The sequence below is a fragment of the Leptodactylus fuscus genome, chromosome 4 (genome assembly GCF_031893055.1).
Source record: "Leptodactylus fuscus isolate aLepFus1 chromosome 4, aLepFus1.hap2, whole genome shotgun sequence".
In the NCBI taxonomy this organism is placed as follows: domain Eukaryota; kingdom Metazoa; phylum Chordata; class Amphibia; order Anura; family Leptodactylidae; genus Leptodactylus; species Leptodactylus fuscus.
Genome location: NC_134268.1, coordinates 219,308,226 through 219,380,314, shown reverse-complemented (window position 1 = coordinate 219,380,314; position 72,089 = coordinate 219,308,226). Strand labels below are relative to the sequence as shown.

The 72,089-nt window shown below is 44.6% G+C and overlaps 1 protein-coding gene across 2 annotated transcripts; it reads left to right on the top strand.

The window, feature by feature from the left end:
• Window positions 1–24,298: 24,298 nt before the first annotated feature.
• On the top strand, window positions 24,299–69,214 carry CTDSPL (CTD small phosphatase like). Of its 2 annotated transcripts, XM_075271821.1 has the most exons (8): window positions 24,299–24,506; window positions 58,512–58,669; window positions 59,547–59,579; window positions 60,092–60,193; window positions 60,741–60,797; window positions 61,553–61,645; window positions 64,276–64,461; window positions 66,840–69,214. In XM_075271821.1, exons 1-8 carry the CDS (start codon window positions 24,431–24,433, stop codon window positions 66,963–66,965), a joined length of 831 nt encoding a protein of 276 aa, XP_075127922.1. In that variant the 5' UTR covers window positions 24,299–24,430; the 3' UTR covers window positions 66,966–69,214. The 2 variants fall into 2 exon arrangements, with proteins under 2 accessions (XP_075127922.1, XP_075127923.1); XM_075271822.1 differs by lacking the exon at window positions 59,547–59,579.
• Window positions 69,215–72,089: the final 2,875 nt, after the last annotated feature.

Below are 72,089 nucleotides of genomic sequence, written 5' to 3'. Positions count from 1 at the left end.
CTATCTCGTAGAGCGTTGGTCGTGCAGCTATCTCGTAGAGCGTTGGTCGTGCAGCCATGGTGTAGAATGTTGGTTATACAGCCATGGCATAGAGCGTTGGTTGTGCAGCAATGGCATAGAGCACTGCTAGTGAAGCCATGGCATAGAGCGTTGGTCGTGCAGCCATGGTGTAGAGTACAAAATATATTCCAGTCCGCACTCCTGGAATATATTTTGTGTTATACGTGTTGTCGATTGCCCCAGGAGTCCGGGATTTTTCTGGCCGTGCACCCTGAAGATTGGACCATCATACGGAAATCTTGTGAGCCACTACTTTATTTCTATTTTTTACTCTATGATGGTGTAGAGTGTTGGTCATGCAGCCATGGTGTAGAGTGTTGGTCATGCAGCCATGGTGTAGAGCATTGGTCGTGCAGCCATGGTGTAGAGTGTTAGTTGTGCAGCCATGGCATAGAGCATTGCTAGTGAAGCCATGGCATAAAGCGTTGGTCATGCAGCCATGGTATAGCGCGTTGGTCATGCAGCCATGGTATAGAGCGTTGGTCGTGCAGCCATGGTATAGAGCGTTGGTCGTGCAGCCATGGTATAGAGCGTTGGTCGTGCAGCCATGGTATAGAGCGTTGGTCGTGCAGCCATGGTATAGAGCGTTGGTCGTGCAGCCATGGTATAGAGTGTTGGTCGTGCAGCCATGGTATAGAGCGTTGGTCGTGCAGCCATGGTATAGAGCGTTGGTCGTGCAGCCATGGTATAGAGCGTTGGTCGTGCAGCCATGGTATAGAGCGTTGGTCGTGCAGCCATGGTATAGAGCGTTGGTCGTGCAGCCATGGTGTAGAGCATTGGTTGTGCAGCCATAAAACAGAGCTAGACTATCTATGTTAACCACTACTGGCAGATCACGTCACTACTGAGTGTTGAGTCATAGGGAAATCTTTGTTTAGTTAGAAAAAGATTGTGAAGGACAGGGCGCGGCGCTGGATTTGGGACATCTCACTAATACATACATTATAGTTAGTTCAGGTCCTGCAGGGGCGGAGCAAAGAACTCCAGAAATCATGCTCCGCCCCTTGCTAGCGGTGGGGGAGGCTTTGTGTGAACGGTGACATAATCAGTCACAGAGGAAACATTGTAACAATCTGCTCTTCTAGAACTTGGATACAAGAGTAAGAAACAGAAGTCAGATATGTAAAGCAGAGAGCGCGGCATCTGTCACCGCCATGTGAGCGCCGGGGAGTCAGCGAGTATTCTACTGAGATATTAGAATCATCAGAACCTGGGATATTATATCATGGCGGCCGTAGGGATGTATCTGTACACGGGGCTGAGCTCACATGATATCATCCAGGGTCAAAGCCAAATAGCGCTGCAGTCACAAATCCCCCAGAATGCCCTGCTGACTCCGTGTCTGTACAGAACTTATTGTGCAAAGCGTCTAAAGCAGAAGAAGAGGCAAACCCTGCACATAGCGAGCGCAGCTATTACAGGCATCCTAGAGTGGGACCCAGCTTTCTTAGACCACTGAATGGCAAGTCTGGCTAATTAATTTGCGTAAAATTGCAAGCTTTGTGAGTTCTTAGAAAGCTGCGTGACAAATAACATTGTCGCCTTTCCAGTTTGCACGTCAGGTCTATTGTGACCCTTCTCAGTGATGCAGCGGCAGCCATATTGGTTGCAGAACGGCAAATCTTACCCAACTCTATATTGCGCTATACAATGGCCTTCACCCAGCTTTCCCGGAAAAACCAATAACCAATGCCTATCGACCAGGGCTTTATGATTTCAGGTAGAAGTGCCCTTTAAATAAATTCCACCCGGCATAGTTTAAATAGGTAACTTATGAAGAACCCTCCGCGCCCGCGTCAGAATTGATGGCGACCATGGCCGGCGTTATCTGCACGATAAGCCTGGAATGTGTTTTAGTGCAATTTTTGGAGATGAAAGCTGCGTCCCCGGTAAAGATTGTGCCGCCGCCGCCGCCGCGTGAATGTTGAGTGCTCTCCATCTTATTGTTGTGAATGTGCTCCGCTATTGTCTGACAGAGAAATAAATGGCTGCACATCAGAAAGACGCCGGCGTGAGCGGCACCATCCCAGCTCCGCACAATGTTTGCCTTGGCAACACAAAGAAACTCCTACGGCTCCTTCTGCATTCTTTTCTTATCGGAGCCACGATATGTGACGTGTGACAAACTCGGCTCTGCTACATCTGTCATATAAGGAATGTATATAGGCAAATATTAGGGAATTAAGACATGACTGCAAGAATCCAGGGAAGAGGAGCCAAACCGTTCTCTACCCATGGCAATTACGTACTGGAAATTTGATGTAGCAGCGATGAACAAGTCAGCTTTTATATGCATGAGAACAATTTAGGGTTCCTGGGGCCCATCAGATATCAGGGGCCCAAACTCCAACAACTCCTTGGACCATAGTGCTCATCCAATCTTGGTGTCTCCACTGCACCATTACTGAGTCAGAGCTGGGCCCAGCGGAGGAATCTCTGATATATTGTGTCTAATGACAAAACTCAACCCTGCTACAATGCAGAGGCGTAACTACCGGGGTAGCGGCTGCCACAGGGCGCAGGACATTAGGGGCCCGGCGACAGCCGCTACCACTGCGTTTTTTTTTGTTTTTTTTAATAGGCCGTTACCAGCTGGAGTAACTCCAGCCTGTAACGGGTCCTACTTACTTACCGATCCTGACAGGGGTCGGGATCGGAAAGTAACGCCGCGGGCCCCACAAGCACTATCATACTCGGGGGTCTTTTCGGACCCCCCGAGTATAACAATCGGAGGCTCGGGAGAGGTGACGGAACATAAAAAACATTGTTACTTACCTCTCCATGATCCGGGCATGCTTCGGGCCTACTTGCGTGACGTCACATGACCCGGGACCTGCGTCCATATGCGTCGCGATGCAGGCCCCCCGGTCACATGACATCCCGGAAGATGGCTGACGGCGGCGGAGAAAGGGAAGAAGAGGGGAACGGAATGGCCCAAACACAAATGTAAACTGGGCATTAAAAAATATACTGTGTCTTATCACAAACTCAGCCCTGCTAAACCTTTGGCATACAGATTGCTTTGCATTCTCGCCGCCTCCTTACGGCTCGCCATTGTCCTTTTTGCAAAGCTGAATGTGTAATTTTGCTTGTTCTTTTGTGCACCAATCTCTTTACAAACTCGTTTTCTGCCCTTCACGCTGTGGTCATTTGGATGTAGCAGGGCTGAATAGGTCATATAGTTTGTTTCCTTCGTGCAGAATAACTCAGGTTAACCTTGTGAATCACAAATTCAGCTCTGCTAGGTCTCCTATGTATATTCATATGTAAATGTCAAGGACAACACATGCAAGGAGTTTGTATGTTCTGCGTGTGTTTGCGTGGGCTTTCTCCGAGACTCCTAAGACGTTCTTATAGGTAACGTAGATTGTCAGCTGTAGCGGGGACAGTGAGCGATGACAGCGCACCCCGTACTGGGGAATATGATGGCGCTATATAGGAAAGGGAAATAAATCACTGTCAAGTACATGATAGTAAGGGTTGATGTAGTTGGGATGACTTTGTCATATGATGGTTTGCTTTCTGCCACAATGATAATCATGGAGAACATACATGACGGTGACTTTCGACTTCGTTGGTTCGAAGACCTCGACCAACTAACCCCCCCCACCGCATTTCTGCACACACTGTAATGTGGCCCCAGTACACAGTATTATCCCCCATAGTGGCCCCTGCACACAGTATTATCCCCCATAGTGGCCCCTGCACACAGTATTATCCCCCATAGTGGCCCCTGCACACAGTATTATGTCCCATAGTGGCCCCTGCACACAGTATTATGTCCCATAGTGACCCCTGCACACAGTATTATCCCCCATAGTGACCCCTGCACACAGTATTATGTCCCATAGTGACCCCTGCACACAGTATTATGTCCCATAGTGACCCCTGCACACAGTATTATGTCCCATAGTGGCCCCTGCACACAGTATTATGTCCCATAGTGACCCCTGCACACAGTATTATGTCCCATAGTGGCCCCTGCACACAGTATTATGTCCCATAGTGACCCCTGCACACAGTATTATGCCCCATAGTGGCCCCTGCACACAGTATTATGTCCCATAGTGGCCCCTGCACACAGTATTATGTCCCATAGTGGCCCCTGCACACAGTATTATGTCCCATAGTGACCCCTGCACACAGTATTATGCCCCATAGTGGCCCCTGCACACAGTATTATCCCCCATAGTGGCCCCTGCACACAGTATTATGTCCCATAGTGGCCCCTGCACACAGTATTATGTCCCATAGTGGCCCCTGCACACAGTATTATCCCCCATAGTGGCCCCTGCACACAGTATTATGTCCCATAGTGGCCCCTGCACACAGTATTATGTCCCATAGTGGCCCCTGCACACAGTATTATCCCCCATAGTGGCCCCTGAACACAGTATTATCCCCCATAGTGGCCCCTGCACACAGTATTATGTCCCATAGTGGCCCCTGCACACAGTATTATGTCCCATAGTGGCCCCTGCACACAGTATTATGTCCCATAGTGGCCCCTGCACACAGTATTATGTCCCATAGTGGCCCCTGCACACAGTATTATGTCCCATAGTGGCCCCTGCACACAGTATTATGTCCCATAGTGGCCCCTGCACACAGTATTATCCCCCATAGTGGCCCCTGCACACAGTATTATCCCCCATAGTGGCCCCTGCACACAGTATTATCCCCCATAGTGGCCCCTGAACACAGTATTATCCCCCATAGTGGCCCCTGCACACAGTATTATGTCCCATAGTGGCCCCTGCACACAGTATTATGTCCCATAGTGGCCCCTGCACACAGTATTATGTCCCATAGTTGCCTCTGCACACAGTATTATCCCCCATAGTGGCCCCTACACACAGTATTATGTCCCATAGTGGCCCCTGCACACAGTATTATGTCCCATAGTGGCCCCTGCACACAGTATTATGCCCCACAGTGGCCCCTGCACACAGTATTATGCCCCTTAGTGGCCCTTGCACACAGTATTATGTCCCATAGTGGCCCCTGCACACAGTATTATGTCCCATAGTGGCCCCTGCACACAGTATTATGTCCCATAGTGGCCCCTACACACAGTATTATGCCCCATAGTGGCCCCTGCACACAGTATTATGTCCCATAGTGGCCCCTGCACACAGTATTATCCCCCATAGTGGCCCCTGCACACAGTATTATGTCCCATAGTGGCCCCTGCACACAGTATTATCCCCCATAGTGGCCCCTGAACACAGTATTATCCCCCATAGTGGCCCCTGCACACAGTATTATGTCCCATAGTGGCCCCTGCACACAGTATTATCCCCCATAGTGTCCCCTGCACACAGTATTATGCCCCATAGTGGCCCCTGCACACAGTATTATGCCCCATAGTGGCCCCTGCACACAGTATTATGTCCCATAGTGGCCCCTACACACAGTATTATCCCCCATAGTGGCCCCTGCACACAGTATTATGTCCCATAGTGGCCCCTACACACAGTATTATGCCCCATAGTGGCCCCTACACACATTATTATCCCCCATAGTGGCCCCTGCACACAGTATTATGCCCCATAGTGGCCCCTGCACACAGTATTATGTCCCATAGTGGCCCCTGCACACAGTATTATCCCCCATAGTGGCCCCTGCACACAGTATTATGCCCCATAGTGGCCCCTGCACACAGTATTATGCCCCATAGTGGCCCCTGCACACAGTATTATCCCCCATAGTGGCCCCTGCACACAGTATTGTGGCCCCTGCACACAGTATTATGCCCCATAGTGGCTCCTGCACACAGTATTATCCCCCATAGTGGCCCCAGTACACAGTATTATGTCCCATAGTGGCCCCTGCACACAGTATTATGTCCCCATAGTGGCCCCTGCACACAGTATTATGCCCCATAGTGGCCCCTGCACACAGTATTATGTCCCATAGTGGCCCCTGCACACAGTATTATGTCCCATAGTGGCCCCTGCACACAGTATTATACCCCATAGTGGCCCCTGCACACAGTATTATACCCCATAGTGGCCCCTGCACACAGTATTATGTCCCATAGTGGCCCCTACACACAGTATTATGCCCCATAGTGGCCCCTGCACACAGTATTATGTCCCATAGTGACCTCTGCACACAGTATTATGTACCATAGTGGCCCCTGCACACAGTATTATGTCCCATAGTGGCCCCTGCACACAGTATTATGTTTCTTTTAGGGCTATGTGAAATGTTACATAACTGCCGCTATAAATGGGCGATATCGTGCTATATGGGGAGAAGTCTTTATCTCAAGGTAGATTCTCCTTAAAGGGGAACACCCCCTAAATATCTTATCCGACCCTTCATATAGACATAGCATGGACAGTGTGGGGCGCTATGAGCTGGAGCGCCCACTAAATTGGAGTTATGTGAGTACTGTGAAGGAAACTACAATACCACCTATGAACAGGAGTGGCGCTGTTTTGGAAAAATTCCCAATGAACTTCCAATACACACACGTAATGAATGTTCTGTTTGTAATACTTATGTGACACCATGACTCTAGGACCCCCGACTACCTCTGCACCCCCTACTGTATAAGGGTACAAGAGGGGAACAAGTTTCAGTCCCTTCTATGGTGGCCTGAGCTGAATTTTGTGTACGGGGGTCCTCTGCGGAGTGATGCTGTGTTACACTGGGCAGGTAGATGGACTACAATTGCCTGCAGTAAGTCTCTGCTGTATCTGGGATATGACATCTCACTGTCAGAACTAAATATTTCTCTCCTGCAAGTGACAGATCTGATAGAAGTTTCTAAGCTGAAGACGACAGGTGGTTGGAGATGCCGGAACGTGAAGAGTCAGTGAGAGGCTACGAGAGAACATCAGCCCCAAGCCACCAGATCTGGAGGGACAGAGAGCGGATGTCTCCTGCAACTCTGATGACAGGCGGCAGGAGCAGAGAAAACCACTTCTGATTCTTATGTGTCACGTTCCAGGGAGGAGAAGAGAAGACAATAAGAAGAGGAAGAGAGGTCAAGAGTCCGGAGAAGAAAAATCAGGAGCAGAGAGGATAAGAGGTCGGAAGAATACAGATGAAGAACAGAGGCGATGGGAAATCAGGAGCCAAGAGAAGATGAGAGGTCAAGAGCCAAGAGAAGAGAAGAGAAGGTGAGATATCAGGAGCTGGAGAACAGAGGTCAGGTGAAGAGAAGATGAGAGGTAAGGAGCAGAGAGAAGAGCAGAGAAGGTGAGATATCAGAAGCTGGAGAACAGAGATCAGGAGAAGAGAAGATGAGAGGTCAAGAGCCGAGAGAAGAGCAGAGGTGAGATATCAGAAGCTGGAGAACAGAGATCAGGTGAAGAGAGGATGAGAGGTCAGGAGAAGAGACATGAGGAGCTGGAAGAAGAGAGGTCAAGAGTCGGGAGAAGAGAAATCGGGAGCAGAGAGGATAAGAGGTCAAGAGCTGAGAGAAGACAATGAAGAGCAGAGAAGGTGAGATCAGAAGCTGGAGAACAGAGAGGATGAGAGATCAGGAGCAGAGAAGACGAGAGACCAAGAGCCAGTAGAAGAGAGTCCAGGAGGAGAGAGGCCCAGAATCCTTACAGATACAGAGCGGATGGACTGAAGATTGGACTGCACTGCCATTGACCTGAGCAGACTGGTGAAAAGTGAATAGAAAGAAAGGAGAATAGCTAAAAGACAGAGAGAAGAAAAATGAAGGGAAAGGGAGGGAGAAGAATAGGAGGAGGTAAATGAATCAAAAGAGAGGGAAAAAGGAGGGAAAGGAAGGAGAGAGAGGGGAAAAGGAGGGAAAGAAGAAGCAGAGAGAAGAGGAGAAAAGAAGGAGAGAGAGAAAGGGAAAGTAATGAGAGGAAAACAGTGACCATAAGAAGAAGAGAAGATAAAAGACCACAAGAAAAAGGGGGAAAGAGGAGAGGATAAGAGAATGATCAGGAAGGAAAGAAAGACAGAAAAAGGGAAGGCAGGAAAGAAGGTAAAGTACAGAGAAGGAGAAGAAACAGAGGAGATAAAGGGGGGAGTAAGAAAAGGGAAAGTAACAAGAGGGAAAACTGGAAAAGAGAAAGGAAACAACAAGAGAAGATAAGGACAGGGGAGAATGAAAGAGAAAGGAAGAAAAGAGAGAGTAAGAGGAGAATAGAAAGGAAGGAAAGAGAGAAAGTGGGAGGGAAAGTGAGAATGAAGGGGAGTGAGAATGAGGAAAGGGAGGTAAAGAAGAGAACATAAAACTGGCAAAAAGAAAGGAATGAGAAGGAAACAGTAAAAGAGAAAGTAAGGGAAAGAAAAAGAAGAGTCAGAAACATGAGAATGGAAGGGAGATGCAGAAGAGAAAGAGAGGAAAGAGGAGGAAAGAAACCAGAGAGATAGAAGAAAGAAGAGAGAGATAAAGGGAATGGAGATAAAAAGGGAAAGTGATGAGAGGAAAACAGTGAAAGAGAAAATAAGAGAAGAAGAAATACAAAGAAGAGAAGGGAAAGAAAAGAGAGAAAATACATCCATACATACAGATGAATGAGAGAGAGAGGAGTAAAGGAATGAGAAGAGAATTACATTGATAGGAATGATGGAGAAGAAAGAAAGAAAGGAAAAGGAAATGAAAAAGAGAGGAGGATACAGAGAATGAAGGAGGAACGACCAGAGAAGAGAACGAGAAGGAAACAGCACAGAAGGAAAGAAAAATAAGTTAAAGGCCTTGTCCCGTATTTTAGCTGACCCATCAGGAGGCGGGGGTGGGGTGTGTGTCTAAAAGTAAAAAATAAGCACACTCACCTACCCCCAGCCATCCCTTGTCCTCCACTAGTGTCTGTTCAGTCTCGCTCCGGTCCCTGACTGCTGGAAGTCCTGAGCCTTATGTGGCTGCCACAGTCATTGCCAGCGACTGCTAAGACCACTGATGAGGCCGAGGACTTCCGGCATCCAGATATCGGCACAAGACCAAATGGACCCTGACGGCAGACAACGGAGCGCCGTGGACAGGTGAGTGTGCTTTATTTATTATTATTTTCTTTCCAGCCTCCTGACTAGTTGGTCCATTTCGTGGACAAACCATTTAAGATGGGAAATGAGAAAAAAGCCATTATAATATATCTTCACAGTTACTTCTTCCCCTCCTCCCTGCACTGAGACATGGCTGCAGCTTCTAGTTAGTGTTTTATCTCACCGCACCACTGGATTCAAACTAACACATCTCAGTACTGCTGTATAATGTCCTCTATGCTGCTGCTACTAATGAGGGTGAGCTGCGGATATATAGGGCAGTATGAATTCTAGAAGCTCAGAGTGAACTGAACATTAAATACAGAGTCTGTAGAAGAGAAAACTTCCAGAAAATGCAGAGCACGAGTTATATAAATACACAGAGAAAGTGCAAGTCCTCATGTACACACGCAGGGCAGCTTATCCTGAGTACAGCGCTATATATATGATATATATATATATATATATATATATATATATATATGTATATATGTTACACTCTTGCTGCCTCCCGTTACTGTGCATTACTGTGCATTACGTGTGTTACGGAATGCCTTCCTCTGCCTCGCTGCTCACTTTTTGCCTCCTCTGTCCTGTCCTGACCTTGCACTCACAAACCATCCTGCAAATATTAAAATAGACTTTGCAATGTGAGAAGCGCGGCACATTAGTGTGGAGAAGCCGTGTCACTGTTCATTAAAATAAAAACATGGCCGCTGCGGGATTATCATGTAGTGTCATGGGATGGACGCCCCCTGGCAGGGCCGGGTAAATATAGCCTGACCAGTGGCTGACCTACATTGTGAGCTACTGTACAAGGGTCTTTCATGGCTTGCAGCACTTGGTGGTGAATCTACAGGGGTGAAGAGGGCGGCAGTGTACCCAGCAGGGGAACCCAAAAGCTCCTCTGTGATTGGAGGGTCCCTGCTAAACATAGGACATTTGGTGTAGGAGGTTCCAGGTGCAGCCCCTGCACTGCAGCTGCTGACAGGCATTGTTACTGAGGACACTCGCTGACAGGGACTGTTACTGGAGCACTTGCTATAAGTCAATCTTATATATCATGTTACACACTGACAATACATGTGCCAGGAATCAAATATAACTGGACTATGGCGGCTACTCTATATAACATGAGGGGGGCGCAGAGATATCAGATGTGTCCGGGATAGTCATCGGCCGATCGCCCCGCTCTGCTGCAGCCGCCTGAATGTTGATACATTTTACATTACGTTGTTGTAGTATCGTCCCGGGCAAAACGCCATTCATCATTGTTATAGCAACAACCTCAACCCTTCCAAACAGAATGTAGAAACATCTTGTGTAACCAGCAGCATGGCCGAGCGCCAAAGACAAACCCGCAGCAGCGAAACAGCAGAGACTGCCCCGAAATGTGCGAGAACTGAAGACTACATAACATCACCAATACTGGGGAAAATAACAAGGTTACTACACTAGACCGAGAGCATTCACCATCCTGATCAACTGCATAATCATGTACATAGGGGGCAGTATTATAGTAGTTATATTCTTGTACATAGGGGGCAGTATTATAGTAGTTATATTCTTGTACATAGGTGGTAGTATTATAGTAGTTATGTTCTTGTACATAGGAGCAGTATTATAGTAGTTATATTCTTGTACATAGGAGTAGTATTATAGTAGTTATATTCTTGTATATAGGAGTAGTATTATAGTAGTTATATTCTTGTACATAGGAGGTAGTATTATAGTAGTTATATTCTTGTACATAGGAGGTAGTATTATAGTAGTTATATTCTTGTACATAGGAGGTAGTATTATAGTAGTTATATTCTTGTACATAGGAGCAGTATTATAGTAGTTATATTCTTGTACATAGGAGTAGTATTATAGTAGTTATATTCTTGTATATAGGAGTAGTATTATAGTAGTTATATTCTTGTACATAGGAGTAGTATTATAGTAGTTATATTCTTGTATATAGGAGTAGTATTATAGTAGTTATATTCTTGTACATAGGAGTAGTATTATAGTAGTTATATTGTTGTATATAGGAGTAGTATTATAGTAGTTATATTCTTGTACATAGGAGCAGTATTATAGTAGTTATATTCTTGTACATAGGAGTAGTATTATAGTAGTTATATTCTTGTACATAGGAGTAGTATTATAGTAGTTATATTCTTGTACATAGGAGCAGTATTATAGTAGTTATATTCTTGTACATAGGAGGTAGTATTATAGTAGTTATATTCTTGTACATAGGAGCAGTATTATAGTAGTTATATTCTTATACATAGGAGTAGTATTATAGTAGTTATATTCTTGTACATAGGAGGTAGTATTATAGTAGTTATATTCTTGTACATAGGAGGTAGTATTATAGTAGTTATATTCTTGTACATAGGAGTAGTATTATAGTAGTTATATTCTTGTACATAGGAGCAGTATTATAGTAGTTATATTCTTGTACATAGGAGGTAGTATTATAGTAGTTATATTCTTGTACATAGGAGCAGTATTATAGTAGTTATATTCTTGTACATAGGAGTAGTATTATAGTAGTTATATTCTTGTACATAGGAGGTAGTATTATAGTAGTTATATTCTTGTACATAGGAGTAGTATTATAGTAGTTATATTCTTGTACATAGGAGGTAGTATTATAGTAGTTATATTCTTGTACATAGGGGCAGTATTATAGTAGTTATATTCTTGTACATAGGAGGTAGTATTATAGTAGTTATATTCTTGTACATAGGAGGTAGTATTATAGTAGTTATATTCTTGTACATAGGAGGTAGTATTATAGTAGTTATATTCTTGTACACAGGAGTAGTATTATAGTAGTTATATTCTTGTACATAGGAGGTAGTATTATAGTAGTTAAATTCTTGTACATAGGAGCAGTATTATAGTAGTTATATTCTTGTACATAGGAGGTAGTATTATAGTAGTTATATTCTTGTACATAGGAGGTAGTATTATAGTAGTTATATTCTTGTACACAGGAGTAGTATTATAGTAGTTAAATTCTTGTACATAGGAGCAGTATTATAGTAGTTATATTCTTGAACATAGGGGGCAGTATTATAGTAGTTATATTCTTGTACATAGGAGTAGTATTATAGTAGTTATATTCTTGTACATAGGAGTAGTATTATAGTAGTTATATTCTTGTATATAGGAGTAGTATTATAGTAGTTATATTCTTGTACATAGGAGGTAGTATTATAGTAGTTATATTCTTGTACATAGGAGTAGTATTATAGTAGTTATATTCTTGAACATAGGAGGTAGTATTATAGTAGTTATATTCTTGTACATAGGAGTAGTATTATAGTAGTTATATTCTTGTATATAGGAGTAGTATTATAGTAGTTATATTCTTGTACATAGGAGGTAGTATTATAGTAGTTATATTTTTGTACATAGGAGTAGTATTATAGTAGTTATATTCTTGTATATAGGAGTAGTATTATAGTAGTTATATTCTTGTATATAGGAGTAGTATTATAGTAGTTATATTCTTGTACATAGGAGGTAGTATTATAGTAGTTATATTTTTGTACATAGGAGTAGTATTATAGTAGTTATATTCTTGTATATAGGAGTAGTATTATAGTAGTTATATTCTTGTATATAGGAGTAGTATTATAGTAGTTATATTCTTGTACATAGGAGTAGTATTATAGTAGTTATATTCTTGTATATAGGAGTAGTATTATAGTACTTATATTCTTGTACATAGGAGGTAGTATTATAGTAGTTATATTCTTGTACATAGGAGTAGTATTATAGTAGTTATATTCTTGTATATAGGAGTAGTATTATAGTAGTTATATTCTTGTATATAGAAGTAGTATTATAGTAGTTATATTCTTGTACATAGGAGGTAGTATTATAGTAGTTATATTCTTGTACATAGGAGTAGTATTATAGTAGTTATATTCTTGTATATAGGAGTAGTATTATAGTAGTTATATTCTTGTACATAGGAGTAGTATTATATTAGTTATATTCTTGTACATAGGAGGTAGAATTATAGTAGTTATATTCTTGTATATAGCAGTATTATAGTAGCTATATTCTTGTACATAGGAGTAGTATTATAGTAGTTATATTCTTGTACATAGGAGGTAGTATTATAGTAGTTATATTCTTGTACGTAGGAGTAGTATTATAGTAGTTATATTCTTGTATATAGAAGTAGTATTATAGTAGTTATATTCTTGTACATAGGAGGTAGTATTACAGTAGTTATATTCTTGTACATAGGAGCAGTATTATAGTAGTTATATTCTTGTACATAGGAGGTAGTATTATAGTAGTTATATTCTTGTACATAGGAGTAGTATTATAGTAGTTATATTCTTGTATATAGAAGTAGTATTATAGTAGTTATATTCTTGTACATAGGAGGTAGTATTATAGTAATTATATTCTTGTACATAGGAGTAGTATTATAGTAGTTATATTCTTGTATATAGGAGGTAGTATTATAGTAATTATATTCTTGTACATAGGAGTAGTATTATAGTAGTTATATTCTTGTACATAGGAGCAGTATTATAGTAATTATATTCTTGTGCATAGGAGTAGTATTATAGTAGTTATATTCTTGTATATAGAAGTAGTATTATAGTAGTTATATTCTTGTACATAGGAGGTAGTATTATAGTAGTTATATTCTTGTACATAGGAGTAGTATTATAGTAGTTATATTCTTGTACATAGGAGCAGTATTATAGTAATTATATTCTTGTGCATAGGAGTAGTATTATAGTAGTTATATTCTTGTACATAGGAGCAGTATTATAGTAGTTATATTCTTGTATATAGGAGTAGTATTATAGTAGTTATATTCTTGTATATAGAAGTAGTATTATAGTAGTTATATTCTTGTACATAGGAGGTAGTATTATAGTAGTTATATTCTTGTACATAGGAGTAGTATTATAGTAGTTATATTCTTGTATATAGGAGTAGTATTATAGTAGTTATATTCTTGTACATAGGAGGTAGTATTATAGTAGTTATATTCTTGTACATAGGAGTAGTATTATAGTAGTTATATTCTTGTACATAGGAGTAGTATTATAGTAGTTATATTCTTGTACATAGTAGTATTATAGTAGTTATATTCTTGTACATAGGAGCAGTATTATAGTAGTTATATTCTTGTACATAGGAGTAGTATTATAGTAGTTATATTCTTGTACATAGGAGCAGTATTATAGTAGTTATATTCTTGTACATAGGAGTAGTATTATAGTAGTTATATTCTTGTACATAGGAGTAGTATTATAGTAGTTATATTCTTGTACATAGGAGTAGTATTATAGTAGTTATATTCTTGTACATAGTAGTATTATAGTAGTTATATTCTTGTACATAGGAGCAGTATTATAGTAGTTATATTCTTGTACATAGGAGTAGTATTATAGTAGTTATATTCTTGTACATAGGAGCAGTATTATAGTAGTTATATTCCTGTACATAGGAGCAGTATTATAGTAGTTATATTCTTGTACATAGGAGCAGTATTATAGTAGTTATATTCTTGTACATAGGAGTAGTATTATAGTAGTTATATTCTTGTACATAGGAGTAGTATTATAGTAGTTATATTCTTGTACATAGGAGGTAGTATTATAGTAGTTATATTCTTGTATATAGAAGTAGTATTATAGTAGTTATATTCTTGTACATAGGAGCAGTATTATAGTAGTTATATTCTTGTACATAGGAGTAGTATTATAGTAGTTATATTCTTATACATAGGAGGTAGTATTATAGTAGTTATATTCTTGTACATAGGAGTAGTATTATAGTAGTTATATTCTTGTACATAGGAGTAGTATTATAGTAGTTATATTCTTGTACATAGGAGCAGTAATATAGTAGTTATATCCTATTAATATTATAAATGTGAAAGTTTGTGAGTTTGTGGGTTTGTGTGTTTGGATGTTTGCATGTTCGGATGTTTGTTCCTCAATCACGGAAAAACCGCTCCACCGATTTGGCTGAAATTTTCCACAAACATAGTTAATACACCCGATTAAACAATAGGCTACTTTTTGTCACAATAGCGCACATACGTTTTTCCCAGGACCCCCACAAAATCCAAACTCACACCACTATCTCTGCAATCTCACACACTTTGGACCCCGGTTTTGGCTGAAATTTTCCACAAACATGGTCCCTACACTCGATTGCGCAATAGGCTACTTTTCGTCACAATAGCGCACATACCTTTTTCCCAGGACCCTTTGGATGTTCGGATGTTTGGCGGTCAATCACGCAAAAACCGCTCCACCAATTTGGCTGAAATTTTCCACAAACATAGTTAATACACTCGATTAAACAATAGGCTACTTTTCGTCACAATAGCGCACATATGTTTGTGCCAGGACCCCCACAAAACCCAAACTCACACCACCATCTCTGCACTCACACACTTTGGACCATAGCAAGCCACAAAATTCATATTGCCCTCTGCAGCCTCGCCCCTAACCCCACACAATCTCATATACATATACTTTACCACTTTGCCCCTCACCTTAACGATTCTCTAGGAGGCGCTCTTTAACGCTCCGGAGCAGCCATGTTTGCCCCCACCACTCTGACAATCCGTGACACCGCCCACCCATGTCAATACCCCTAGGAAGTCTAATAAATGCAAAAAAAAAAGTTTAAAAAAAGTAAAAAAAATATAAAAAAAATAAATAAAAAGGATTAAAAATTCTAATCACCCCCCTTTCCCTAGAACACATATAAAAGTAGTTAAAAACTGTGAAACACATACATGTTAGGTATCCGCGCGTCCTAAATCGCCCGCTCTACAAAGCTATACAAATATTTTTCCTGTTCGGTAAACGCTGTAGCGGGAAAAATGGTCAAAAGTGCCAAACTGCCATTTTTTCACTGTTTTGATTCTGCAAAAAATTTGAATAAAAAGTGATCAAAGCAATAACATTTCCCGAAAATGGTAGAATTACAAAGTACTCCCGGTCCCGCAAAAAAAGACGCCCTATACCTCCCCGTACATGCACGTATAAAAAAGTTACGGCTGTCGGAATATGGCGACTTTTCAAAAAATAATTTTTTAACACCGTTTTGGATTTTTTTAAGGGGTCAAAATGTAAATAAAACCATATAAATTTGGTATCCCCGGAATCGTAACAAAGCACAGAATACAAGGGACATGTCATTTTGGTTGCACAGTGAACGCCGTAAAACCAAAGCCCGTAAGAAAGTCGCAGAAATGCATTTTTTCTTCAAATCCTCCCCATTCTGAATTTTTTCCCTGCTTCCCAGTACATTATATAGAATAAATAATGGTGGCATCATGAAGAAAAATTTGTCCCAGGAAAAATTAAGACCTCATATGGCTCTGGGAGCGGAGAAATAAAAAAGTTATGGGGTTTAGAAGGAGGGGAGTCAAAAACGAAAATCAAAAAATGCCATCGGCGGGAAAGGGTTAACTTCAAATACTTCTGTCCCAAAGTCACTATGTAAAGTTTCTCACAACACCGTATATATAGCAGCTCTAATACAAAGTAACTGCAACACAAAAGTCTCACGTATGAATTACAGCAAAAACAAGATACAAACTTACATTTCATATCCCATCCCTTATACACAGTACGAAAACCTTACCCACGCCTGTATATACCCACTGCTACAATCACCGCAGACGAAGTCGCGGGTACCAGCTAGTTCTTGTATATAGGAGGTAGTACTATAGTAGTTATATTCTTGTACATAGGAGGTAGTATTATAGTAGTTATATTCTTGTACATAGGAGGTAGTATTATAGTAGTTATATTCTTGTACATAGGAGTAGTATTATAGTAGTTATATTCTTGTACATAGGAGGTAGTATTATAGTAGTTATATTCTTGTATATAGGGGTAGTATTATAGTAGTTATATTCTTATACATAGGAGTAGTATTATAGTAGTTATATTCTTGTACATAGGAGGTAGTATTATAGTAGTTATATTCTTGTACATAGGAGTAGTATTATAGTAGTTATATTCTTGTACATAGGAGTAGTATTATAGTAGTTATATTCTTGTACATAGGAGTAGTATTATAGTAGTTATATTCTTGTACATAGGAGCAGTATTATAGTAGTTATATTATAGTACATAGGAGTAGTATTATAGTAGTTATATTCTTGTACATTGGAGTAGTATTATAGTAGTTATATTCTTGTACATAGGAGGTAGTATTATAGTAGTTATATTCTTGTACATAGGAGTAGTATTATAGTAGTTATATTCTTGTACATAGGAGCAGTATTATAGTAGTTATATTATAGTACATAGGAGTAGTATTATAGTAGTTATATTCTTGTACATTGGAGTAGTATTATAGTAGTTATATTCTTGTACATAGGAGTAGTATTATAGTAGTTATATTCTTGTACATAGGAGCAGTATTATAGTAGTTATATTATAGTACATGGGAACGAGTATAATTATAAAGAATATTTCCTTTAGTAAACCGTCCTCCTTCCCTTCTCTCCTGATGACTGCACCGTTAGTATTTGCCTCTTCCTACCATTGTAGACACCTTTGCTGTGACGTTTGGAGTTGTAGATTTTGGATGTTTTGTATTAGAGCAGAGAACCTCCCTGCCTGGTACAGTCCACAGGACTCCACACCCTGCTGGATGATGCCAAGTTGCTTAGATGAAATATGTGACACTTATCATAGGAATGCCACTTATGTGAGCAGCTCAGAGGCTAAACAAGACTTGGGCATCGTATAATGTAAGATGCCACCAACCTTATAACACTAATTTTGGCCACCTCACTGGTTTTCCCCCCACCAGCCTTCTTTTGACACCATACTGGGTGAGTGATGCAATGTTTTTTTATGTCATGACATCATGAATATGTACAGCCAATCATAGCACAGCCCTGTGCACTGTATACTATACATATATACTGTCCTCCTCTATCCTTTTAGGTGCTCTGCTTTGCTTGCTAACTAGCATGCCGCAAGGGTCTTTTTGGCCCAGTCCTCCAGTGGCCATGGCAGCCAGGCACCATTTGATCCCATCAATCTGTTTAAGCCCCCGGGCCCTTGCCTGAGTGTCAGTACAGAATCGCTTTGGTTCTAGTCCTGTCTGGCTCCCATTCCTGTAGACTCAAGTCCTCTGATCCCTGGTTCTTGGCTTGTTCTGGTTCCTTTCTCTTGCACTCTGCCTCCTTTCTGATTATGATCCATCTGGCTCCAGGACTTTGCCTTTTCATCCAGGTTTTGATTCCTGTCCTTTCTTCTGATTGCCATGTTTCTGGTCCTGATTCTGGTTCCGGTTTGTAAGCTATTGGTTTTGAGTCCTGGCTCTATGTGCCAGTCTGGTTCTCCTGGTTCTGTTCCTGTCGTCACTACAGCAGCCGGGCGCTGTTGTCATCAACTTATTTAAAGGGATTCTATTATTAATATCAAATTTTTTTCCTCGATCACACGGTGGAGTAGCCTTAAGAAAGGCTATTCTTCTCCTACCTGGCACCGCCATTCGGTAGAAATCCCAATTTTTGTCTGTATGCAAATAATTTCTCTCGCAGCACTGGGGGTGTCCCCCCCGCTTAAACAGCACTGGGGGCGTCCCCAATGCTGCGAGAGAACTCTCCAGTGCCGCCTCCATCTTCTTCAGGAACGGCCTCTCTGCGCATCTTCTTCTGAAGCTGGGTTCAAAATTTCACGCATGCGCAGTCGGCTCTGCCGTCGGGCCTCGGGCAGAACCAACTGTGCATGCCCGCCTGGTGTAAGCTGCCATTTTCTTGTGGCCACTTACACAGTAAGTTGGGGTAAGCAGCCACAAAAATATGGCCGCACACATGTGCAATCGGCTCTGCCCGAGTTCTGATGACAGAGCCAATTGCGCATGCGTATAAATTTGAACCCAGCTCCAGAAGAAGACGCGCAGAGAGGCCGTTCCTGAAGAAGATGGAGGTGGAGATTTCTCTTGCAGCATTGGGGACACCCCCAGTGCTGTGAGAAAACTCATTTGCATACAGATGAAAACCGGGATTTCTACCAAATGGCACAGTGCAGAGGAGAAGACATCTAAAGGTAGGGGAAGGATAGTCTTTCTTAAGGCCATTCCTACATGTGATTGAGAAAAAAATGTGATTTTAATGATAGAAGCCCTTTAAGCTTCCAGTGTCAGCACAGAACAGTTTCGGTCCTGCTTCCATCCAGCTCCAGTGGACTCAAGATGCCTTGTTCTTTGTCTGGTTCCTTGCCCTTAAACTCCACAATGCCTTGTCCTGGTCCTCCAAGTAACTCCAGGACTTTCTTTTCCTCCTGGTTCTGACTCCTAGCCTTTCCCATGATTGCCATGTTCCTGGTCCTTCTGGTTCCAACGTCTGCCATGAGTCCAGGTTGTCCTGCTCTTGGTTTCGACTCCTGGCTTTGACCCATGTCTGGATTGCCTGGCTCCTGATTGTGTTCCTGACTCCATTCTGGTCCTGCTCGTGTCCTGACATTACTACTGCAAATGGTGACCATTCTGGGGGCCACGTCCTGGGAATCTCCCAGCAGCCTTCAGGGTCTGGTTGACCACTCCGTCCGTGCCCACCTATAGTGACACCACTGATCACAACAATTGTGCAAATAAACACTAGAATCCTGGTGTGGCCTGAACCGCCCGCACGTGTGAAGTGATATGAATTCCACGTATGTGCGCCCGTAAACGGGTTTGGAAGAGGGTTAACGTTTCAGCTTAAAATGTGAACTGAGCATCAGACGCCCGTCGACCCCGGCGTATCACAACAAAATAATTAGCTGTCAGGATGTTTCACTTGTGAAATTAATTATTATAGACTCGTCACCTAAATTGCGCTATCTAATGTGATGATTCATTTAGCCTCGCGTCGGATCACTGTAATTTCGCGAGGGCTCGGCTCCGGCAGGTGACGATTAAATTGCTTAAAACTGTAATTTGTGATTCTTGATTAAAAGAAAAAGTCGTCCTCGTGGGGCCGAAGATCCGAGCGCGGGACAATTATACCAATCTGTAACGCGCTGCCATATGGCGACACACGGAACTTCCTGCTCGTGACATATTGTACGACTTATACCTTTTCTATTCGGATACTCTAAATATGTTCTAAATATCTCCAGCGTACGGGAGGAGGGGCTGTATCTAACCGGGGGGTCCCGTAATGCTGGGATACAGCGTATCCGATCCAGTATTAGTCTGATGCAAATGGCAATCCCTCCAGAGTGAGATATGAGATAGATAGATAGATAGATAGATAGATAGATGATAGATAGATAGATAGATAGGAGATAGATAGATAGATAGATAGATAGATAGGAGATAGATAGATAGATAGATAGATAGGAGATAGATAGATAGATAGATAGATAGATAGATAGATAGATAGATAGGAGATAGATAGATAGATAGATAGATAGATAGGAGATAGATAGATAGATAGATAGATAGATAGATAGGAGATAGATAGATAGATATGAGATAGATAGATAGATAGATAGATAGATAGATAGATAGATAGGAGATAGATAGATGATAGATAGATAGATAGATAGATAGATAGATAGATAGATAGATAGATAGATAGGAGATAGATAGATAGATAGATAGGAGATAGATGATAGATAGATAGATAGATAGATAGATAGATAGGAGATAGATAGATAGATAGATAGATAGATAGATAGATAGATAGGAGATAGATAGATAGATAGATAGATAGAAGAAAGAAAGAAAGATAGATAGATAGATAGATAGATAGATAGATAGATGATAGATAGATAGATAGATAGATAGGAGATAGAAAGATAGATAGATAGATAGATAGATAGATAGGAGATAGATAGATAGATAGATAGATAGATAGATAGGAGATAGATAGATAGATAGATAGATAGATAGATAGATGATAGATAGATAGATAGATAGATAGATAGATAGATAGGAGATAGAAAGATAGATAGATAGATAGATAGATAGATAGATAGGAGATAGATAGATAGATAGATAGATAGGAGATAGATAGATAGATAGATAGATAGATGATAGATAGATAGATAGATAGATAGGAGATAGATAGATAGATAGATAGATAGATAGATAGATAGATAGGAGATAGAAAGATAGATAGATAGGAGATAGATAGATATGAGATAGATAGATAGATAGATAGATAGATAGATAGATAGATGATAGATAGATAGATAGATAGATAGGAGATAGATAGATAGATAGATAGATAGATAGATAGATAGGAGATAGATAGATGATAGATAGATAGATGATAGATAGAGAGATAGATAGATAGGCGATAGATAGATAGATAGATAGATAGATAGATAGATAGATAGATAGATAGATAGATAGATAGGAGATAGATAGAAGATAGATAGATGATAGATAGATAGATAGATAGATAGATAGATAGGAGATAGATAGATAGATAGATAGATAGGAGATAGATAGATAGATAGATAGATAGATAGATAGATAGGAGATAGATAGATAGATAGATAGGAGATAGATAGATAGATAGATAGATAGATAGACAGATAGATAGGAGATAGATAGATAGATAGATAGATAGATAGGAGATAGATAGATAGATAGATAGATAGGAGATAGAAGGATAGATAGATAGATAGATAGATAGATAGATAGATAGATAGATAGGAGATAGATAGGAGATAGAAAGATAGATAGATAGATAGATAGATAGATAGATAGGAGATAGATAGATAGATAGATAGATGATAGAAAGATAGATAGGAGATAGATAGATAGATAGATAGATAGATAGATAGATAGGAGATAGATAGATAGATAGATAGATAGGAGATAGATAGATAGATAGATAGATAGATAGATAGATAGGAGATAGAAAGATAGATAGATAGATAGGAGATAGATAGATAGATAGATAGATAGATAGATAGGAGATAGAAAGATAGATAGATAGATAGATAGATAGATAGGAGATAGATAGATAGATAGATAGATAGATAGGAGATAGATAGATAGATAGATAGGAGATAGATAGATAGATAGATAGATAGATAGATGATTGATAGATAGATAGATAGATAGATAGATAGGAGATAGATAGATAGATAGATAGATGATAGATAGATAGATAGATAGATAGATAGGAGATAGATAGATAGATAGATAGGAGATAGATAGATAGATAGATAGGAGATAGATAGATAGGAGATAGATAGATAGAAAGATAGATAGATAGGAGATAGATAGATAGGAGATAGATAGATAGGAGATAGATAGATAGAAAGATAGATAGATAGATAGGAGATAGATAGATAGATAGATAGATAGATAGATAGATAGGAGATAGAAAGATAGATAGATAGAAAGATAGATAGATAGATAGGAGATAGATAGATAGATAGATAGGAGATAGATAGATAGATAGATAGATAGATAGATAGATAGGAGATAGATAGATAGATAGATAGATAGATAGATAGATAGGAGATAGATAGATAGATAGATAGATAGATAGATAGAAGATAGATAGATAGATAGGAGATAGATAGATAGATAGATAGGAGATAGATAGATAGATAGATAGATAGATAGATAGATAGATAGGAGATAGATAGATAGATAGATAGATAGATAGGAGATAGATAGATAGGAGATAGATAGATAGATAGATAGATAGATAGATAGGAGATAGATAGATAGATAGATAGATAGATAGATAGATAGGAGATAGATAGATAGATAGGAGATAGATAGATAGATAGATAGATAGGAGATAGATAGATAGATAGGAGATAGATAGATAGATAGGAGATAGATAGATAGATAGATAGATAGATAGATAGATAGGAGATAGATAGATAGATAGATAGATAGGAGATAGATAGATAGGAGATAGATAGATAGGAGATAGATAGATAGATAGATATAGATAGGAGATAGATAGATAGGAGATAGATAGATAGGAGATAGATAGATAGGAGATAGATAGATAGGAGATAGATAGATAGGAGATAGATAGATAGGAGATAGATAGATAGGAGATAGATAGATAGGAGATAGATAGATAGATAGATAGATAGATAGATAGATAGATAGATAGATAGATAGATAGGAGATAGATAGATAGGAGATAGATAGATAGGAGATAGATAGATAGATAGATAGATAGATAGATAGATAGATAGATAGATAGATAGGAGATAGATAGATAGGAGATAGATAGATAGGAGATAGATAGATAGATAGATAGATAATGATACAGGATCTGTACAAATACTGATCAGAATTACTATAGATTTATTGGGGTTCGGGGGGGTCTTCCAGGCTTCTTATTGTACTGTATGGCCTCCCTGGATGATATATAAGGTATTATTACACATTCGGGGGTTATCTAAGGACCCCTTGCCTGTATAACCCCCCTGTGTGACACGTCCCATAGCTCTCCATAGAGGTGGACGCCTCCTCAGTTTCCAAGGCTCCCATCTACCTCTATGGAGACCAAGGGCCGTCACTTGTCTTGGTCTCTGGTTGAAACTAGTGACTTGGGGCCCCTGATTGTTGAGACAGCAGGGGCCACAGCTATTACACCGCCATCTAACCCACTTGTATCACTTGATGGGTTGCCATCTTCCATATTACTGACACTGTTGTGCTTGCTCTGGGGTTTCCATGGCAGCAGCAGATCAGTTTTTATGCATAGTATAAATTATGGCCAAAACCAGACTGAAAATACAGATTTATTTTTTTTATTGCATGAATTCCAGTGACCCGTGCGGATAATTTCCGCCTCTCCTCACACCCCGCGTCCTCCCCTCCGCCATGTCTCATTACTCTGCTGTGAGGTGCTTGCGCAGTGTCTCTTTATAAACACCACAAGCCCCGCCCCTCCACCCACGCGCCCGTCATCCACACCTAGCTCTGCCAATCAGGAAGCAGCCTTTCCCGCTCTGTCGTCTGACCACACCCCCTGAGCGGCGCCACGCCCCTTACGCTGCCTTTAACCCCATCGTTGCCGGCCGCCCTGTCGGTGCGCTCTCAGTCCCGTCAGATTTGCGGTCGTGAACTGGTTACTTGTCGGCCCCGCCCCTTGTTTATGTCGGAGAGGAGCCCCGCCCCCGGCCGCCGCCATGTTGGGAAGGTCAGTAGAGAAAGAAGGGGAGGAGTGCAGGCTGTCACACCGCCCCCTCCTGAGGGAAAACAGGGACCCGCCGCGGACTCCGTCACCCCCGGGACAGCGGCCTCTTCTCCCCCGCCTGGACTTCATGCTGAGGAGGAGAAAGCCGAGCCAGGGAGCCGACCCGGCCGCGGACACCCGGGGGAGCCTGAGCGAGCCGAGCCGGGAGCTGGCGGCCGGGTAATAGCTGCGGATCACAGAGCGGAGAGGCAGAGCTCGGCCGAGTCCATGGACAACACGTCCATCATCACCCAGCTCAGCAACCCCAAGGAGGAGGCCATCCTGTCCTGTGCCCAGGAGAAGGGTGAGTGCCCGGGGGTGGAGGGGGCAGTGCCAGGGTGAGTGCCCGGGGGTGGAGGGGGCAGTGCCAGGGTGAGTGCCTGGGGGTGGAGGGGGCAGTGCCAGGGTGAGTGCTGGGGGGGGTTATAGGGGGCAGTGCCAGGGTGAGTGCCCGGGGGTGGAGGGGGCAGTGCCAGGGGGAGTGCTGGGGGGGTTATAGGGGGCAGTGCCAGGGTGAGTGCCCGGGGGTGGAGGGGGCAGTGCCAGGGTGAGTGCTGGGGGGGTTATAGGGGGCAGTGCCAGGGTGAGTGCCCGGGGGTGGAGGGGGCAGTGCCAGGGTGAGTGCTGGGGGGTGGAGGGGGCAGTGCCAGGGTGAGTGCTGGGGGGTGGAGGGGGCAGTGCCAGGGTGAGTGCTGGGGGGTGGAGGGGGCAGTGCCAGGGTGAGTGCCGGGGGGTGGAGGGGGCAGTGCCAGGGTGAGTGCCGGGGGGTGGAGGGGGCAGTGCCAGGGTGAGTGCCCGGGGGTGGAGGGGGCAGTGCCAGGGGGAGTGCTGGGGGGTTATAGGGGGCAGTGCCAGGGTGAGTGCCCGGGGGTGGAGGGGGCAGTGCCAGGGTGAGTGCTGGGGGGATTATAGGGGGTAGTGCCAGGGTGAGTGCCCGGGGGTGGAGGGGGCAGTGCCAGGGTGAGTGCTGGGGGGATTATAGGGGGTAGTGCCAGGGTGAGTGCCCGGGGGTGGAGGGGCAGTGCCATGGTGAGTGCTGGGGGGATTATAGGGAGTAGTGCCAGGGTGAGTGCTGGGGGCAGTGCTAGGGTGAGTGCCCGGGGGTGGAGGGGGCAGTGCCATGGTGAGTGCTGGGGGGATTATAGGGGGTAGTGCCAGGGTGAGTGCTGGGGGCAGTGCCAGGGTGAGTGCCCGGGGGTGGAGGGGGCAGTGCCAGGGTGAGTGCCTGCGGGTGGAGGGGCTCTTGCCCAGGGGTCGAGGGGGAAGTGCCAGTTGGTGGAAGGAGCATTGGCAGTTTGAGTACCCAACGTTATAGGGGCCAATGCCAGGGTGAGTGCCCATTGGTATAGGGGCAGTGCCAGGGTGAGTGCCTGGGTGTGGGGACAGTGCCATGATGAGTGCCTGTTTGTATAGGGGCAGTGCCAGGGTGAGTGCCTGTTTGTATAGGAGCAGTGCCTGGGGGTGGGGTGGAGGGGGCAATGCCAGTGAAATTGCGGGTGTGGAGGGGGCAGTGCCAGGGAGATTACCTGAAGTGGAGGGGGCAGTGCCATGGTGAGTGACTGTTGGTATAGAGAGCAGTGCTATGGTGAGTGTCTGGAGTTGGTGGGGCAATGCCAAGGTAAGTGCCCTGGGATGATGGGGGGCTAATCTGGGGGTACGTGCTTATAAATGTGCCAGACTAAGGCTCTGAGATTCGTGTTGCCTTGCTGTGACAGGGCAGTGCCAAGATAGGGTTCCCTGGGGTGGGAGAAACAGGGGCAGTGCCAGCCTGAGGGCATAGTAATGATGTGGACAGTGCCTGGCATCTTATTCTTTGCCCAGGTTTGGTAACTATGGGTGACAGGGCAATCCCAGGGTAGGGTTTGTGGGGTGCGAGGAGTACCTGAAGATAGTTGGCAGCAATACCAGGGTGGATATTTGGAGTTGGCATGGGTAGTGCCAGGGTAAGAGTCTGGTGAAGGGGCAGTGCCAGACTAATTTTCCCTGACCTTGTTGGCTGTGCCAGGGTTAGAAGTAGTGGGAGCCCGGGGATGATGTGAGCAGTGACGGGCAGCGCCACAGTAGGGTGCCCAGGGAGGGCAACTGGACCAGTGTCTGATGTGCCCAATGTTATGATGGCTGATGCCACAAATACTGAAGCTCTGTGCCAGGGTAACAGTCGATGCCCAATATATAAATAAGGGTTTGTGCCATGAGTGAGGTCCCCTGGCATTGATCTGTGCCCTGAGCATGGCTGCTGGTTTTATAGTGTGCCCTCTACTGTGCCCAGTCGTGGGAGTGATGCCCAGACTAAGGATTTTGTGTCTGTGATTGGTGCCATCTCCAGGGGATGGGTGAGGGGGCATTGTGCCGGGGAACATGTGATATGTCCAGTATGTGGAGTGCAGGGGGGTGGTTGTGGTTGGTTTTGGATGGTGTCCTCAGTGGTGGGTATCCAGCCTGTGCCAGGGAAAGACCTGGTGCCCAAATTGTGCCAAGATGCCAAACTTAAGGGGGTGGGGTCTACAGTTCCTGCGGATCCCAAAAGTGAGATGTGGGAAAGGGCCACTGGTGGTGCTCTAGATTGTGCCCAGGTGGTGTTTGGGTAAGGACCTTCTCGGGGCGAGGTGGTTGGTGCTCCGGACTGTATCGGGGACAAGGGGGAAGGAGGCAAAATCTGTGCGGTGTGAAAGATGATGGAACGGTTGTGCAGGGAACGTTCCCTGGTGGAGGACAAGGACCCAGCCATGGGTGTGATGCCAGTGTGTGTGTACGCTGGCATCTCCCTCCTCACACTGTACGGGTGACATCACTGGGCTTGTGCAGCACATGCTGGGAGTTGTAGTTCTGTCCTGATTGCTCTGCCCTTGCTCTTCTCTAGTTCACTTGTTACACCTACTATTGACCTACAGGTGGCGCTGGAGAGACAGTTTAAGCTATTTTGCCTATTTTTGACAAGGCGCATTGCCTGCAAGACTTCCTGCACCCAGGAGGAGGGACAGCACCTCCCTTCCCCAAATCCTGGGGGTATCGCTGTCCCTGCTGGGATTGGCACCCAGGACCCTTGTTCTGCAAAGTTATAGACCTGACCATCCTTTAATAGGCTCCTCCCCACTGATTCCGGCCCAAGTGCTGTTAGTTGTGGTGCCTGATATCGCCTCTACACTCCCTTATGTCAAGTGGGTGGTGTCAGGCAAGGGGGCGTGGCTCAGAGCTCAAACCAGCTCCAAATTCTGATACCACCCAATTGAGATTAGGGAGTCTAGGGCCAAAACTAACAGCACTGATTTCTCAGGAACAGCGGGGGCGAGAAAAAAAAATATTCCAACTGTGCTGGAATCGGTGGGGCGGAGCCTATTAAGGGGTGAAAAGCGTTTAAGTTGGTGGCGTAAGGTTCTTAAAGAGGACGTGTCCCCTCTGAGCGCGGTGTAAGGCGTCTGTTATTAAAGGGACACTCCATACACACCAGATCCTGCTCCGACTCTGTGCGCCACCTGCTGGGGAAGTGAATACAGGCTAGTGTCCCCTGGTATCAGTCTGTGGCATGCTGGGAGTTGTAGTTTCACAGCCGCTGCAGTGCCAGGATGTGTTGCAGTTGCACTACATGTCCCAGCACTGATTCCCTGCCACCCCCCACCCTAAATGTTCATAATGACATGGGAAATCCAGGGGGCTTTTGTCAAGCTCAGGACCACCGCAGCGCAGAAGCCATTAATAGCGAGTCATGTGAGCAGCGTGATCGGGGGACGACAACGCAGGCCGAACAGTCAGCAGTGCCAAGTGACGCCTGCAGGGAGTGGGAGCAGCACCTCTCATGTCTGACCGAATGCCTGCGCCCCCCCCGACACCTGTGCACTGGCTGCAGAGTCTGCAGGGTGTGACTACAATGGCTCCCCCTACTGTACACCTGATGTCTATGTAGTGATTTACAGCCAAAATCAGCCGGTGATCTGAAGGCGACTGAGACCTGGACATGACATGGAAGGGGTATTACAGGCCTTGTATCCGGAGGGGAATGTACCCCCCCCCCCCAAACCATAGTATACAGGAGCCCCCTGCTGGTGACCCGACTACTCCTATACTGACTGCAACTCCCTCCTCTGCTGTGTATCATGGAGGCCAATAAATAGTGAGGGCAGCTCTGGAGTATAATACAGGATAAGTAATGTAATGTATGTACACAGTGACTGCACCAGCAGAATAGTGAGTGCAGCTCTGGAGTATAATACAGGATAAGTAATGTAATGTATGTAAACAGTGACTGCACCAGCAGAATAGTGAGCGCAGCTCTGGAGTATAATACAGGATAAGTAATGTAATGTATGTACACAGTGACTGCACCAGCAGAATAGTGAGCGCAGCTCTGGAGTATAATACAGGATAAGTAATGTAATGTATATACACAGTGACCGCACCAGCAGAATAGTGAGCGCAGCTCTGGAGTATATTACAGGATAAGTAATGTAATGTATGTACACAGTGACTGCACCAGCAGAATAGTGAGCGCAGCTCTGGCGTATAATACAGGATAAGTAATGTAATGTATGTACACAGTGACTGTACCAGCAGAATAGTGAGCGCAGCTCTGGAGTATAATACAGGATAAGTAATGTAATGTATGTACACAGTGACTGCACCAGCAGAATAGTGAGCGCAGCTCTGGAGTATAATACAGGATAAGTAATGTATGTACACAGTGACTGTACCAGCAGAATAGTGAGCGCAGCTCTGGAGTATAATACAGGATAAGTAATGTAATGTATGTACACAGTGACTGTACCAGCAGAATAGTGAGCGCAGCTCTGGAGTATAATACAGGATAAGTAATGTATGTACACAGTGACTGTACCAGCAGAATAGTGAGCGCAGCTCTGGAGTATAATACAGGATAAGTAATGTAATGTATGTACACAGTGACTGTACCAGCAGAATAGTGAGCGCAGCTCTGGAGTATAATACAGGATAAGTAATGTAATGTATGTACACAGTGACTGTACCAGCAGAATAGTGAGCGCAGCTCTGGGGTATAATACAGGATAAGTAATGTAATGTATGTACACAGTGACTGTACCAGCAGAATAGTGAGCGCAGCTCTGGAGTATAATACAGGATAAGTAATGTATGTACACAGTGACTGTACCAGCAGAATAGTGAGCGCAGCTCTGGAGTATAATACAGGATAAGTAATGTATGTACACAGTGACTGCACCAGCAGAATAGTGAGGGCAGCTCTGGAGTATAATACAGGATAAGTAATGTAATGTATGTACACAGTGACTGCACCAGCAGAATAGTGAGCGCAGCTCTGGAGTATAATACAGGATAAGTAATGTATGTACACAGTGACTGTACCAGCAGAATAGTGAGCGCAGCTCTGGAGTATAATACAGGATAAGTAATGTAATGTATGTACACAGTGACTGCACCAGCAGAATAGTGAGCGCAGCTCTGGAGTATAATACAGGATAAGTAATGTATGTACACAGTGACTGTACCAGCAGAATAGTGAGCGCAGCTCTGGAGTATAATACAGGATAAGTAATGTAATGTATGTACACAGTGACTGCACCAGCAGAATAGTGAGGGCAGCTCTGGAGTATAATACAGGATAAGTAATGTAATGTATATACACAGTGACCGCACCAGCAGAATAGTGAGCGCAGCTCTGGAGTATAATACAGGATAAGTAATGTAATGTATGTACACAGTGACTGTACCAGCAGAATAGTGAGCGCAGCTCTGGGGTATAATACAGGATAAGTAATGTATGTACACAGTGACTGTACCAGCAGAATAGTGAGCGCAGCTCTGGAGTATAATACAGGATAAGTAATGTAATGTATGTACACAGTGACTGTACCAGCAGAATAGTGAGCGCAGTTCTGGGGTATAATACAGGATAAGTAATGTATGTACACAGTGACTGCACCAGCAGAATAGTGAGGGCAGCTCTGGAGTATAATACAGGATAAGTAATGTAATGTATATACACAGTGACCGCACCAGCAGAATAGTGAGCGCAGCTCTGGAATATAATACAGGATAAGTAATGTAATGTATGTACACAGTGACTGTACCAGCAGAATAGTGAGCGCAGCTCTGGAGTATAATACAGGATAAGTAATGTAATGTATGTACACAGTGACTGTACCAGCAGAATAGTGAGCGCAGCTCTGGAGTATAATACAGGATAAGTAATGTATGTACACAGTGACTGCACCAGCAGAATAGTGAGCGCAGCTCTGGAGTATAATACAGGATAAGTAATGTAATGTATGTACACAGTGACTGCACCAGCAGAATAGTGAGCGCAGCTCTGGAGTATAATACAGGATAAGTAATGTAATGTATGTACACAGTGACTGCACCAGCAGAATAGTGAGCGCAGCTCTGGAGTATAATACAGGATAAGTAATGTAATGTATGTACACAGTGACTGTACCAGCAGAATAGTGAGCGCAGCTCTGGAGTATAATACAGGATAAGTATTGTAATGTATGTACACAGTGACTGCACCAGCAGAATAGTGAGCGCAGCTCTGGAGTATAATACAGGATAAGTAATGTAATGTATGTACACAGTGACTGCACCAGCAGAATAGTGAGCGCAGCTCTGGAGTATAATACAGGATAAGTAATGTATGTACACAGTGACTGTACCAGCAGAATAGTGAGCGCAGCTCTGGAGTATAATACAGGATAAGTAATGTAATGTATATACACAGTGACCGCACCAGCAGAATAGTGAGCGCAGCTCTGGAGTATAATACAGGATAAGTAATGTAATGTATGTATACAGTGACTGTACCAGCAGAATAGTGAGCGCAGCTCTGGAGTATAATACAGGATAAGTAATGTAATGTATGTACACAGTGACTGTACCAGCAGAATAGTGAGCGCAGCTCTGGAGTATAATACAGGATAAGTAATGTAATGTATGTACACAGTGACTGCACCAGCAGAATAGTGAGTGCAGCTCTGGAGTATAATACAGGATAAGTAATGTATGTACACAGTGACTGCACCAGCAGAATACTGAGCGCAGCTCTGGAGTATAATACAGGATAAGTAATGTAATGTATGTACACAGTGACTGTACCAGCAGAATAGTGAGCGCAGCTCTGGAGTATAATACAGGATAAGTAATGTAATGTATGTACACAGTGACTGTACCAGCAGAATAGTGAGCGCAGCTCTGGAGTATAATACAGGATAAGTAATGTATGTACACAGTGACTGTACCAGCAGAATAGTGAGCGCAGCTCTGGAGTATAATACAGGATAAGTAATGTAATGTATGTACACAGTGACTGTACCAGCAGAATAGTGAGCGCAGCTCTGGAGTATAATACAGGATAAGTAATGTATGTACACAGTGACTGTACCAGCAGAATAGTGAGCGCAGCTCTGGAGTATAATACAGGATAAGTAATGTAATGTATGTACACAGTGACTGTACCAGCAGAATAGTGAGCGCAGCTCTGGGGTATAATACAGGATAAGTAATGTATGTACACAGTGACTGTACCAGCAGAATAGTGAGCGCAGCTCTGGAGTATAATACAGGATAAGTAATGTAATGTATGTACACAGTGACTGTACCAGCAGAATAGTGAGCGCAGCTCTGGAGTATAATACAGGATAAGTAATGTATGTACACAGTGACTGTACCAGCAGAATAGTGAGCGCAGCTCTGGAGTATAATACAGGATAAGTAATGTAATGTATGTACACAGTGACTGTACCAGCAGAATAGTGAGCGCAGCTCTGGGGTATAATACAGGATAAGTAATGTATGTACACAGTGACTGTACCAGCAGAATAGTGAGCGCAGCTCTGGAGTATAATACAGGATAAGTAATGTAATGTATGTACACAGTGACTGTACCAGCAGAATAGTGAGCGCAGTTCTGGGGTATAATACAGGATAAGTAATGTATGTACACAGTGACTGCACCAGCAGAATAGTGAGGGCAGCTCTGGAGTATAATACAGGATAAGTAATGTAATGTATGTACACAGTGACCGCACCAGCAGAATAGTGAGCGCAGCTCTGGAGTATAATACAGGATAAGTAATGTAATGTATGTACACAGTGACTGTACCAGCAGAATAGTGAGCGCAGCTCTGGAGTATAATACAGGATAAGTAATGTAATGTATGTACACAGTGACTGTACCAGCAGAATAGTGAGCGCAGCTCTGGAGTATAATACAGGATAAGTAATGTAATGTATGTACACAGTGACTGTACCAGCAGAATAGTGAGTGCAGCTCTGGAGTATAATACAGGATAAGTAATGTAATGTATGTACACAGTGACTGTACCAGCAGAATAGTGAGCGCAGCTCTGGAGTATAATACAGGATAAGTAATGTAATGTATGTACACAGTGACTGCATCAGCAGAATAGTGAGCGCAGCTCTGGAGTATAATACAGGATAAGTAATGTAATGTATGTACACAGTGACTGCACCAGCAGAATAGTGAGTGCAGCTCTGGAGTATAATACAGGATAAGTAATGTATGTACACAGTGACTGCACCAGCAGAATAGTGAGCGCAGCTCTGGAGTATAATACAGGATAAGTAATGTAATGTATGTACACAGTGACTGCACCAGCAGAATAGTGAGCGCAGCTCTGGAGTATAATACAGGATAAGTAATGTAATGTATGTACACAGTGACTGCACCAGCAGAATAGTGAGCGCAGCTCTGGAGTATAATACAGGATAAGTAATGTAATGTATGTACACAGTGACTGTACCAGCAGAATAGTGAGCGCAGCTCTGGAGTATAATACAGGATAAGTATTGTAATGTATGTACACAGTGACTGCACCAGCAGAATAGTGAGCACAGCTCTGGAGTATAATACAGGATAAGTAATGTAATGTATGTACACAGTGACTGCACCAGCAGAATAGTGAGCGCAGCTCTGGAGTATAATACAGGATAAGTAATGTATGTACACAGTGACTGTACCAGCAGAATAGTGAGCGCAGCTCTGGAGTATAATACAGGATAAGTAATGTAATGTATATACACAGTGACCGCACCAGCAGAATAGTGAGCGCAGCTCTGGAGTATAATACAGGATAAGTAATGTAATGTATGTATACAGTGACTGTACCAGCAGAATAGTGAGCGCAGCTCTGGAGTATAATACGGGATAAGTAATGTAATGTATGTACACAGTGACTGTACCAGCAGAATAGTGAGCGCAGCTCTGGAGTATAATACAGGATAAGTAATGTAATGTATGTACACAGTGACTGCACCAGCAGAATAGTGAGTGCAGCTCTGGAGTATAATACAGGATAAGTAATGTATGTACACAGTGACTGCACCAGCAGAATAGTGAGCGCAGCTCTGGAGTATAATACAGGATAAGTAATGTAATGTATGTACACAGTGACTGTACCAGCAGAATAGTGAGCGCAGCTCTGGAGTATAATACAGGATAAGTAATGTAATGTATGTACACAGTGACTGCACCAGCAGAATAGTGATCGCAGCTCTGGAGTATAATACAGGATAAGTAATGTATGTACACAGTGACTATACCAGCAGTATAGTGAGCGCAGCTCTGGGGTATAATACAGGATAAGTAATGTAATGTATGTACACAGTGACTGCACCAGCAGAATAGTGAGCGCAGCTCTGGGGTATAATACAGGATAAGTAATGTAATGTATGTACACAGTGACTGCACCAGCAGAATAGTGAGCGCAGCTCTGCAGTATAATACAGGATAAGTAATGTAATGTATGTACACAGTGACTGTACCAGCAGAATAGTGAGCGCAGCTCTGGGGTATAATACAGGATAAGTAATGTAATGTATGTACACAGTGACTGCACCAGCAGAATAGTGAGCGCAGCTCTGGAGTATAATACAGGATAAGTAATGTAATGTATGTACACAGTGACTGCACCAGCAGAATAGTGAGCGCAGCTCTGGAGTATAATACAGGATAAGTAATGTATGTACACAGTGACTGTACCAGCAGAATAGTGAGCGCAGCTCTGGAGTATAATACAGGATAAGTAATGTAATGTATATACACAGTGACCGCACCAGCAGAATAGTGAGCGCAGCTCTGGAGTATAATACAGGATAAGTAATGTAATGTATGTATACAGTGACTGTACCAGCAGAATAGTGAGCGCAGCTCTGGAGTATAATACGGGATAAGTAATGTAATGTATGTACACAGTGACTGTACCAGCAGAATAGTGAGCGCAGCTCTGGAGTATAATACAGGATAAGTAATGTAATGTATGTACACAGTGACTGCACCAGCAGAATAGTGAGTGCAGCTCTGGAGTATAATACAGGATAAGTAATGTATGTACACAGTGACTGCACCAGCAGAATAGTGAGCGCAGCTCTGGAGTATAATACAGGATAAGTAATGTAATGTATGTACACAGTGACTGTACCAGCAGAATAGTGAGCGCAGCTCTGGAGTATAATACAGGATAAGTAATGTAATGTATGTACACAGTGACTGCACCAGCAGAATAGTGATCGCAGCTCTGGAGTATAATACAGGATAAGTAATGTATGTACACAGTGACTATACCAGCAGTATAGTGAGCGCAGCTCTGGGGTATAATACAGGATAAGTAATGTAATGTATGTACACAGTGACTGCACCAGCAGAATAGTGAGCGCAGCTCTGGGGTATAATACAGGATAAGTAATGTAATGTATGTACACAGTGACTGCACCAGCAGAATAGTGAGCGCAGCTCTGGAGTATAATACAGGATAAGTAATGTAATGTATGTACACAGTGACTGCACCAGTAGAATAGTGAGCGCAGCTCTGGAGTATAATACGGGATAAGTAATGTATGTACACAGTGACTATACCAGCAGTATAGTGAGCGCAGCTCTGGGGTATAATACAGGATAAGTAATGTAATGTATGTACACAGTGACTGCACCAGCAGAATAGTGAGCGCAGCTCTGCAGTATAATACAGGATAAGTAATGTAATGTATGTACACAGTGACTGTACCAGCAGAATAGTGAGCGCAGCTCTGGGGTATAATACAGGATAAGTAATGTAATGTATGTACACAGTGACTGCACCAGCAGAATAGTGAGCGCAGCTCTGGGGTATAATACAGGATAAGTAATGTAATGTATGTACACAGTGACTGCACCAGCAGAATAGTGAGCGCAGCTCTGCAGTATAATACAGGATAAGTAATGTAATGTCTGTACACAGTGACTGTACCAGCAGAATAGTGAGCGCAGCTCTGGAGTATAATACAGGATAAGTAATGTAATGTATGTATACAGTGACTGCACCAGCAGAATAGTGAGCACAGCTCTGGAGTATAATACTGGATAAGTAATGTACATGGTGGTTCAGATGTTTCCCACTACAGTGTTCTGCAGTATTACGGCTGGTTGTTATCCATGTCCTTCCAGGTACTATATACGCACCCATTGAGCTCTGCTAACCTGACAAGTGCCTTCAGCTTACTGGGGAGGGGTCTCATGTATTTGGGTTTTCAGCTCTCCACCATTCTCACGTCTCCTCTTTGTAGGTTACAGTCGGGGTCTGACCACATACTTGTCACAGCTGAGTGTCTGTTACAGTCCAGGATATCCTCTGGTGTAGCCTCAGCCTCACGCGTCTCTTTCCTGTCCTGATACCTTGTTACCTGTCACCTGCTCTGACACTTTGTATCACTCCAGCGCTCACATTGTTTGTCTTGTGGATACAGTTGTAACAATCCCTCAGCTGTGAGAAGTTTTGGGCCCGGATCACTGACTGTCTATAGTCCTCATTCATTCTTAGTGGGGGGTCTAGTTTTTGGATCCTCACGCTCCATATTCCAAGTGTTTTTCTTCTATCTCTGCCATAGATGATAGATAAATGTGGAGTTCCCCTTTAAGCTTATGATCCTGGAGTATGTGGCGGCTGTGGGTTTCTCCTGGGTCCTACAACCCTCCTCTTCTTTCCATGAAGGTTTCCTCAATGCCTCTTGTAATATTCTTCTATCGAGCTCTCGTTTCTCGGCAGCGATCCTCCAGGTGTTACTGACATGAGATGGCCGTGTCCATGGCGGATCACGGAGGAGGCCGCCGGTGCCCCGCGCCATACCCACCAGTGAGCGATGGGCGCTGTGCCAGTGCTGAGGTCTGCCATGGGGCATTGCACTTGTGTTTCTAGCTTTAGACATAGGTGGTCCTAGCATAACATGGCAGCCTGCTTGCGGTGCCGTAGATGCCTCCTGTGGCGTTACATTGTGTTCGTATGTGCTCAGGGTTATCTGTCTTTGGACTGTGTTTCCCATACACTGATGGCAAGAAGAGAGTGTGAAAATAAGGGGTTAAAATATGGCAGAACTCTGTATAACATCCCTTTACTTGTACACCATGTGACGTGCCCTTATCTGGCGTCTTCTGTTCCCTCTGACATTGCCGCTAGCGGCGTACATGTGATATAGGTTGTATACATACAGGGAGTGGCGCCGGCGCTGACCGAGACTGATACACCTGTGACCTTACCCAATGTCATCCCTGTATACACCCACCTATTATATGGACACGAGCCTCTGCCCACGACTTCATCTGCGTGTTGTTGGCGTCGACGATCCGCCTATATTCAGCAAATTGCTGCCATCGATGGTTCACCTGCTCCTGCGTTTCAGCAGCTCTCAAGCTGTCCTGCCGCTGAACTTGTTCCACGCAACGTGCCTGTGATTGTTCCGGCATCTCAGCAGCTCGCTGGGACGCCATATAATGAGCGTGTTGTTGGCGTCGATGATTCCCCCTCAGCTCCACTAGAGGAGAACTCTGTGACTTCTGGCTCCTTCATCGCTCTTGATGTTTTAGAATTTTGCAACAAATTAGATTTTCTTTTTCCCGCCATGTTTAACAAACTGACAATATGGATTAAAGGTGTTTTCCCATCCAGTGTGTCAGCACTGCCTGGAGCAGATCACATAATATGCAAATGCATGTACAGAATGGACTGAGGGCTAGCTGAGTGTTTACATGGAGAGATAACAGTCCTGAGATAAGCTGCTGCAGGAGCAGTGTAATATAGTATGTGACCATAAATTCATAACAGTCGTGAAGCCATGTCATTTACCGGGATAAAAAGTAGCCGATGTGTTAATCGAGGTTACAAACTATCTATGTGCCAAAATTAATCTAAATCCCTTCATCCGTTTTTGCGTGATTGAGGAACAAACATCCAAACACACAAACTATCACATGAATAATATTAGTAGGATACCCGAAATCCACCTAGTGTGTGTTCACACATAGCAGTTTTTCAGTGTAGCATGGGATGGATTCAGGGATGGATGTACAGCAGAATAGTGAGTGCAGCTCTGGAGTATAATACAGTATAAGTAATGTAATTGTATGTACACAGTGACTGTACCAGCAGAATAGTGAGCGCAGCTCTGGAGTATAATACAGGATATGTAATGTATGTACACAGTGACTGTACCAGCAGAATAGTGAGTGCAGCTCTGGAGTATAATACAGGATAAGTAATGTAATGTATGTACACAGTGACTGTACCAGCAGAATAGTGAGCGCAGCTCTGGAGTATAATACAGGATAAGTAATGTAATGTATGTACACAGTGACTGTACCAGCAGAATAGTGAGCGCAGCTCTGGAGTATAATACAGGATAAGTAATGTAATGTATGTACACAGTGACTGCACCAGCAGAATAGTGAGCGCAGCTCTGGAGTATAATACAGGATAAGTAATGTAATGTATGTACACAGTGACTGTACCAGCAGAATAGTGAGCGCAGCTCTGGAGTATAATACAGGATAAGTAATGTAATGTATGTACACAGTGACTGCACCAGCAGAATAGTGAGCGCAGCTCTGGAGTATAATACAGTATAAGTAATGTAATGTATGTACACAGTGACTGTACCAGCAGAATAGTGAGCGCAGCTCTGGAGTATAATACAGGATAAGTAATGTAATGTATGTACACAGTGACTGCACCAGCAGAATAGTGAGCGCAGCTCTGGAGTATTATACAGGATAAGTAATGTAATGTATGTACACAGTGACTGTACCAGCAGAATAGTGAGCGCAGCTCTGGAGTATAATACAGGATAAGTAATGTAATGTATGTACACAGTGACTGTACCAGCAGAATAGTGAGCGCAGCTCCGGAGTATAATACAGGATAAGTAATGTAATGTATGTACACAGTGACTGCACCAGCAGAATAGTGAGCGCAGCTCTGGAGTATTATACAGGATAAGTAATGTAATGTATGTACACAGTGACTGTACCAGCAGAATAGTGAGCGCAGCTCTGGAGTATAATACAGGATAAGTAATGTAATGTATGTACACAGTGACTGTACCAGCGGAATAGTGAGCGCAGCTCTGGAGTATAATACAGGATAAGTAATGTAATGTATGTACACAGTGACTGTACCAGCAGAATAGTGAGCGCAGCTCTGGAGTATAATACAGGAGAAGTAATGTAATATATGTACACAGTGACTGTACCAGCAGAATAGTGAGCGCTGCTCTGGAGTATAATACAGGATAAGTAATGTAATGTATGTTCACAGTGACTGTACCAGCAGAATAGTGAGCGCAGCTCTGGAGTATAATACAGGATATGTAATGTAATGTATGTACACAGTGACTGCACCAGCAGAATAGTGAGCGCAGCTCTGGAGTATAATACAGGATAAGTAATGTAATGTATGTACACAGTGATTGCACCAGCAGAATAGTGAGCGCAGCTCTGGAGTATAATACAGGGTACATAATGTATTTACATGTAGATTGTTTCTATAGATGTATAATACATTGACCCCAGGCCTCCATATGCTCTGACGCTCCTCCTGGCAGCCGTGTTACAGATGTGTGTAGTGACGCCATTGCCCTGTGTGAGGCTGGTAACAATCCCCGCTCTCTGTCGTGCACCTGTTGTTGTGACCCGCTCGGTGCCCTGGCATAGCTGGCGCATTCCTTTGTGCCTGATCCCATAATGCAGGCGTTGCGGTCTCGGAGGTGGGCTGCCTGCGCTGCTGAGGGAAATAGAAAGGAATGTGTTGGCTCCATCTGGTCACTTGTCCTTCTGGGCATTGCTTTCCATGACCGCTTCTGTTCCAGGCTCTCCATAAACATCCAGAGCCTCCTGATTCATTTCTGCTTTATATTCCAGTTCTGGTATTCTGCAGTTCTCTTGGGTTCTGTCACGTACATGGACAGGACCGGGACAATGGCGACTGTCACTTCATGTGCCGGTTCTGGGATATAAAGCCATCATGGCGTCTCCAGGTGGTTTGTAACAACGTCCTGCAGCTGCAGAGTATCTCCCAGGCACGTCGTACAGATATAAGGGGGACGCAGCGACGGTTTCTGAGACTCAGTCTAATTTAGGGTTTGTTAGTGCTGTGATCACTTTGGGATCGGGATTGCTTCATTCACACGTTGCGGTCTTGACCTACTTTTGACCACGATTTTCCAAAATCTGTGCAAGAACCGCACCATAACTGTGACATGTGAATAGACCCCGAGGACACGTCCGGAGGAGGCCGATATGATGTCATTATTTGCAACGTATTATAGACACAGCAGAGCGGAGATTTCCAAATCCATCCAAACGCCATAGGGGGAGAAAAAAAATCTGATATTGACCCGAGAGTTGAAATGTGCTGCAGATCTGCAGGAGGTGTGTATTGTACTCCAGAGTTTTCCAGATCTTGGAGTATTTAGATCACGTGTGCACAGGATTTTTATGGGGTTCATTGCATGGGACTTTTATGAAATGCATTGCATGGGACCTCTAGTAGTGCAGTGCACGGGACCTTTAAGGGGTGCAGTGAACAGGACCTTTATGGGGTGCAGTGCACAAGACCTTTATGGGGTTCATTGCATGGGACTTTTATGGGGTGCATTGCATGGGTCCTCTAGTAGTGCAGTGTACTGGACCTTTATGGGGTTCAGTGCATGGGACCCTTAGTAGTGCAGTGCACGGCACCGTTATGGGGTGCAGTGCTCAGGATTTTTATGGGGTGCATTGCATTGGACCTTTATGGCGTTCAGTGCATGGGATCTATATGGGGTGCACTGCACGGGACCTTCAGTAGTGCACTGCACGGGACCTTTATCGGGTGCAATGCACGGCACCTTTATGGGATTCAGTGCATGGCATCTATGTGGGGTGCAGTGCACATGACTTTTAGTAGTGCACTGCACGGCACCTTTATGGAGTGCACTGCATGGGATCTATATGGGGTGCACTGCATGGGACCTTTCTGGGGTGCAGTGCACTGGACCTTTATGGGTTTCAGTGCATGGCATCTATATGGGGTGCTGTGCACGGGACCTTTCATAGTTCAGTGCACGTTTTTGGCTCATGATCTCGCCTTGAATTGCTGCAGTCTTGTTCAGTCTCGTACCAGTTACCACTCCCTAGAGGTATAGGGGACACACATAAAATCTGTGCTGCCCCTCTTACGTTGCAAACCCTCATGTTCAGCATTCCCACCATGTGACCCTACGGTTCTCGACCGCACGCAACAATCGGCGCCTGCAACCGTCCACCATTTATAGCCAGGCCGCTGCTTTCACATCTATAAGTAAAGGTATATTCACGTGTCGCAACGTTTGCTGAGATTCTTGTAATCCTGGCTACAGCCCATTGATCTCACCATCATACTGCAAAACTGCAACGTGTGTGAATGAAGCCCTAAGTGCCGACCCAGGTGGCTGTGAGTTTCTAGGGGTCAGAAGCCCCTCCAGAGCTGCGTACATGGATCGGCCTAGACAAGTCGGGCCCTGAAATGATAATTTACAGTCCTGTATATAAGTGATTTCTGCTCCATTCACATCCAAAGCCCCGGCCAGTCTTCTGCTGCTTTCTCCGTACCATAGAGCAGAGCGTTGCGACTTTCTGCTTGCATAGTGACAGGGCGCGGGTCACATGTCTGACACTGGGATGGGGCTGAACTCCTGTCTCTTTCCAAGGGCAGCCTGTAGAAATGTGTATGCAGCTCTGGGTGTGATCGGAGGGCGCTCGAAACTGGTACAAAACGAGTAAAGTTATTCAGGGAAGCGTTATCCGCTCTGCGTATCTGTACGGAACGATTATCCGTCGGCTGCCATTAATCAGGGACGTATCATTGATCCGGTGGCGCCGCACACGACCCGCCATATATCACAGTGCCGTCCGCCGCACCTTCTTTCCCCGGCGCGTTCCATCGACTTTCCCTGTAATCTCTTTTTCCAGGTCCTTGGCGGTGCGCTGGTATTATGTCGCCTCCGCTGCTGGACGATATCGCTTACTATTAATAATAAAGGGGTTCTCCGCCTAAAGGAGTTTCACCAAAAATCTGATTTGGATCCCATTCATATTACGTGGTTTACATCCGTTGAGCTGATCCGTTTATCCAATGCAATAAAAAACGGAAAGTTTGTGCATTGCTCCGCCCACTCAGGCCCTGTACTATTGTTACATTGTATCTGATATGTTTGCAGGGTCTCTTCTGGTTGTATACCTCTGTAATATTTAAGTCCGATTTTTATAACTCTACACTTCTATGGAGATCCCCTTTAATTCCTTGTGGCACATGTTGAGCTGCTGGGTGTTAGAGGACTGCCTTCTGCAAGAGAGAGCGCCCCCCCTTATCCACAGGCTGTGTCTGGTATTGCCGCTCAGGTCCATACACCTGCTTTTAGTGGATGGCATCGATGTGACGGGGCCTGGCAGTGCAGAGGTCGCCGCTCGCCTTGTAGTGACAACTTAATATTCCACTGCTGTATTTGCAGCCGGCGAGGTCTCGGGGTTTAGCTGCGTCATCCCGGCAGCTGTTTCACTGTTTCCAAAGCAGCAGAGACTGTTGTATGGAGACGCCGCCGCCGCGTGGAGAGCGTTCTGTAGGTGACAGGTCCGGGCTGGCAGCGCCACTCGCTGTATCCTATGGCACGGTGACTAGCGGCACACAGGACACTTACACTAGATCTTGTATTGGCATTGATACCTGTAGGGGGCGCCAGTGCTTCCATATCTGTACCGGACAGACTTAAAGGGCCCTTCCACTTGACATTGTTACCAGTACAGATCTACAGGTTGGCACATACTGGGTGACCTCCACTGATGGCGACATTACACTGCTCGGCCCCATCCGCCCTTTTGCTGTCGGGGGCCCCCCATATACTTGAGATGTCAGGTTTGGACAAGTTGCATGTAAAGTATAGGCCAGGAATCAAAACTGTGTCAGTCTTCACTGCAGTTTTGCGTTCTGTTCATGAACCGGGAGGCTCAGGATGAACAGGCCGACTCATAGAAAGTACAATGGACCGTACAGAGCTGTAAGTGCAGGCACTTGTGGACTTGTGGCGGTTTAGCTTGCAGCGCCCCCTATGCCTCATCCCTGGAGTACGGTGCTAATATCTGCAGCTTCGGGTTCAGTGACTGGCGGTGACAGCTGCTCGGCCTGTTCACACGTTGCAGTTCTGTACTGGTCACTTCCACGTTCCGTCCTTGGTTTCTTAAAGGGAATGTTCATTTGTATATAGATAAAGCTATGTACAATAAGTTCTGCAAATTTGGGGACAATTCAGTGAAATTCTAACAAATCCAACTTTTAGCTATCCATGATTATAGAGGCGGCCATCTTGCCTGAGCTACTGTTAACGGCATTCAGAGATTTGCTTTACAGCAGCAGCGTAAACCACAGGAACATGTAGTCTGTAAAAAAACTTACTGACTTCTATGGGAGAGTGTAGTGGGCATGCTCTGTGACCTGTGCAGGGAGGGGTCGGAGGAGAGCTGTTGATTTCTATGGGAGAGTGTAGTGGGCATGCTCTGTGACCTGTGCAGGGAGGGGTCGGAGGAGAGCTGTTGTTTTCTATGGGAGAGTGTAGTGGGCATGCTCTGTGACCTGTGCAGGGAGGGGTCGGAGGAGAGCTGTTGATTTCTATGGGAGAGTGTAGTGGGCATGCTCTGTGACCTGTGCAGGGAGGGGTCGGAGGAGAGCTGTTGTTTTCTATGGGAGAGTGTAGTGGGCATGCTCTGTGACCTGTGCAGGGAGGGGTCGGAGGAGAGCTGTTGTTTTCTATGGGAGAGTGTAGTGGGCATGCTGTTCAAACGCTAATATGTAGGGAGGGGAGGACAGAGCTGTGACCTCACTTATTGTGAATGGGGGCCCCTTTAGATATTACCTATCATTGCATTGTAATCCTCCCTGTGATGATAGTGAGAGGACCAGTGAGAAGTGATCTCTACAGAACAGGAAGTGTAATGTCATGGAAAGAGAGAAAAAACATCAAAAAATATCTAGAAAAAAAAAATTACAGTAGCAGAATAAATGTCTTCTCTGCCGTCACCAGTGAGGAATCAGCCGGAGCTACATAAGAGGAGCGGCAGATACCATAAGAAGTGACCACAGGGGTTAGTGCAGTGATGGTATGCTCCGGACAAGGTGACCTACATCCGTATAATAATCTATGTCATGTATGTACACAGTGACTGCACCAGCAGAATAGTGAGTGCAGCTCTGGAGTATAATACAGGATAAGTAATGTAATGTATATACACAGTGACTGTACCAGCAGAATAGTGAGCGCAGCTCTGGAGTATAATACAGGATAAGTAATGTAATGTATGTACACAGTGACTGTACCAGCAGAATAGTGAGCGCAGCTCTGGAGTATAATACAGGATAAGTAATGTAATGTATGTACACAGTGACTGCACCAGCAGAATAGTGAGTGCAGCTCTGGAGTATAATACAGGATAAGTAATGTAATGTATATACACAGTGACTGTACCAGCAGAATAGTGAGCGCAGCTCTGGAGTATAATACAGGATAAGTAATGTAATGTATGTACACAGTGACTGCACCAGCAGAATAGTGAGCGCAGCTCTGGAGTATAATACAGGATAAGTAATGTAATGTATGTACACAGTGACTGCACCAGCAGAATAGTGAGCGCAGCTCCGGAGTATAATACAGGAGAAGTAATGTAATGTATGTACACAGTGACTGTACCAGCAGAATAGTGAGCGCAGCTCTGGAGTATAATACAGGATAAGTAATGTAATGTATGTACACAGTGACTGCACCAGCAGAATAGTGAGCGCAGCTCTGGAGTATAATACAGGATAAGTAATGTAATGTATGTACACAGTGACTGCACCAGCAGAATAGTGAGCGCAGCTCCGGAGTATAATACAGGAGAAGTAATGTAATGTATGTACACAGTGACTGTACCAGCAGAATAGTGAGCGCAGCTCTGGAGTATAATACAGGATAAGTAATGTAATGTATGTACACAGTGACTGCACCAGCAGAATAGTGAGCGCAGCTCTGGAGTATAATACAGGATAAGTAATGTAATGTATGTACACAGTGACTGCACCAGCAGAATAGTGAGCGCAGCTCCGGAGTATAATACAGGAGAAGTAATGTAATGTATGTACACAGTGACTGCACCAGCAGAATAGTGAGCGCAGCTCTGGAGTATAATACAGGATAAGTAATGTAATGTATGTACACAGTGACTGTACCAGCAGAATAGTGAGCGCAGCTCTGGAGTATAATACAGGATAAGTAATGTAATGTATGTACACAGTGACTGTACCAGCAGAATAGTGAGCGCAGCTCTGGAGTATAATACAGGATAAGTAATGTAATGTATGTACACAGTGACTGTACCAGCAGAATAGTGAGCGCAGCTCTGGAGTATAATACAGGAGAAGTAATGTAATGTATGTACACAGTCACTGTACCAGCAGAATAGTGAGCGCAGCTCTGGAGTATAATACAGGATAAGTAATGTAATGTATGTACACAGTGACTGCACCAGCAGAATAGTGAGCGCAGCTCTGGGGTATAATACAGGATAAGTAATGTAATGTATGTACACAGTGACTGTACCAGCAGAATAGTGAGCGCAGCTCTGGAGTATAATACAGGATAAGTAATGTAATGTATGTACACAGTGACTGTACCAGCAGAATAGTGAGCGCAGCTCTGGAGTATAATACAGGAGAAGTAATGTAATGTATGTACACAGTCACTGTACCAGCAGAATAGTGAGCGCAGCTCTGGAGTATAATACAGGAGAAGTAATGTAATGTATGTACACAGTGACTGTACCAGCAGAATAGTGAGCGCAGCTCTGGGGTATAATACAGGATAAGTAATGTAATGTATGTACACAGTGACTGTACCAGCAGAATAGTGAGCGCAGCTCTGGGGTATAATACAGGATAAGTAATGTAATGTATGTACACAGTGACTGTACCAGCAGAATAGTGAGCGCAGCTCTGGAGTATAATACAGGAGAAGTAATGTAATGTATGTACACAGAGACTGTACCAGCAGAATAGTGAGCGCAGCTCTGGAGTATAATACAGGATAAGTAATGTAATGTATGTACACAGTGACTGTACCAGCAGAATAGTGAGCGCAGCTCTGGAGTATAATACAGGATAAGTAATGTAATGTATGTACACAGTGACTGTACCAGCAGAATAGTGAGCGCAGCTCTGGAGTATAATACAGGAGAAGTAATGTAATGTATGTACACAGTGACTGTACCAGCAGAATAGTGAGCGCAGCTCTGGAGTATAATACAGGATAAGTAATGTAATGTATGTACACAGTGACTGTACCAGCAGAATAGTGAGCGCAGCTCTGGAGTATAATACAGGATAAGTAATGTAATGTATGTACACAGTCACTGTACCAGCAGAATAGTGAGCGCAGCTCTGGAGTATAATACAGGAGAAGTAATGTAATGTATGTACACAGTGACTGTACCAGCAGAATAGTGAGCGCAGCTCTGGAGTATAATACAGGATAAGTAATGTAATGTATGTACACAGTGACTGTACCAGCAGAATAGTGAGCGCAGCTCTGGAGTATAATACAGGATAAGTAATGTAATGTATGTACACAGTGACTGTACCAGCAGAATAGTGAGCGCAGCTCTGGAGTATAATACAGGAGAAGTAATGTAATGTATGTACACAGTCACTGTACCAGCAGAATAGTGAGCGCAGCTCTGGAGTATAATACAGGAGAAGTAATGTAATGTATGTACACAGTGACTGTACCAGCAGAATAGTGAGCGCAGCTCTGGGGTATAATACAGGATAAGTAATGTAATGTATGTACACAGTGACTGTACTAGCAGAATAGTGAGCGCAGCTCTGGAGTATAATACAGGATAAGTAATGTATGTACACAGTGACTGTACCAGCAGAATAGTGAGCGCAGCTCTGGAGTATAATACAGGATAAGTAATGTAATGTATGTACACAGTGACTGTACCAGCAGAATAGTGAGCGCAGCTCTGCAGTATAATACAGGATAAGTAATGTAATGTATGTACACAGTGACTGTACCAGCAGAATAGTGAGCGCAGCTCTGGAGTATAATACAGGATAAGTAATGTAATGTATGTACACAGTGACTGTACCAGCAGAATAGTGAGCGCAGCTCTGGAGTATAATACAGGATAAGTAATGTAATGTATGTACACAGTGACTGCACCAGCAGAATAGTGAGCGCAGCTCTGGAGTATAATACAGGATAAGTAATGTATTTCTATAAATGACTAGTTTGCTATAAATCTGGTTTTCCTTTTCCCTGCCATTCTTGCAGTTCTCTGGGTGGGATTGGGGGGCACATTGTGAGGGTCCGCTGGGTCTGATATCATTGAGTGTGTATATACTCCTCCAGTGTCGGCTCCTCCTTGCTATATCCCCTTGTTCTTGTAGTCTGAGTCCAGGACAGCGGCCATCTGCAGAATTATGAGATCATACCGCATGTCTGGGAGAGTTTGCTTTACAGCTCTACTGCAGTGGCTGCACGCTCGGTACAATTAGTATCACGCAGAGTCTGTTTCCTTCTTGTTTTTGCAGCTGGTGGTTTTCTAGGTTGCCTGGTAACTGGTGGCCCTTCTCTTTGGGTGACTAGTCCTTCCATAATGGTCTCTGTATGTATGAGGTTGGTCACAGGGAGTCCTGTGTGTTGTACCGTATACTGCCTCTACATGCTGCACAGACTTGCCGCTCATGAGGTGATTGCTCAGGGAACCCTGACAACGTGAGGATCCTCCATACACAAGAAGGGGGAGCCTCTAATTTCACCAGGGATGGCATGGGCTACATCCTCCAGGTATATACTAGTCCCAGTATATAGTATCTACCTATGTGTAAACGGACCCCAATGTTCACAGTTAAGGCCCTAATCTGCTAATTGAACCCCCCCTTAGTGGCAGTTGTATTTTTTTCTCATATTCCTGGCTCATGAATAGAATTCCAGGACAGCAGTAAAGACTGACACCTATAAAATCAGAGCAGAGCAATGGCTAGTGCTTGACATTTATTTACACGAATGGCGCTCTTTGTGAGTGTTGTAACGTACGCCGTGAGGAACGTTGTGGGTAAATATAAATAGTGTTGTGTAACTGGCATCCCCCGTAGGAGCTGGCATCGCTGGCGTGTATATGTCTTGTCCCTGTGCCACCACAATCTCCCACACCCGGGGCATTAACAATCAATAATGGTCTATCTTAATGAATCACGTAGGAAATCCGCATTATGATATAATCCTGCCAGGTATTTGTCTTGTGCCAAGCCTGGCAGCGCTGCAGAGTTCAATGCCGTAATAAAAAGCTTTACAGAAAAACCACATCCTCTGCGCTGTGCAGAACTCCGAGTGTTTAACTACAGGACCCAGCGCTGCCATCCCTCTGTATAACGGGGTAGTGCCGTTATATGGTAGTGTTGCCATCCCTCTGTATAAAGGGGTAGTGCTGCCATCCCTCTGTATAACGGGGTAGTGCCGTTATATGGTAGCGCTGCCATCCCTCTATATAAAGGGGTAGTGCCGCCATATGGTAGTGCTGCCATCCCTCTGTATAAAGGGGTAGTGCTGCCATATGGTAGTGCTGCCATCCCTCTATATAAAGGGGTAGTGCCGCCGTATGGTAGTGCTGCTATCCCTCTGTATAAAGGGGCAGTGCCGCTATATGATAGTGCTGCCATCCCTCTGTATAAAGGGGCAGTGCCGCTATATGGTAGTGCTGCCATCCCTCTGTATAAAGGGGCAGTGCCGTTATATGGTAGTGCTGCCATCCCTCTATATAAAGGGGTAGTGCCGTTATATGGTAGTGTTGCCATCCCTCTATATAAAGGGGTAGTGCCGTTATATGGTAGTGCTGCCATCCCTCTATATAAAGGAGTAGTGCTGCCATCCCTCTGTATAACGGGGTAGTGCCGTTATATGGTAGTGCTGCCATCCCTCTGTATAAAGGAGTAGTGCTGCCATCCCTCTGTATAACGGGGTAGTGCCGTTATATGGTAGTGCTGCCATCCCTCTGTATAAAGGGGTAGTGCTGCCATCCCTCTGTATAAAGGGGTAGTGCCCCCATATGGTAGTGCTGCCATCCCTCTGTATAAAGGGGTAGTGCCGCCATATGGTAGTGCTGCCATCCCTCTGTATAAAGGGGTAGTGCTGCCATCCCTCTGTATAACGGGGTAGTGCCGCCATATGGTAGTGCTGCCATCTCTCTGTATAAAGGAGCAGTGCCACCATATGGTAGTGCTGCCATCCCTCTGTATAACGGGGTAGTGCCCCCATATGGTAGTGCTGCCATCCCTCTGTATAACGGGGTAGTGCCGTTATATGGTAGTGCTGCCATCCCTCTGTATAAAGGAGCAGTGCCGCCATATGGTAGTGCTGCCATCCCTCTGTATAAAGGGGTAGTGCCGCTATATGGTAGTGCTGCCATCCCTCTGTATAAAGGGGTAGTGCCGCTATATGGTAGTGCTGCCATCCCTCTGTATAACGGGGTAGTGCTGCCATCCCTCTGTATAAAGGAGTAGTGCCGCTATATGGTAGTGCTGCCATCCCTCTGTATAAAGGGGTAGTGCCGCCATATGGTAGTGCTGCCATCCCTCTGTATAAAGGAGTAGTGCCACCATATGGTAGTGCTGCCATCCCTCTGTATAACGGGGTAGTGCCCCCATATGGTAGTGCTGCCATCCCTCTGTATAAAGGGGTAGTGCCGTTATATGGTAGTGCTGCCATCCCTTTATATAAAGGAGTAGTGCCCCCATATGGTAGTGCTGCCATCCCTCTATATAAAGGGGTAGTGCCGTTATATGGTAGTGCTGCCATCCCTTTATATAAAGGAGTAGTGCCCCCATATGGTAGTGCTGCCATCCCTCTATATAAAGGGGTAGTGCCGTCATATGGTAGTGCTGCCATCCCTCTATATAAAGGGGTAGTGCCGTTATATGGTAGTGTTGCCATCCCTCTGTGTAAAGGAGTAGTGCCGCTATATGGTAGTGCTGCCATCCCTCTATATAAAGGAGTAGTGCCGCCATATGGTAGCGCTGCCATCCCTCTATATAAAGGGGTAGTGCCGCCATATGGTAGTGCTGCCATCCCTCTGTATAAAGGGGTAGTGCTGCCATATGGTAGTGCTGCCATCCCTCTATATAAAGGGGTAGTGCCGCCGTATGGTAGTGCTGCTATCCCTCTGTATAAAGGGGCAGTGCCGCTATATGATAGTGCTGCCATCCCTCTGTATAAAGGGGCAGTGCCGCTATATGGTAGTGCTGCCATCCCTCTGTATAAAGGGGCAGTGCCGTTATATGGTAGTGCTGCCATCCCTCTATATAAAGGGGTAGTGCCGTTATATCGTAGTGCTGCCATCCCTCTATATAAAGGGGTAGTGCCGTTATATGGTAGTGTTGCCATCCCTCTATATAAAGGGGTAGTGCCGTTATATGGTAGTGCTGCCATCCCTCTATATAAAGGGGTAGTGCCGTTATATGGTAGTGCTGCCATCCCTCTATATAAAGGAGTAGTTCTGCCATCCCTCTATATAAAGGGGTAGTGCCGTTATATGGTAGTGTTGCCATCCCTCTGTATAAAGGAGTAGTGCCGTTATATGGTAGTGCTGCCATCCATTTATATAAAGGGGTAGTGCCGCCATATGGTAGCGCTGCCATCCCTCTGTATAAAGGAGTAGTGCCGCCATATGGTAGTGCTGCCATCCCTCTGTGTAAAGGAGTAGTGCTACACCTTAGCGCAGGACAATGTGGTCCCCGGCCTTGTCTATTCTGTTGTACAAATCTGCAGCCATTTGTCATTCTTTGCATTAATTCTTCTAGAACAAACAATGAAACAACCTCCTGCCGTTTTGTGTATGCAGCTCCAGTGCTGATCTATGTTCCTCAAGGTTAATCCTCTTGCGGTTCCACATCTGCAGATTACAAGAACATTCTGTCACTGAGCTCTGAACCTGCAGCTCCACAAGCGGGAAAGTGCTGGAAGAAGATGACTTGTGGATTTAGATACAAAGTTGCATATACAGTATATGGATAGCAATGAGCTATGCGCTCTCTATATCCTCTGCTCCATGGATTGGAGGATGGCTGAAGAGGTGGGGCTTAGCTGAAGGGGAGGAGCTTACCTGAATGTGCTGCAATAGAGTCCCTCAGAGCTGCCATTCTATACCCTAACCTATGAGGGCGCTATAGAGGTTTAGAGTTGTAGAAATAAGTAGGGAGGAATCCAGGGTAGGCATTTTAAAAAAAATTTTGGAAGATTTTAGCAGTGGGAATGCCCCGTGCCATGTGAATTCCAGGATATAATATAATACTTGTCACTTTTGCGCTGCCCGAGGCGATTATGGAAATGATTGTGCGCGGTCTGTTCTGCCATTAATAGTTAATGAGGGTTTGGGCTCTGTTCGCACTCCGCTGCCTTCATTTGGATTCATTATAAGCAGCGCTGTAATACTGGATTATATATCAGACGGGGACGAGAAGTCACCGAGCGGCTCCGCAGTCAGAGCTTTGGATTATTGCAGGTGTCGTGAAGAGGTTCTGCAGCATCTAGGGCAATGCGCTATTCGCCGGAGCCCCCCATTTACTCTGCTCTATAAAGTGCTGGTAATCTGTATCACGCAAATGATGAAATTCTGGTGGGTGCCACTAGGGGGAGTCCTGCATGTATACAGAGATCAATAGGAGCTGGGTGACTCTGTATGTAGTGAGCTCCCCCTAGTGGCTGCAGCGAGTACTCAGAATTTTACCACAGCAGAATATTTGGAGCTCTGTAACGGGGGGGGGGGGGGGGGGGGGGGGGAACAGCCCCACCCAAAAAAATCCCAAAAAACTACCATATTCTATTTGGAAAAGAATCCCAAAGTATGCTATACTGGGATAGTCTGTTCATCGGAGGGGTGGGGTTTATCGGAGGGGTGGGGTTTATCGGAGGGGTGGGGTTTATCGGAGGGGTGGGGCTCCTAGTTCTGCAGACACAGCACTGGGGGGAGGCCCCTGCTGCAGGAGTCTTTGTCCCGCCTACTGATAAAGCCCCTCCTACTCTCCCATAGATATTGTTACCAATTCATTAGCACTAGAGGTGGGGGGGACATGATGGATACCTCCTGGGGCAGCCATGTTTTCATTTTTGACTCCTTCATTGCTGTATGGACCCCCCTGGGGTGTAGCGCCCCCTCCAGTCAGCCTCACATTTCACCTTCTAGGTTTAGCTTTGTCTACAAAGAGGATTCACGGTGGTGCACGAGACGTCCTCTGTACAGAACAGCGAGGGGGGGATGGGGGAAGGAATTTGGAGGAGTCTTGTGTCTTCTAGCCCTTTCTGGAAAGTACCGAATATTACTTTCAATTCTGTGCGAAGACTTCAGCTTTAGAGATGAGCGAACTCCCGTTTCGAATAGCACGCACCCATAGGAATGAATGGACGCAGTCTGCGTGCCGGCCGCTTCCATTGATTCCTATGGGTGCGTGCTATTCGAAACGGGAGTTCGCTCATCTCTATTCGGCTTAGAACAATCCCGTTTTCTAGGGTGTGTATACTTTTGCACAATCTTTATTTCTGCACTCGTGCAACCAGATTTCATCAAGATCAGGGGTACACGGCTACTTATAGTAAAGGTCTGTCCGCTGCAGGATCCGACGACGCGCCGCTTGTGACACACTATTCTGCATCGGGCCTGTATACACTAGCCGATCAGGGATATTTAGATCCATCGTAGCCGCCTATCGTTCCTTGGCTACTTGTATCTATATTAGTGACTGATATCAGCCGCACTATTATAAGCCAAGGACTTTGGGGGTCAGTGGCCCTTTAAGCGCTGCGCAGATGCCGCCATGTAGCCGTCACATGGATGAGAATAGTCCGGAGCGTCGCACGTATCCGATTACTCCGGTGGAGCAGACTTTGGTGCGTTGCGTTCTGCTGCTGTTTTACTTGGAGGATCCTGAGCCGGATCGGTTTACTCTGTGGGAAAGCACAAAAGGCGTTGGCCGGCGTTCAAGTCCCCGAGTCCCCCGCGACGGCTTCGCTGGCAGATTCCGCGCTCTCTCGTATAGTGCGAGAGCCTCGAATCAAAAGCGAATCTGTCACCGTTGTCAGGGACGATGACTTTGGTTACATTGTTGTGGTCTGGGTGATACAATGTATCTGCGTTTAAAGGGGCAGTGCACTTTTTTTTAAAAAAAAAAAATTCATTCTGGGGCTCCAGGGCCGTTGCAAAACCACAACTCTGTCGGCATGCTGGGTGTTGTAGTTCTGCAGCAGTCAGAGAGAACACTGGTTAGCGCATGATGGGAGTTGTCCACCTGGACGCGGTCTGCGGGTGCGATGTGCTGCGCCCTCACAGGCCCGGCATGGGCAGATGTGACCGGTCGCTGGCACAGGCTTGTTCCGGTGGATTAGTCTTAAATAGACTCATGGAAAGTGACCGGATGACACCTACGAGCGCCGAGAGCCCGGCCAAGAATCTGGCCTTTAAGACGATGGGTGGTGTAGTATTCTCCTCATGTGACGGCGAGGAAGAGGAGGAGGAGGCGGCGGCGAAAGTGATACACGGACATGTGGAGAGTCAGCCTGTGTATCTAATCCTATCGTGTGTGATACTAGATGGGAGCGCTGTATCTAATGCTATCTGCTGAGACAATGAATCTAATCCCATTATGTATGATGGTGTCTGCTGGACACGTATCTAATCCTATCCTGTGTGATACTGTATACTGAGCTGTGTATCTAATCCTATCCTGTGTGATACTGTATACTGAGCTGTGTATCTAATCCTATCCTGTGTGATACTGTATACTGAGCTGTGTATCTAATCCTATCCTGTGTGATACTGTATACTGAGCTGTGTATCTAATCCTATCCTGTGTGATACTGTATACTGAGCTGTGTATCTAATCCTATCCTGTGTGATACTGTATACTGAGCTGTGTATCTAATCCTATCCTGTGTGATACTGTATACTGAGCTGTGTATCTAATCCTATCCTGTGTGATACTGTATACTGAGCTGTGTATCTAATCCTCTCCTGTGTGATACTGTATACTGAGCTGTGTATCTAATCCTATCCTGTGTGATACTGTATACTGAGCTGTGTATCTAATCCTATCCTGTGTGATACTGTATACTGAGCTGTGTATCTAATCCTATCCTGTGTGATAATGTATACTGAGCTGTGTATCTAATCCTATCCTGTGTGATACTGTATACTGAGCTGTGTATCTAATCCTATCCTGTGTGATACTGTATACTGAGCTGTGTATCTAATCCTATTCTGTGTGATACTGTATACTGAGCTGTGTATCTAATCCTATCCTGTGTGATACTGTATACTGAGCTGTGTATCTAATCCTTTCCTGTGTGATACTGTATACTGAGCTGTGTATCTAATCCTATCCCGTGTGATACTGTATACTTAGCCGTGTATCTAATCCTATCCCGTGTGATACTGTATACTTAGCCGTGTATCTAATCCTATCCCGTGTGATACTGTATACTGAGCTGTGTATCTAATAGTATCCCGTGTGATACTGTATACTGAGCTATGTATCTAATCCTATCCTGTGTGATACTGTATACTGAGCTGTGTATCTAATCCTATCCTGTGTGATACTGTATACTGAGCCGTGTATCTAATCCTATCCTGTGTGATACTGTATACTGAGCTGTGTATCTAATCCTATCCTGTGTGATACTGTATACTGAGCTGTGTATCTAATCCTATCCTGTGTGATACTGTATACTTAGCCGTGTATCTAATCCTGTCCTGTGTGATACTGTATACTGAGCTGTGTATCTAATCCTATCCCGTGTGATACTGTATACTGAACTGTGTATCTAATCCTATCCCGTGTGATACTGTATACTGAACTGTGTATCTAATCCTATCCTGTGTGATACTGTATACTGAGCTGTGTATCTAATCCTATCCCGTGTGATACTGTATACTGAGCTGTGTATCTAATCCTATCCCGTGTGATACTGTATACTGAGCTGTGTATCTAATCCTATCCTGTGTGATACTGTATACTGAGCTGTATCTAATCCTATCCCGTGTGATACTGTATACTGAGCTGTGTATCTAATCCTATCCCGTGTGATACTGTATACTGAACTGTGTATCTAATCCTATCCCGTGTGATACTGTATACTGAGCTGTGTATCTAATAGTATCCCGTGTGATACTGTATACTGAGCTGTGTATCTAATCCTATCCTGTGTGATACTGTATACTGAGCTGTGTATCTAATCCTATCCTGTGTGATACTGTATACTGAGCTGTGTATTTAATCCTATCCTGTGTGATACTGTATACTGAGCTGTGTATCTAATCCTATCCTGTGTGATACTGTATACTGAGCTGTGTATCTAATCCTATCCTGTGTGATACTGTATACTGAGCTGTGTATCTAATCCTATCCTGTGTGATAATGTATACTGAGCTGTGTATCTAATCCTATCCTGTGTGATACTGTATACTGAGCTGTGTATCTAATCCTATCCTGTGTGATACTGTATACTGAGCTGTGTATCTAATCCTATTCTGTGTGATACTGTATACTGAGCTGTGTATCTAATCCTATCCTGTGTGATACTGTATACTGAGCTGTGTATCTAATCCTTTCCTGTGTGATACTGTATACTGAGCTGTGTATCTAATCCTATCCCGTGTGATACTGTATACTGAGCTGTGTATCTAATCCTATCCCGTGTGATACTGTATACTTAGCCGTGTATCTAATCCTATCCCGTGTGATACTGTATACTGAGCCGTGTATCTAATCCTATCCTGTGTGATACTGTATACTGAGCTGTGTATCTAATCCTATCCTGTGTGATACTGTATACTGAGCTGTGTATCTAATCCTATCCTGTGTGATACTGTATACTTAGCCGTGTATCTAATCCTGTCCTGTGTGATACTGTATACTGAGCTGTGTATCTAATCCTATCCTGTGTGATACTGTATACTGAACTGTGTATCTAATCCTATCCCGTGTGATACTGTATACTGAGCTGTGTATCTAATAGTATCCCGTGTGATACTGTATACTGAGCTGTGTATCTAATCCTATCCCGTGTGATACTGTATACTGAGCTGTGTATCTAATCCTATCCTGTGTGATACTGTATACTGAGCTGTATCTAATCCTATCCTGTGTGATACTGTATACTGAGCTGTGTATCTAATCCTATCCCGTGTGATACTGTATACTGAGCTGTGTATCTAATCCTATCCCGTGTGATACTGTATACTGAGCTGTGTATCTAATCCTATCCCGTGTGATACTGTATACTGAGCTGTGTATCTAATCCTATCCTGTGTGATACTGTATACTGAGCTGTATCTAATCCTATCCTGTGTGATACTGTATACTGAGCTGTGTATCTAATCCTATCCCGTGTGATACTGTATACTGAGCTGTGTATCTAATCCTATCCCGTGTGATACTGTATACTGAGCTGTGTATCTAATCCTATCCCGTGTGATACCTATGTCTGTGTTCTGGTATTGCAGCGGCGGGCCCCTATGTCTGTGTTCGGGTGTTGCGGCGGCGGGCCCCTATGTCTGTGTTCGGGTGTTGCAGCGGCGGGCCCCTATGTCTGTGTTCGGGTGTTGCGGCGGCGGGCCCCTATGTCTGTGTTCAGGTAATGCGGCGGGCCCCTATGTCTGTGTTCTGGTGTTGCGGCGGCGGGCCCCTACGTCTGTGTTCTGGTGTTGCGGCGGCGGGCCCCTATGTCTGTGTTCAGGTAATGCGGCGGGCCCCTATGTCTGTGTTCTGGTGTTGCGGCGGCGGGCCCCTATGTCTGTGTTCTGGTGTTGCGGCGGCGGGCCCCTATGTCTGTGTTCAGGTAATGCGGCGGGCCCCTATGTCTGTGTTCTAGTATTGCAGCGGCGGGCCCCTATGTCTGTGTTCGGGTGTTGCAGCGGCGGGCCCCTATGTCTGTGTTCTGGTGTTGCAGCGGTGGGCCCCTATGTCTGTGTTCTGGTAATGCGGCGGGCCCCTATGTCTGTGTTCTGGTGTTGCAGCGGCGGGCCCCTATGTCTGTGTTCTGGTGTTGCAGCGGCGGGCCCCTATGTCTGTGTTCTGGTGTTGCGGCGGCGGGCCCCTACGTCTGTGTTCTGGTGATGCAGCGGCGGGCCCCTACGTCTGTGTTCGGGTGGTTCAGTGTCGCCCTCCAGCTGCAGTTCCCCGTTTCTGGAGGCCGTGCAGGACGTTTCACACATTTTCTGGCTTCCCTCTAGAAGAAAGCTGTGTTTGTGGGCCGGGCCCTGGGGACGGGGAAGGAATGCGGCGCGTGCACCCGCTGATCACCATTTCCTGTCCCTGCCATTCCATCGCTGGAGTTCTTGGCAGGTCCCCAAATGGGGCAACGGGACCTTTGTTTCAAGGCTGTGACAAAGTCCGCGGTTCTGCTCATAAATGCGAATCTTGCGTCTAGAAACTGCGGCATCGCCTGGCCGCCAAGCGCTTCATCCTTAATGTTCTGGTTTCACAAATATAATTCCGGAGCCACAGTGAAGACTGACACACAGAAGCTGGAATAGAGGGTACCTGCTGTGTATCCTCCCAGTGTCAGGTGCTATTGTAGAAGGGCCAGATATACAGAATTATTGGCAAATCTACTAATATTAGAAATGTGAAATCGATAGATTGTAACCTAGATTAAATCATTGGCTACTTTTTATCCTGGTAAATGACATGGCTTCACAACTGTTATGAATTTATGTTCACATACTATATTATACTTCTCCTACAGCAGCTGATAAAGCCAGGTCTGTTATCTCTCTATGCAAACACACAGATAACACTGAGTCCATTGTGTACATGCATTTGCATATTATGTGATCTGCTCCAGGCAGTGCTGACACACTGGATGGGAAAACACCTTTAATCCAAATTGGCAGTTTGCTCCTTTTAAACATGATGTGAAAAAGAAAATGTAATTTGTTGCAAAATTCTAAAACAACGAGAGCGATGAAGGAGCCAGAAGTCACAGAGTTCTCCTCAAGCGGAGCTGAGGAGGATGGAGCAAGCTTGGAATCAAGCGGCTCTTAGAGCAGCCAAAACGCCGGAGCAGGCGGATCATAGACACCAACAACAAGCTCATTATATGGTGTCCCAGCCAGCTGCTGAGAGGCCGGAACAATCACAGGCACAGTACGAAGAACAAGTTCAGCAGCAGGACAGCTTGAGAACTGCCGAAACGCCGGAGCAGGCAAACCATTGACGGCAGCAATTTGCTGACTATAGGCAGATCATCGACGCCAACAACACGCAGGCGAAGTCGCGGGCAGAGGCTATTTCATGTTCTATAGGGTATGGTTAGGGTGTGACTGATGGGACTCGCACGCAACTCAGCCCTAGGTACATTCTGGGAGTTGTAGTTCCGTAACACTTGAAGGCTCTTTAGATCAGTGGTGAAGTTACAGCTGTCAGGGAATGCTGGGACTTGTAGTGACAGGTGCGGATGATAGATTCCCGCAGTCCTTCCTCCGGTCCCATCAGTGCTGCGGCAGTAGATAACCCTCCAGTTCGGGGGCCCCTGTGACCCGGCCAGGCAGGGCTCTCCCGCTTGCTTTCCTTCCTGCTTCCGCTTTGCTGCTTTTGTTTGACTCCAGCTGGAAATATAAATAAATAAGACATCTCTGCGGGTAATTACCAGCAATTATATGTATGTGCTGCACCGCCACCGCCACGGCAGCCCCCTCAGGAGAGGAAGCGCTGCGCGAGACAACGGCGCCACCTACTGGCCAGCCATGGAACGGTCAGGTGTGAAATGATGGTGGTTATGATGACGTTGCAGCATCCCGTGTGCCGCCATGTGCATGGACCTTTAGCCTTGCTCTCCTCCATCTATCAGGAGGTGTAAGTTTGTGGTTGTGGCACGTTAGCGATGTATAAAGCCGTACTGTAGGTGGCGCTATTATTATTATTCATATTTGTGCTGTTTTATTAATCCAGTTTTTTTTCTTCCTCTCTTCCAGTGTCACAATGCAATATCAGCCTGAAGAAGCAGCGAAACAGAAGCATCTTCAGTTCCTTATTCTGCTGTTTTCGGAGCTACAATGTCGAGCCGCCGGCCTCCAACAACAACAGCAGCCCCCTGCCTCCGCTGGTGGAAGAAAATGGCGGTGTTCAGAAGGTGAGGCGTCCCCTACAGACCACGCTGCGAATGGGAGAAAAGTCGCCAAACTTACGATTACCTAAGATTTCTAAAGGGAACAAAAAAAAACTTTTTTTTTTAAATTAATTAAAAAAATAAATAAAATTCTAAGTTTACATTCCAAATATTTTCTAGATTCTCGCTACTTTCCACTGTATCATCTGTGTACTGCGTCAGTAATGTCCTGTCTATTAATAGAGATGACGCCTGTAAGATCTCTGCTTGCTGTCTGTTTACAATCCTGTAAAGATCTGATCCCTCTCAGGCCCGGGTCACATCTGCGTTCTGCTTGGGGACCCCCCCCCCCCTCCCCCAAACAGAATATCGAACGCATTGACAAGCGGTGAGCGCTGAAAGCACATGGACCCCATAGACTATAATGGGGTCCGTGTGGTTTCCGCGTGGATAGGAAATTATATCATGAAGTTCTTTTCTCTCCGCATGACTCGTGCGGAAAACACACGGACCCCGTTATAGTCACCGCTTGTCAATGCATTCGAATACCGAATGCAGATGTGAACCAGGCCTCACGGCTGAGGCTTTGTTACAATTGTATCTAGTATAGAGATTCCTTTTTACCTGCACTGACACATTGTAACAATCTCTCATTGTGCTGTTGATGTGTTTAGCTCACATATGATTGTATAGACTGGATTCAGTTGTAACAAACCCTCAGCTCTGAGACAGTGCATGATCCCCATTCACAGACAGCAAGCAGGGGAGTGAGACACACAGCGTATTATAAATGTGAGGCGAGTGATCGGACCTCCGCCTGTGTATCCTCGGGGTCCCCCCTTATTATTCCCCCCTCCTGTAGATCTGATAGTAACCTCCTCTTTTTGCTTTTCTCTCATAGGGCGATCAGGCGCAGGTCATTTCCATTCCCAGTGTATGTATTTTCTTTTACCCTTCCTCCTTTTTTTTGCTTTTGCGTTGTCTTTTCCGCCTCCATCCTCCATCTCCTGTGATATAGACTCGTATTGTAGGAATATTATTGGACATGAGACTGTACAGGGCGCCCTCTGCTGGACAGTCCCTGTTAATATCCAGAAATGGAGATCAGCGCCACCTGTAGTGTATACATGGAGCTGCTACCTAGGGGTGTGTGTATACTATGGGTACAGCGCGGTGATGTCGTCTGCACCTACCCCCTGGGATCACTGAGAACTTCTGTCCCAATTGTGTAACCCCTTACATGCTGCATCCAGTAGAGGGCGCCCCTTGGGTGTCAGAATTATTGTTGGATCAAAGGCATGTCAGATGTATACAGAACACAAGAGGAGGAGGCGAATATACATAGTGACTGGCCGTCCTGCTTGCTGGTAATCCCGCTGACCCTGTGAAGTATTCCCACCGCCTCTAATGCTCCGTTGTGGATTTTGTGCTTTATTTTCCCTCCAGCCACCTACGAAATACCTCCTTCCAGAGCTGAAAGTGTCAGATTATGGGAAGAAGTGTGTGGTCATTGATCTGGATGAGACCTTAGTGCACAGTTCATTTAAGGTAAGGGGCCGTCACTCTCACCTGCCACACCTGTACACTATGGTCACGCTCTGTACACTATGGTCACGCTCTGGGACTCCCATTGCTTCACAGTTTCCTCCCTCCAGACTATTATTGGTCTCTTCCATAGCGCAGTGGGACTGGCTGGAGTCAGTGGAAGTTTAAGCAGGGTTAGGGGCTTGGTTTGTTGTCTTTCTTAGGATCCTCCAAGAAATGGGACTGGAGAGCCCAGACATTTTGCCCATATGGGTCCCTGAATTTTTTGGCTGCCCTACTAGTAGATGTAATGGACCTGTACGGGCTCTTCTTCAACTTCTATTTCTCATTTGAATCAGACTTTTACCCAGAAACCTTTTGGTTCAAGTTGCCTGAAGGCGCTCATGAGTGTAAAGTCCTTTCACAATATGTCCGGTCTATATTGTCAGATTATATACTGTCCAGACATTACACGTGCATCAATCATGTTTTTACTGGCAGCAGGATTGTGTGTGCATTTTGTATGTTTTTAGGTTTCTCATTAATCCCGTTTTCTTTTTGTCTCCTCCAGCCAATTAATAATGCTGACTTTATTGTCCCAGTTGAAATCGATGGAACCATACATCAGGTATGTGGTGAGGCTTTACCTATGAGAATGTATAGGTTACAGTGGAACACACAAGCTCTACAGATCTAGTTGTACCTAATGCAGCTCCTAGGGGGTGGAGCATGATAGACACAGGAAGCCACACCCCTGAGGAGCTGCGCTGAGAAGAATCCATTTAAAATTCAAATTTGTTTATATTTTCCTACAGTCTCTTGTGATAAATTCTACTTATTCTTAGTATCACATCTTAGCTGGCTATCTTAAAAACATCTGCGACCTCCCCCTCCGAGAAGAGGAATGAAGACTCCTGGATCTGCCGGTCAGATGGGCTTTGGCCTGGTTCAAGTAATCCAGGATAGGCTGTTGACATTCTCCCGGGCCTATCCTCGATTACTTGCATTAGGAGGAGGCCGCGAGCTTCCAGCGGATACAAGTCATTTTATGTAGATTGTCTCTTTGTTTAGTGTCTTGTTTTTAGTTTTCTCTATAGATCGCCATGTTCTGCTGCCTTTGGTTTATCCGCCTCTCATCTCTTTAGACTTTTATTCCATGTTAGATCAGGTTTGGACCAATTTAGATTTTGTCAGGTTTAGGGTCTTCTTACTCTTTGCCATGTATATTGGAGGTACGTAATGGGCGTAACCTATGTAAGCTCCTCTGTAGTCTTATACAGTAGGTAATATGTTGGGCCTGTTTTAAAATAAATAAATAAATTCTCAGCTATTGTCTAAAATATATTTTTAAATATTTCTTACATTTTTGGGGTGCATTCCCAGGTGTACGTGTTAAAGAGGCCGCACGTGGACGAGTTTCTCCAGAAGATGGGCGAGTTGTTCGAGTGCGTCCTGTTCACGGCCAGCTTAGCCAAGGTGAGCGCGTCTTATTGTCACCCCCTCACATCCCCCCATTGTATAGATTTTTTTATTTACCTTGTGTGTGATTTTTTTTTTTTTTTTTTTAATATATATTTTTTTACCATTATTATTATTATTTTTTTTTTTTTTTTTTTTCTGTATCTAGAAGGGAGTGGATTGTTCTTTCAGATCTTGTCTTACGTTTCTCCCTTTTCTTCCTTGCTTCTTTTGTCCACCAGTGTGTCTTTGTGCTTTCTGCTAGTGTGTTGGGTAAGTGTCCCCCCGACCACCACCCCCCCACCATGGTAACGACACCACATGTGGGCTCCGCCCATAATGTAGCTTCCATGAACAGCTCATGAAGCCGTACCTAGCACGTTACCATGGTTAACGTAGCGCCCGCTATGACAGCGCGTCCTCTTTTCACCACATGGGCAGGTCGCCGCTTTTGGTAACCTGCCGGAAGGGGATCGGTGCTCGCTGGAGACTTAGTCTGGTCTTAGTATCGCATGCAGTGCCCTGGTGACTTATGGGACCCCCAACACCACCGCCATTAGCAGCGCATTAGATGCTTGCATTAGTGTAGTTGTTTTTATTTCCGTGTGTTGTATATTGCATCGGGTGTATGTGAATGATGGGACGTATTGTAAGATCCTGGCAACACGGTAAGTTCTTGAATTCTCCTCTCAAAGCGGATCCCTCCACCTCCCTGACATGTCTGCTTGAGTAAAAACCTGTGTTAATAACAATTTTGGATCAATTTTTCCTCGTAATTATTGCACCCCTCTGTTATTCTTCCTGGAAATGTATTAATGAATTGACAACTGGGCGCTACCATTCCCCTTGTCCAAGAGACGTGTCTCTAAAGAGCTCAGATTAGACTTTAAGGACAGTCCTCACTGGAAACGCCAAGTTTTCACTTTATTCATTCATTGCCAAGAGGAATAACAGAGGGACTAGGCAATATAGAGTTCTAGGAAGAAGTTCTCCATCAATGCTATCTGTGGTTTTTCCTAATGTATTATCAGTGGGGCTACACATTGATTCGCTATATCCAGGAACAGCGCCCAACATCCTGGTGTGGCTGTACTGGGAGCCTTTACTTGCCCACGGGTGGTATTATGTTGGTTTGACACCATGTTCTTCTGGATTAGGGTGATTAATCCCTACTTAAAGGGGGTATTTTATTGCCACCAACAAATCCATCTCTTTGCCTCTTGTAATAGCCCCCACTTCACTGATTCCGACACAGTTGGAATCTTTTCTCTAGCCCCCACCATTCCTGAGCAATCAGTGCTGTTAGTTTCAGCACAAGCAGGCTCTCTACTCTAAGGTGGGCAGTGAAAAGCAGGAGCAGAAAGTCAGGCCCCGCCCACACAGGGCCCGCCCACAGCATAACTATTCTGAAAATGATAGCACTTATTGCTCGGGAACGGTGGGGGCTAGAGAAAAAATTCCAACTGTGCTGGAATCTTTAGAGCGGTGCCTATTTAAGGAGGAAAAGAGCTGGAGGGGGTGAGAGGTCACCTTTAATGGGGCCATATAATAGAATTCCTTTTTTTTGTTGTGGAGAAACTGTTAGTCTGGTTACAAACTGGTCATTGCCTTGAATGAGAATCATCTACAATACCAGACACAGCCTGTAGACAAGAGTGGCGCTATGGAGCTCTTGTATGGACGATGCTTCTCTGGTGTCATAAGTTGTATAACTAATATAAACTGGCCCGCACAGGATGGATGGGCCCGTCTGTGGTTTCAGCTCGTCTTCATTTTGTCCTCTGGAGAACGTTCCGATGCCGATGATGGGCAGTGAAGGCTCGGGTTGCGTTGCGTTTTGTTTCCCTTCTGTTAGACAATTTATGTAGTTCTGGTATTTTAGATATAACCGAACCTCCGCTCATAGCACCAGGATAATCCAGCACTTAGACTAAACAAGTCGGAGTCTTTCCCATGGGTACGCGCTCCCGGCCAATCAGAGCTCAGATTATATGACCCCTATGTGCTCCGTACATTTAAGAGGACCCCTCCCCGTTCCATACATGTCTGTTTCGGTACACACGTCCTCATGAAGTCACAATCCTGAGCAGACTTGGTTCCAGAACTTTGCATTGTGCTGTTCCTCTGTTATTCCTCCTGGGAATGTATGACTAAAGTCACTAGTGGGTGTGACTATTTGGGGGCGTGTCCCTGTCCCTACACAGTTAGCACTGATTGGGTAGCATTGGCATCTATAAGGATATAGCCCTACTGTTAATGCCTTGTTCATTTCCAGGAGGAATAATAGAGGTACAGCATAATGCAGAGTTTTAAGGAAAGGTCCTCCAGGATTGTTACTGAAACAGCCATGTCAGAAGAGGCGACGGGCCCTCTTAAAGAATCCATAAACTGAATTTTGGGAAAGGGGGACACTTATTAGGAAGGTTGACCAGCTCTTCTTTATATAGGGACCAGTGATCCCTCCCCACCCCCTGCACCTTTTCTCCCAATGAAGAACATTACATTCAGCCTCTCTTTCGCATAAAATGGCTGATAACAGAGAACAGTAGACTACTTCACTGCAATGTTACCCTTTGAGTCTATACCAAGAGCTGAACATTCGGTTTCTTTAACCTTCTCTGTATCTTCATTCTTTCCCTATTGTTCAGTACGCGGACCCGGTGGCCGATTTACTGGACCCTTGGGGTGTCTTTAAGGCGCGACTCTTCAGAGAATCCTGCGTGTTCCACCGAGGAAACTATGTGAAAGATTTAAGTCGTCTGGGAAGAGAACTGAGTAAAGTCATCATCGTAGACAACTCGCCGGCGTCCTACATCTTCCATCCTGAAAACGCAGTAAGAGCGGTGCTCTCATGGAACGAATTCCAAAGGGGCCTGAATGATAGTGAACGCCTGGTAGGGGCGCCTGTGGACTCAGGAGACAATGAATCTCATCTCTGTATGTAAAGACTGGCAAAACATCTGCAGATGAGAAGCAGCTTAGGTTGAAAGTCAAAGCTTGACCTAGGGGACAGAAGAGCAAAAAGCACAAATACAGACCCTCAGGTTACTGCAAGTTTAAGAGCACCAGAATTGGGGAAAACTGTCGGGCACAAAGATGATATTGATTGCGGTGCTACAGTAAGCTAAACCAAAGTCAAGCTTTGAGTTTTAACCGCAGCTGCTTTTATCTGCAGATGGTTTCGCGGGATTTACATAAGAAGATGGGATCATAGAGCCAGAAGACCTCTGCACTTATCCGCTCAGTTACTTGGGGGTACAGACGCCCCCACCAGGTGCACACCAGCAATCGGGGCCATTATTATGACAATTGCCCCACTTCTAATGCAGTTAGCATTATTACTGTGGTGATTAGTGTTAGTATTATTGCCACTTTTAATAGTGCGATCACTATAACTAATATTACTGTAACCACTGCCAGGATTGTGATCATTGGTATTGTTGCTTTTAGTAATAATGGTTATAATAGTAGTAATACATGTAGTATATTAGTGATGATAGCTATGCTGTAAGTAGTGCAAAATCACTCCTAGTGTTATCTGACAGTGATAATAGTAATGATACCAGTAATATCAGTAGTGCACCATTTCTACTAGCATTATTAGTGATGACAGCGATATCACAATTACTCCTATTACTATTACTCCCATTAATAATAATACCTGTAATATCCCTAGTGCACTTACTAGTGTTATTAGTGATAATTCCTAGGATATCAGTAGTGCACTATTAATCCTAGCAGTTTAGTATTAATACCTATATCAGTAATGCACAAGCACACCTAGTAGTGTTATTAGTGATAATGCCTGTGATATTAGTAGTGCACTCCTAGCGTATACTAGGGTATTACAGGTATTATCACTAATAACAGTACTAGGAGTAATAGTGCACTACTAATATTATAGACACTATTACTCCTACTAGTGATATTAGTGATAATATCAGGAGTGTACTATTACTCCTAGTAGTGTTATTAGTGATATCAGGAGTGCACTATTATTCTTAGTAGTGTTATTAGTGATATCAGGTGTGCACTGTTACTCCTAGTAGTGTTATTAGTGATATCAGGAGTGCACTATTACTCTCACTAGTGTTATTAGTGATATCAGGAGTGCACTATTACTCCTAGTAGTGTTATTAGTGATATCAGGAGTGCACTATTATTCTTAGTAGTGTTATTAGTGATATCAGGTGTGCACTATTACTCCTAGTAGTGTTATTAGTGATATCAGGAGTGCACTATTACTCTCACTAGTGTTATTAGTGATATCAGGAGTGCACTATTACTCCTAGTAGTGTTATTAGTGATACCAGGAGTGCACTATTACTCCTAGTAGTGATATTAGTGATATCAGGAGTGCACTATTATTCTTAGTAGTGTTATTAGTGATATCAGGTGTGCACTATTATTCTTAGTAGTGTTATTAGTGATATCAGGTGTGCACTATTACTCCTAGTAGTGTTATTAGTGATATCAGGAGTGCACTATTACTCTCACTAGTGTTATTAGTGATATCAGGAGTGCACTATTACTCCTAGTAGTGTTATTAGTGATACCAGGAGTGCACTATTACTCTTACTAGTGTTATTAGTGATATCAGGAGTGCACTATTACTCTCACTAGTGATATTATTGATACCAGGAGTGCACTATTAGTCCTAGTAGTGGTATTAGTGATATCAGGAGTGCACTATTACTCCTAGTAGTGATATTAGTGATATCAGGAGTGCACTATTACTGTTACTAGTGTTATTAGTGATATCAGGAGTGCACTATTACTCTCACTAGTGATATTATTGATACCAGGAGTGCACTATTAGTCCTAGTAGTGGTATTAGTGATATCAGGAGTGCACTGTTACTCCTAGTAGTGATATTAGTGATATCAGGAGTGCACTATTACTCTCACTAGTGATATTATTGATACCAGGAGTGCACTATTAGTCCTAGTAGTGGTATTAGTGATATCAGGAGTGCACTGTTACTCCTAGTAGTGTTATTAGTGATATCAGGAGTGCACTATTACTCCTAGTAGTGATATTAGTGATATCAGGAGTGCACTATTACTCTCACTAGTATTATTAATGACACTGCTGCGATTAGTATTGTTAATGTTTCCATATTGTTATTACAATGTATTATAATTACTGTTAATAATTCTGATTTATTGTATTTTTTCTTATTCCTCCATCCCCCGCCCCCCCCACGTTGCAGGTTCCGGTGCAGTCTTGGTTTGACGACATGTCGGACACCGAGTTGCTTGATCTGATTCCTTTCTTTGAAGGATTGAGTAAAGAAGAGAACGTTTACAATATGCTTAATAAGCTCTGCAATAGGTAGCCCTCATGGAGCGCCCCCCAGTGGACGCGGCTCTCATCTGCAGCAGCCACCTGTATACTCCCATTCGGACGCCCGTTTTCCCCTCTCTGCGCTCCATTGTTGTGATTAAACTCACAAATGCTTGAAGGAAAACGCTGAAGACGCCGTGACGGAGGGGAGCCCCGCCCCTGTCCTCCCCAGCAGTGTCTGACAGAGGGGAGCCCCGCCCCTGTCCTCCCCAGCAGAGTCTGACGGAGGCGGAGATTAGTCCTGAAAGAGTCTGCGCAGGGTGAAGGGGCACTAATTTTTTTTTTTTTTTTCTGGTTTGTTGAGGTTCTTCAACGACGGACTCGGAAATACAAAAAAAAAAAAAAAAAAGCTAAATATTTTTAGAAATCGCTTTTCACTAATTTTCATACAATTAATAAGAACTTTTCAGGCTTTTATAGAGGAAAAAACACCAAATGTTTCAAATTTACAAGGATGTACCCCCCAACCCCTCCCCCACGCTTGGTTACCGCTGGCAATGTGCCCGCCCTTCTATATTACCCCCCGCCCACACACTATGCAGACATTTACCCTTCCCCCCCCTCTTTGGGGCAGTTGACCTGCCCCACCGGGAGGGGGGGGTTTATTTTTGGTTTTTCCCACCCCCTACAGAATGAAGTGCCTTTTCAAGTGTTTGATTTTAAAAAAAAGGAAGAAAAAAAATAAAAACTTTTTCTACTACAGACAAAAAATAGAAAAAAAATAATTTACAAACCTGTTTCACTTTTTACCGTCGACCGAAAAACCCGAACAAAAACTTTCTATCTAAAGGACGTTCACGAGGACACTCGGCTACGAAACCTACAGCTCTGGACGCGGGCCGCATGTTAATGCAACACTATTATGTTTTTTCGAGGATTTGCATATCCTGGGTTCTTTTTTGGTTTTGTTTTTGTTCCATATCTGTAGGTTGGGGGGCGATTTTTGCCCCCCACCCCGTTTGGTCATGACTGATGTACATTTTAATTCTGGTTTTGTGAGTTTCTCCCCCTAGTGCCCAGCACATAAAACTTCATGATTTGCTGCCTCCGTGTATTCCGCTCCAGTTTTTGGCAGGGGCCGCGTGGACACTTTATCGTTGCGCCTTCCATTGGGAGGTTTGCGCTTCAAAAAGTTTCCAAGTGCCCCCTTGCCTTAAGGAATGTCCGCCCCCATGCACAGTTCTGCGCTCCTATAAGCTCTAACGTTAAAGGGGTCTTCAGGAAGTTGGATATTGATCACCTCTCCTTAGGATGGGCCGTTAAGATCTGTTTGGTTGGGTTCTGACACCCCGGGACCCTACAGATCAGCTGTTTGAAGAGACCGCAGCGTTCAGGTAATCGCTGCAGCCTCTGCGCTGATTATCAAGCAGAGCGCCGTGCATTATATAGTGGCCATGCTTGGTATTGCAGCTCAGCCCCATTCACATGGATGGCCCACGTGATCACTGATCTGTGTGGTATCCCAGATCCCACAACATTGATGATCTAACCTAAGGATAAGTCGCCCATATGCATCTCCCAGAAAACCCCTTTTATTGGTCATGTGTCTCCATATAAACATTTTATTCATGTTTGGGGTTTTTTGGTATTTTCTTCACATTTCAGGAAAATAAATGTTAAAATGTGATCTATTTTCCAATGTTGTCCACTAGAGGGAGCATCATCTGTGTACGTTCAATGCAACACACAGTACGAAGAGGATTTCTAGTGGCCAAAGGACCTTTAATGACGTCATCAAGGGTCCTTAAGCAATCAGTGACGGATATTACAGCTTTCCAGGGCTACAGCTTATACAAAGCAGGACAGAGTGTGCCGTATGTCTGCTGTCACATGGGCGGTGCCTGATAACTGCTCATTATCTGTTTCAGTGTAGCAGTGCAGAGACATGGGGACGGCTCCCATCTGTCTCCTATGCTGCTGTGTATTTAGTTGCTTAAGGAGCTTTGGTGATGGCATCCCAGGTCTAAAAATCTGCGTAGATGTGACCGTAGCCTAATGTGCGCTCTTCAGGTCCCCGTATCATGTGTTCCCTTGATTGCTTAAGGACCCTTGATGATGTCATCAGAGGTCTTCTAGCAGCTGGTAGTCTTTTGTGGTGCATTGAGAAAGTACATGTATAATGCTCCCTCTAGAGGCCAACAGTGGAAAGTATTACATTTTTTTTATTGATTTTTAAAATGTATTTTTCATAATTTTAAAATCCTGATTGAGAAATAAAAAAAAAATGCCAAAAAAATTTAATTGATGAAAATTTTATTGCGGTGACACATTGCCTTCAGATAAAATTGGTGCCTGCAGCCACCACTAGGGGTTACTGGACTGTGTACTGTATATAACATGGTCTACAGCATGCTCCATAGCGCCCCCAAGTTGTGGCTGCATTCTACCAGGTAACGCTCTGCAGAGGGTCTGTGATCTGTCAACCCTCGGCTGTGTGCTCCCGATGCCACGGCTACTAATATTAGCTGATTGTTGAGGGTGCCAGGTGTCAGACTACCCACTGCATAGGTCATCTATATCTAAAGTGCAGAAAACCCCTTTAAAGGGGGCCTCTCACTGTCTCTGACGTTGCTGCCTTTAAATAGGCGCCGCTCCACTGATTCCTGCGCACTTTACATTTTTTCTCTAGCCCTCACCAGTCCTGAGCGATTGGTGCAGTTAGTTTCAGCATCTAGTATGTTGACGGTTAGGTAGGTGGTGCTAGACTTGTTCAGGTAGTCTGGGACCGCCCACCTGATTAACATACTGGGTGATGAAACTAGCAGCACTGATTGCTCAGCAACGGTGGGAGCTAGAGAAAAAATTCCAACTGTGCCGGAATCAGTGTAGATCCGGCTATTGAAGGACGCACAGAGGTGGAGGCGGTGAAAGGTTCCCTTTAAGGGCAGCTCCATTGTCACACACACAAACCTTTCATACTTGGAGAAACATTAAACGCTACTTCTGCTTTTCACAAAATTTCACAGTTTGACTTAAAAACGTGAGGAAATCTCGAGATCGTTTCTGTTAATGACTTTGCACTGATTTGGATTCGTTTTTAGTTTGACTTCTCTATTCACAGCCAAAGCTGCTGTTAAGGTCTTGCTGATGTCCTTGGACACACAGCGGTTTAGATCCATTCAGGTAGTGGCAGTGCAGTGACTCTACTCCGACCAGGGGCCATGTCCCCCAGCAGCCATAACTGAACTCCCACAATGCACTGCTCTGGTAAGACCCCTGCAGGTTTCTAGTCTGTGGCTTTGTATGTGAATGGAGTAGAACGTCTCCTATGGTTAGTATGCAGAGATTTTTACTCAAAGATGGAATAGTCCTTTAAATCCTATGGCAGGCGCCCCCTGCTGGAAACTCCTTCAGATTGCTGTCGCTGTGGCTGACGTGTTACATGATTGAGCGCCATGTAATACTACGTTTGACCAGCAGTGGTCGCTATACCCTGTAGGAGCAGCTTCCATCTAAGTTGTTGTTGCCCAGATGTGACCCCTTTAAGGTCATGGGTCATTGCTAGGGAACAACTAAAGTAAAGCCGACTCTGGATAATAAATTTGTCTTGGCTGCCCTGGATTAAAAGCCATTACTTTTATCTCCCAGAAACAGCGCCACCCCTGTCTGCAGGCTGTATGTAGTATTACAGCTCAGACCATTTCACGTCCCTGGAGCTGAGCTGTCCATGGGTGGTGCTTGGTATTGCAGCTCCCATCCAATGACTTCATGGGGCAGACTTGCAATACCACACACAACCTGGGGACAGATGTGGCGCTGTTTTAGGAAGAAACCAGCACATCATTGAGTAAAAATCTTATCCTGGCAAATCGGATGCACTGAATTATGCCTTATGCAGGGCTGAGGGGGCGGGGCATGACGCTAACGAGGACCTCTGTCATGCTCCGCCCCCTCAGGTCCAGCACTGGCCATAATTGTATCGGTTTGGCCCAGATTGATTCCGCCAGTTCCTCTTTGGTTACATTACATGGTAACAGTTTGTGTTGCTGAGGAGCATCTGAGGTCTGCGGAGATGGAGGGCCCCTTTAAAAAAAAAAAAAAAAATTTTTTTTTTTTTTTTGATTGGAAGTGAAAGTTGGTTGTTGTTTTTGGGCCTGTAATGGGGGGAGGGGGATGTATTTATTGAGCAGATTTGGCCGCTTTGTTATTCTCACAGGTTTTATCTTCTATCTGCTGCTGCTGTACAGTCTCCTCCGAAAAAAAAAAAAAAAAAGATGGTGACCACCGGCTGACGAAACTGTTCTTTGCCACCGTGCCTAGGCTTTGAGTGTGTTTGCTGCAAAACTGGAGCAGTGCACCACGCGCCCCCCGCCATCCCTGCCCCCGCCACCCTCATACTACGTACTGTGGGCAGCCCTTGCCCTATAGCAGCGATGCACAACCGGTGGCCCTCCGGCTACTGCAGCACTACAACTCTCAGCATGCCGGAGGGCCACCGGTTCCCAGTCTCTGCCCTGCAGCCTCCACGCCGTGTGTATTTGTTCTCAGGAATACACATTCCCCATCTCTAACATTGACACTTTTACGGTGCTGAGTCCACGACTTATCCTCCAGTCCCTTCCAAAGCTGCATTCAAAGGGTTTTCCTAGGATGTGTTTGTTGATGGGAGTCCCTGGTGTCGGACCCCCACTGGGATATGGATATATCAGGAGCTCAGTCCCATTCAAGTGAATGGGGCTGAGCTGCAATACCAAGCACAGCCACTATGATATGTATGGCACGGTGTTTGGTGCATGAATGATGCGGCCTCCTTAGGCAGCTCAGTGGGGGTCCCGGGTCTGCACATATTGATTAAAAAAAAAAAAATACCCCTTTAAATCTGTGCAGTCTATGGTGAAACTCCGACTCCCAGCACGTCCTGGTCAGGTTATTGCTGTAATGCAGTGAGATTGGTAGTGCAGCTCTGGTGGTGACTGGAGTACAAGCCAATATCTAAGCCAAGTTATTCCACAGTATCTGCAGGTGACAGAGGACCCGGCCATGGGGCAGCCCGATGTCTCCAGGGTCTGTGTGGGGCTATAAGACCAGTCGCCTGGGACTTGTAGTTCTCCAGGAGGCGGAGCTTACTACCCAGTACACGTCTGGTTACATTCTGTTCCTGTTCTCCCACAAGGTC

Coding starts and splice junctions, on each gene's coding strand:
- CTDSPL (XM_075271821.1), top strand. CDS start 24,431: ATGGACAACACGTCCATCATCACCCAGCTCAGCAACCCCAAGGAGGAG. Junction 59,580..60,091: donor AGGTCATTTCCATTCCCAGT/GTATGTATTTTC, acceptor TTTTCCCTCCAG/CCACCTACGAAATACCTCCT. Junction 61,646..64,275: donor TCACGGCCAGCTTAGCCAAG/GTGAGCGCGTCT, acceptor CCTATTGTTCAG/TACGCGGACCCGGTGGCCGA.